Consider the following 72,089-nt stretch of genomic DNA (forward strand, 5'->3'; position numbering starts at 1 on the left):
AAAGGAAAGGAAATGTACCCAGAACGCTAAGTAAGGACAAAGCTGCAGTGTTTATATGTACCAAGCATGGACGGACATTCCAGTTTTATAACCAAGTTTTCCTAAATGTTTAACTTTCCTTTAGATCCAGATAACGAGTCTCTGTTTGCATAGGCCTCTCTGATAACAACACGGGTATCAAGGCAACTGTATGAGCGCTAGGAGCATCGATGCCCAGGAGGCCACAGGCCCTGGCACACGAGAGTTTGGAGGCACCAGCTATCACGGCAGGTGTTCAGCGTGGGCCTGGCCTGCCAGCAGCCCGTACAGTGCACATTGGAGTCAGCATCGCACAGGCACAGGTTCTGTAATTAGAAAGACCTGGGTTTGTATCCCAGTTTCACTTTTTACTGACTGTGTGACCTTAGGCAAACAACTTATACTGTCTCAGTTCTTCTCTTAGTAAAATGAGAATACCCACGCAATAGGCTGTTTTGAGAATTAAATGAGATAATACATGGGAAAAGCCCAGGCTGAAACTGAAGAACCCAACAGATAGGAGGCTGGTTGTCTTCCAATCTTGGGCCACGTTCAGATCTTACTCTGTGACAGGAGGCTTCAGAATCTGTTATATCATGGGCTCCTAACCCTTTTTGTACCAAAGATCCTGACTCAGATGTTTATAAAAGTATAAGATGAAACACACATGACTCCAAAGAAAGCCAGTTTGTTGAATACACTTAAAGTGTTTTTTAAAACTTGTGTTAAAATAATACACAGGCCTTTAACACGTTAAATAAGAGTCCACAGTAGGTCTAATAACGACAATCATTTTAAGGTAGTGATCAGTGGGGCGCCTGGGTGGCTCAGCCAGTTGAGCGTCCGACTTTGGCTCAGGTCACGATCTCGTGGCTTGTGAGTTTGAGCCCCGTGTCGGGTTCTGTGCTGACAGCCCAGAGCCTGGAGCCTGCTTTGGATTCTGTGTCTCCCTTTCCCTCTGCCCCTCCCCCACTCATGCTCTGTCTCTCTGTCTCTCTCTCTCAAAAATAAATAAACATTAAAAAAATAATAAAGTAGTGATCAGTGTATTTCAAGATCTGCAACAACAAATATGACATTCATACTTGCATCTTTTTAAAGTTTATTTATTTTGAGAGAGAAAGCGCAAGCAGGTGAGGGGCAGAGAGAAGGAAAGACAGAATCCCAAGCAGGCTCCACACCATGAACACAGAGCCCAATGTGGGGTTGTTGAACCCATGAACTGCGAAATCATGACCTGAGCAGAGATCAAGAGTCAGATGCTTAACCAACTGAGCCACCCAGGCGCCCCCATACTTGCATTTTAAAATTGGTGACAATCACAAGTTCTGCTTATACCACTACTATGGTTTGCTCTTACTTTCATAATGGAAGAAATCCTAAATTCCAGTGAGAGAATATGAAGTATAAAGATGCAACTTTTTTCCCCATCCAGATTCAGACTCTAGATTAAACAATATCACCACCTCTGGCCTCAAGACTACTGATAAAAAGCATTTAAAAACTGTCAAGTCAGGGGCTCCTTGCTGGTTCAGCCGGAAGAGCCTGAGATTCTTGATCCCTTTACTCTTTCACTCTGGCTTCTCTCAAGATACTCTGTTGGTCTTTCATTTTCTGCAGTTAGGAAATGATATGCCTACATGTTGTTTTGTTTTGAGTTTGTCCCACATGATATCTATCCTCTCAGCTTCCTGGACCTGTGGTTCAGTGTCTCTAATTTTTGGAAGATTCTCAGCCATGATTATTTCAGCATTTCTTTTGCTCCGTTCTCTTTCCCTTCTGGCATTCCAGTTACACCTTATGAAAGTATCCCACGGGTTTTGAAGTTCTGCTGGTGTTTTTTTAGTTTTTTCTTTGCATTTGTTTGAGAGGTTTCTTTTCAATTTTAGAGAGAGTGCACACAAGCAGGGGAGAGGGAGGGGGCGAGAGAGAGAGAATCTCAAGCAGGCTCCACACTCAGCATGGAGCCCAATGAGGGGCTCAATCCCCCAACTGTGAGATCATGACCTTAGTCAAAAGAGTTGGATGCCCAACTGACTGAGCTACCCAGATGCCCCAATTTGAGAACTTTCTATTGTCAGATTCGCGGATTCCTCCTAAACTGTTAAACCTACTAAGGAGCTCATGGAAGGTGTTCTTCATTTCTATTACAATGACTTTGATTTCTAGCACTTCCTTTTGATTCTTAATTTCCATTTCTCTGATTATATTACCCTTGTGTTCTTACATGTTGTCTTTTTCTATTAAAACCTTTAACATTAATCACGGTTATTTTAAATTCCTTGCTTGATAACTCCAAAATCTGTGTCCTTCCTGACTCTGGTTGTGATGACCGCTTTCTCTCTTCAGACTTCTTCTTGCTTTTTGGCATGCCTTGTAATTTTTTGTTGAAAGCCAGACCATTTTGTATTGGGTAACAGAAAGTGAGGTAAATAGGCGTCTATGAAGATTTATGGTAATCTGGCTAGGGAGTGAATGTGTTCAGTGTTTGCTGTAGTTACAGTGCCACAGGATTCAAATTCCTCTAGTGTCTGCTTTTGTCTCTTAACTTTGGGTTCCCCTCATTACTCCTCTGCAGTCTGTCTTGAATCTTTTTTTAAAAATTTTTTGAAGCTTACTTAGAGAGGGAGAAAGAGAAGGGGAGGGGCAGAGAGAGAGGAAGAGAGAGAGAATCCCAAGCAGGATCTGTGCTGTCTGTGCAGAGCCTGACATAGGCCTCAAACTCATGAGCCGTGAGATCATGACCAAGGCCGAAACCAAGAGTCAGACGCTTAACCGCCTGAGCCACCCAGGTGCCCCTGTCTTGCATCTTTCAGCTGGAATCCACTGTGACTCTACTGGGGCCCTGCGGGTGTGGGGGTAAAGAAGGGGGTTTGTGTGCATTCTATTATGTCCAGATCAAATCTCTGTGTTTTGGTGGGCCTGTGACCTCTACGAGTATTTCTGCAGTGGTATAGCCTTGCCCCTCTGCCCCTCCCTCCCTTCTCTGGCTACAGCATTCCCAGTCTGTTTCCTTGAGGTCTTGACCCTTGTTGACTGTATATATTTTCCCTCTTAGGTGAGATAGCAAGGCTGGAGGGGCTGGTGTGAGAAGAATGCCCTTCCCCCAACTGGGATAGGGCTCTGGCAAAGTCTTTTACCCTGGAGAGTGGGCCTTTGTAATAAAGAAGGTTCTGGGTGTATTTCACAATGATTACTCATCTCTCCCTGCCAGAGCCATATGGGGATCTCCCTTGATCTTCACTGTGGGTATCTGGGGGTAAAAAGCCCAAGAACATACGCAGTTCCTCTAACACTGCAGTCTCCAGGAATTTCTTACTCTCAGGCTAGACCACACTCAACCTCTGGCAATCCATTATTACTGTGTAAGCGTTCCTACCAGTTTATGGCTCCAGCACTTTCTGTTGCAGGAAAAGATTTTGACTATCAATTCTCGATGAGCCCCTCTCTCCAGACTTTGGGGTGATGGTTTGTTTGCCCTGCAATCTCAATTCTCTGATGGGTGGGTCCAGGAAAAGACACGGATTTTCAGTTTGTCCAGCTTTTATTTGTTGTAAGGACAAGAGTGCCAACTTTTAAGCTCTGTACATGTCAGAGCCAAAACTGGAAGTCCCCTTTATTCTGAACAGCCATTCCCTTCCCTCCATCTGAACTCCCGTGTCCCTTCTTGCCTTCACATTTGCTGTACCTTTCTCTGGCTATGCTAGCTGAGTCTTTTCATGATGTCGAAACAAGACTGAGTTTCTTGAGAAAAGAGGCCATGGTTAACCTCTTGCCTATGTTCATATTTTGTACATGTGAAACGTCTAGTGCTGCTGTTTGACTTTACTGGATCCCTTCCATTTATGGCCTTCGTTCTAACATTCTAACAGTACAAAGCATCTGGTGAGATGTTACCCAGTGTCCTCTAAACTTCCTTTTGTGCTTTTAATTTTTTATTTTTGAGAGAGAGACAGCGTGTGAGCAGGGGAGGAGCAGAGGGAGAGGGAGACACAGAATCTGAAGCAGGCTCCAGGCCCCCAGCTGTTAGCACAGAGCCCTCGAACTCATGAACTGTGGGATCATGACCTGAGCCGAAGTTGGATGCTCAACCGACTGAGCGACCCAGGCGCCCCCCTTTTGTGCTTTTAAATAAATCATTGTCATCTCTGAATCAAGGTCTTCTTTTCTTAGCAAGGCTGGAATAATGCAAATTTCACTTATTGTAAATCGAGATTTACAAAAGTAACTTCTCAAGATCTGAGAAGTCCTTACTCTTTTTTCCTTTTCATTTTTTTAAAAGTTTTTATTTAAATTCCAGTTAGTTAGGGGCTCCTGGTAGGCTTAGTCAGTAGAGCTTGTGACTCTTAATTTCAGGGTTGTGAATTCAAGCCCCAGGTTGGGTGTGGAGCCCCACATTAAAAAATAAAGAGGGGCCACCTGGGTGGCTCAGTCGGTTAAGTGTAGGACTTTGGCTCAGGTCATGGATCTCACTGCTTACAAGTTTGAGCCGCCTTCGGGTTCTGTCCTGACATCTCAGAGACTGGAGCCTGCTTCAGATTCTGTGTCTCCCTCTCTCTCTGCCCCTCCCCCCACCACTGTTTCTTTCTGAAATATAAACATTAAAATTTTTTTTTAAAAAAACAGATAAATTCCAGTTAGCTAACATACAGTGTAACACTAGTTTTAGGTATACAATACAGTCATCCCACAGTTCCAAAAAACACCCACTGCTCATCACAAATTCCCTCCTTAATCCCCATCACCTATTGAACCCACTCCCCCACCCACCTCCCCTCTGGTAACTATCAGTTTGTTCTCTACAGTTAAGAGTCTGTTTCTTGGTTTGCCTTTCTTTTTCCCCCTTTGCTTGTTTTGCTTTTTACACTCCACATGAGTGAAATTATATATTTGTCTTTCTCTCGATTTCCTGACTTCATTTTGTAATGACTTAAGTAGCTAGGTTAAGATCAAATCTGACCAAATCCTAGGAAAAGGGCCTTCTGGCTAAATGTCCAAACCTAGCTGTTGCAGAATTATCTAGGAAGCTTTAAAAAAAATTCTTGGACTCAGTCTTAGGGAGTAATTGTGGTATACAGCTAAGTGTAGAAAAATAAGATACCTCTGATCAGCGAGCTATTCATGTCCAAAAGTGTTTTACCCACACTTAATCTAACTAAAAAAACAAACAAAACTGATCCATTCATTCATTCATGTTCAGCCTAGAGGACACAGGAAATGTTATCAAAAATTCACTCTTCATTCGCTAAATTTATTACGCACCAGGTAAGGGCTGGTTACCAAGTCACAGGCCCTGTCCAAAAGAAGGAACTGTGCTCATGCATGGCTTTGAGAGTCAGACATCCGTACAACCTACATCCAGAGCCATCACATCCTGGGTAACTGTGAGCATGTCACTTAAGCTTGCAGGGCCTCAGTCTTCTCATCTATAAGGGAGAATATCACTTACTTCATAGGGTTCTGTGACAGAGATCACAAAGTGTTGAGGAAGACTTACACTCCATCCTCCTAAAGCAGTTTCTAGCTCATTTCCAGTCCAAACACTTGCACACTGAAATAATCACAGCTAGTACTCACTGAGCAGTTAACCTGTATGCCAGGCAGTGTTGTGCTATCAGTCCAGCCACATGTCAAATTTTAACTGTGAAGGCCTGGAGGCCAGCAGCCTCCTCCTTGATTGGCTGTACTTATCCTCACTCCACTAACCAAAATAGACAAAGCAAGCTGAAACAACAGGACGAGGACTTTTTTTTTTTTAGAGATTTTATTTTTAAGTAACCTCTACCCCCAACATGGGGCTCAAACTCCTAACCCTGATATCTAGAGTCACATGCTCTACCGACTGAGTCAGCCAGGTGCCCCAGGACAAGGACTTTTAATCTAGAGGTGACCATAACAAGAGGGCTGAGCTTGAAAGCCACAGGATGTAATAAAAAGATGTGCCCCTCACCCCCCCCCCCACCCCACATCCTCCCTTCAGAGGTCATCATCACAACCAAGGGTCATGATGGCAGAACCTCCAAGAAGGAAGCCAAATACTAGATAAACCTATCTACCAACTGCCATGGGTTTAATGGTGCCATTTGCTGCTACTACTAATGTATTGATCACTATCACTGCCATCAAATAACTAAGTCTTTGTATGTCCCAGATACTATTGTTCTGTGGAGTTTACATTTAGTCCTCAAAAACTCTAAGTTACTAAAGGTACCACTGATGCTCACCTTTTACAACTAACAGCCAAGATAAGGCAGTTACTGAGAGGACACAGCCTGAGACTCTTGTAACATAACTCACTGCCAAATTAACTTCTACTTTTAGGAGACCCTTACGGGCTTCCAGAACCTCCTCCTATATGGTTAGAGTTAATTGCAACTACATTTTACTTCACAGGATTAAAGGTGTCCTTTTAAAATGGACCATGGTTTTAATTCTCTAAGAGACAACAGTGAGAAGTGCCTGCCCACATTAGGCAAAAACATATCACCCGCAATAAGCAACATTTCACCTAACTTGAAACTTTCAACTTTTTTTTTTTTTTTTTTTTTTACTTATTTATTTTTGAGAGAGAGTGGGAGAGGGGCAGAGAGAAAGGGGATCAGAGGATCTGAAGCAGGCCATGTGCTGACAACAGCAAGTCCGAAGTGGGGCTCAAATTCACAAACTGTGAAAACATGTCCTGAGCCAAATTTGGATGCTTAGCTGATTGAGCCACCCAGGTGCCCCAAAACCTTCAACTTTCTTTAAAAAACAAAAACAAAACACTTTAATTAATGTTTGTTTATTTTTCAGAAAAAGAGAGTGAGTGTGAGTGGGGGAGGGGCAGATAGAGAGGGAGACAGAATTCTAAGCAGGCTCCAGGCTCCAAGCTGTCAGCACAGAGCCCGACGTGGAGCTTGAATTCATGAACCTTGAGATCATAACCTGAGCCAAAGTCAGGCGCTTAACTGACTGAGCTATAGAGCGCCCCCAAATCTTCAACTTTCTAAGGATTATACCTGCCCTAATGCAATTGTAGAGGTTAAAAGTAAGCAGGCCAGGGGCACCTGGGTGGCTCAGTCAGTTAAGCATCCAATTTCGGCTCAAGTCAGGATCTCACCATTTGCGAGTTCAAGTCCCGCATCAGGCTCTGTGCCGACAGCTTAGAGCCTGGAGCCTGCTCTGGATTCTGTGTCTCCCCCTCTCTATGCCCCTCCCCCACTTGCATTCTCTCTCTCAAAAACAAATAAACATTAAAAAAAAAAAAAGTAAGCAGGCCAGTACAACCCATCCTAAGCCACATTATTCCTTTGTCTATAAATGATCAAAATCAAAAGAATTCCAGTGAGCAGAAACGTCCACACTACTGAGGTTTTTCTGTTGTAGGAGGCAGTCCTGTGCGCTGTGGGAGGTTTAACAGCATGTCTAACTTCTGCCCACTAGATTCCAATAGCATTCCCCAGTTCTGACAACCAAAAATGTCTCGAGATATTGCCAAATTGCCCTGGGGGCAAACTCATCTCTGCTTGAAAAACACTGCTTGAGAGGAACTGATTCAGAGCTACCATGACTCTGTTCTGCATACCAAAAACCGACAGCCTTTTGAGTTTACTTCTCTAGCTCCCTGAAATAAAGTTCACATGTTGTTTAGCTTTGTACCTTCTTAATTTATAGTAACAGAAATGTCCAGTTTATGGAATTGTGAAATATTATTTAAGCAACAAAAGGTCTTACAGGGCTGCTCTAATTCCTAGGACTTCCAATCTGCTAGGTGGACATCCTAGTCTGGCTAAGACCAAAGCTGGTCCTCTCAAATGAACTGACCTGTCTCTAGAGGAGACGCCACTGGAGTGGGAAGGCGAACCTTCCTTACCTTGTGGTTTAACTCTAGGTCACAATGGGACCCTCCCAAACCACCAGATGTTGTTCAAATTCAAATCAGAGACCACATTCTGGCTGCAAAGGTCTGGCTACAACACAAGTTAGACAGCAAGGAGTCATGCATTTTCTGGTTTCTTACCACTTATACAAGTCGGGCTAGAACGCTGTGCCCTTCTCCCTTGGTTAAAGAGGATAAAGTGTGCCACCATCCCAAGCTAAATTAAAGAGAAAGCATGAATCTGCTGATCAAGAAAAGCGTTATTATACCCTTGCTAAGTTTGTTTAAACAAGTCACTTAGATGAACTAGGAAAAAAATTCCTCTGAAAAACAGGAGGCACAGTGTTGACTTATCTTAAAAGGCCTTTTAAGAATGACTTGAGATTACAAAGCATTTTTCAAATACACAAAGTGCTTCATAACAACTCAGTAAGCTTTAAGGAATGCTTCTTTTAGTACATCACTTTTTTTGTTGTATAAAAGAAAATACCCCAATTCAAAGGGTGGTAGCATATTTGATATCACCCCTGTTTAAGAGGAATGGAGTTACAGGAATGAGAAGTATATAATTAGTAAATAATCCCTCTCAACAAGTGAGTTAAGTAGGACAGCCGTAAAGGGGGACAAAAAGAAGCTGGAGGCAACACAATCAGTGCATATCAGAAATGCATTTTTATTTTTATTTGAAAACAACTTAAATTTTTAGACAAATGATTTTAGTATATAAATTGGATTTTGTTTTTATACAGAATATAAAGATTTCCCTCATTGATCTTCCATGTGAAGGGTATTACAAGCCTGAAGGGAGATACTTTCTGCACACAAGTGTGTATCTCACATGTAGGGGACTGGAAACCAATGGTGTAGTGCTTCTACACATAAATTAGGACAAGTGACATCACATATTAAAAAGGGGTAAGAGAAATATTCTAGTTAATCAGATTCAAGAAGCAAACAGGACACAAAAACTGTGCAGATAAGACCAAGTCAGTAACTTTAGTTAGGACACTGCAGATCATACTGGAGTAACAGGTTTGTGGGGTTATAGTGTGTACCACATGAAAACAGCAAGGAAGAGCGAGAAAGGCTGGAACAAGGGATTTTCACTAAAGCAAATTAACTTCTTGTCAACTGCCAAAACAAAACAAAACTGAGCATATGAATGTTAGTATACTGAAGGCATGTTATACCAGTTTCTGTGCAGCATGCTAAAAGTTAGATAGAACTTCTTCACTGGTGCATACGAATCATTAATAGTCACAGGAGGTTTTTTTTTTTTTTTTTGCCCCTTCTCATCAAATTTCAGGCATGTCTTATTTTAGATGGAGTATAGCTTTTATCTATAATTTCGTCCTGTAAAAACATGTGAAGACAACGTTCATTCTGTGCCAGAGGATGACCAGCGACCCTAGGAATAAAAATTACAAATTTAGTCCCAATACTTTATAAAAGTGGGGTCAGGAGTCACACACACATATTCTATAGTTAAAAAGCATGTATGATTTAGCAATAATAAGTGTTATTCTGGACTGCCCATTAGGCTATGCTCTATCAACTAATGGGAAATTTCCTTTGGTTCACAAGGGTCATTTAGAAAACATTTAATCACTGTATTTGCACTGCTTCTGGCACATGTACCCAAGAAACTTCTTTATATAGCAGTTTGTACATTCACAAAAAACCTAAATGAATTTTAATGTTAAAAGTGAAACGTCATTAATTCTAAGAACCCATTTTAAAGAAGGAAAAGATATAGGATCAAAATTAGAAATATACTGAATTTGGGGCGCCTGGGTGGCGCAGTCGGTTAAGCGTCCGACTTCAGCCAGGTCACGATCTCACGGTCCGTGAGTTCGAGCCCCGCGTCGGGCTCTGGGCTGATGGCTCGGAGCCTGGAGCCTGTTTCCGATTCTGTGTCTCCCTCTCTCTCTGTCCCTCCCCCGTTCATGCTCTGTCTCTCTCTGTCCCAAAAATAAAATAAACGTTGGAAAAAAAAAAATTTTTTTAAAAAAGAAATATACTGAATTTGAAAAAAAAAATACACTGAAGTTCAATAAAAGCCCAAAACACTAAGAAAGAGGCACAAGTGTGTCCAGGTTTTTCTTCTTTTTCCTTTTTTTGGCCTGCTTTAAAGGTTCCCATTGCAGACTAAACACAAGATCAAAATGGGTAACCAGACTTCTATTTCTCAATTCAAAAGTACCTCAGCTAACACTGCCTTCTCCAAAAGGAAAGCGTGTTCATAAAAGACAATGAAGGCTATGTGCTAAACTAAAAGTTAAAGGCTTTGTACAACTTTCCCTCCTGTTTACCACTCACAGATCTTCAAATTACTAAAAATTGAAGTTGTTGGTTAGTATGTAACCTCGTACAACTATATTCTTCAGCATTTGACTTCATTTGGTCAAATTTAAGTCCAATGCACAATTTATAGCAAGCCCCTTCCTGACATTAGCTCTGTTACTTTGGCTTTTAAAAATGGCTATATTTCAAATTAAGAATAAAATTAAAAGCTAGAAATTTTGGTTTAAGAGTTTCTAAAGTAAAAGATAAACAATTGAAAGTCTTCTTACATTTTGGAAAGAAACATTTTGCTGTGAAAATTTTGAATGTGCACCTTTACACAAGACATGCTGATAATACCTCCATTTGCAATCAAACAAAATGATTGCAAGTGTACCACAAGTTTTATTGTTCATGCTAGAACATACCTTAAATGAGAAAGAATCATAAGTAAAACTATTTTTTAAATGCTGCAATTTTAAATGTAATTTGCATAAATTAACCAAGAAAAACAAATACAAAACTTAGGTCAACACAAAGATACTCATTTTAATCACTCAAGTGTGTTAATATTTATCACATGATATTCAACTTGTTATATACTTTATTTAAATGATACAAAATGTTAGTTAGGAAATGGCCAAAAAAGAAAAGCAATACTACAGTTTAGCTTAATATCTACATTTTGAGTATTTGCTTAAAGTTGTCTCAGAACACTATTTGCTCTTATACCTCTTGAGGTACAGAAAGTACTTACTTGTTTATAAACTGCTCCAGCCCTTGCTTCCTTTCTTCAATAAAATTATCATCAAATATTCCATCATCTCCTCTGAAAGGAAGCTGACGCAAAAATGCTTTTCCAGGGAGCGGGGGAACTACAACCTAAAAAAACATAGGAAAGTTCTTGAAGATGCTGACTGGGTTGTGAAAATTTATAGACCACAACATGAAGACAAAGTGTATGTTCACTGTGACAGCTATTCCACTGTTCAACTAGTTTAAATAAAAAAATCAGTAAAGAACACATTGAAAAAAAAACCACACTAAAAAACAGTCAATGTTTTGGAGGCAAGATAACCAAAGGTAGACAGAATAAATAGCCCATTAGATCAATGCTCCTTAATGGCATGGCCCATAGCTGAAGGTTTTCCTGAACTTACTGAAGCATAAGTATACAAAAAGAGCATTCAAGCAATGCTGAAATGAAACCTACGATGCCTCCAGTTTTGATGCCACTCAGGGAAGACCATGCTTTATTACAATGAAAAACTACAGAGATCAAAATCAACTTTCAATTAATTAAGAAATAAAATATTAACAACATTCTCTCCAGCATGGGCAGATAAGAATTCTGTGGTCTATTTCCTCCACCTCATACCATCTGCATACAGTCTTTCCTACTTGTGTTTGAGGTGATGATAAAAAAGTCAACAATTCTGTCACCATGCTTCCATTTTGTTTTTTTTTTAATGTTTATTTGAGAGAGAGACACAGCACACATGCAAGTAGGGGGAGGGACAGAGAGAAAGACAGGAGAGAGAGAGAGAATCCCAAGCAGGCTCCACCTCCTGAAGCATGAGATCATTACCTGAGCTGAAATCAAGAGTTGGATGCTTAACCGACTAAGCTGCTCAGGTGCCCCACACTTCCTTTTTCTATGTTAAGAAACATGTCAACATTCTCCCAAATCTACTACTCCATCTTTCCCCAAAGACCTGTCATTTCTTTCTTCCTATATAGCAATATCCTATTTTTCCCCTTCAAAGTCTAACTATCCTCTAGGGTCAACTTATACTGATCTCTTCTAGGAATTATCTAGAGCTCAAATATTTGAGTTAAATAGCACCTAGCTACTTACTTCACAGGTTAGTCAGGGTTTCTCGCCCATGGCACTATTAACATTTTGAGTCACATTATTCTTTGTAGAGGGGGGAGAGTAGGGGAAGGAGTTTCTTGGTGCACTGCAGAATGTTTAACAGCATCCCAGGCCTCTACCCACTAGACTGGGTAGCACCCAGTAGTGACAATAAAAACAGTCTCCAGACCCTGTCAAATGTCTCCTGGGGGATAAAACAGGCACTGGTGGAAAACCAACTTATCCTACTAATGCCTTCAAATCAAGGATCCTGTCTCAGGCTTCCTATGGTTATTTAAAGAAAAGTTGGGCACACAACACAACAGACACTCAAATATCTGTTAAATGACTAACCACTTAGCGGGATCCATATCTTACACCAAAACAGAGAAAAGGTGTAAGTGACAAATCAAACAAGAAGAAATATAAATAGTAAACAGAAGTAATTGTACATACCCTAAAAGAGGAAAAATTTTAAACCCCTGATGCAGTTTCTATCCTAAAACAATAACCCAGCTGGGTAAAAAAAGGGAAAGAGCAACACAACTTCATAAAGAATAGCAAAGAACAAAATGACAGCAAAAAAAGAAACACAAAACCAAATACCCAACATAAAATTCATGATTCCTTCCTAAATGTAGTCTTCTCTCCAGGACCAATGATTAACACATCTAGAGATTTGTCTCTGTAACTCTGCCTCAGTATTCTTGAATCTCTCTCCCTACATTAATATTTGTGAAGTAGAGTGTTAAAACCTGCAGAGACCTTACAACTGAGAAACACATCATGACCATTAACTGAGCTCCAGCAGAATGGCTTTTCTGAAGGACAGGGGAAAACATCTGTATCTATGAAACTACTATTAAAAAAAGAATCTAGAACCAATGCACTAAACAAATGACTACCATTAATTCAGGACATAATTCAGCATGAAATTTAAGATCAGTATGTATTATCTGCAGAGATATATTCTTCCTAACATAATATTCAAAACAGTCACTGAAATGGATGGTGAGGTTGTAGGTAACAGGATTTAATGATCTACAAAAATCTTGAGTGGCTTGCCCAGCTAAGATTCCAAAGATCCTCTTCAACATCAAATTAGTTTTGCTGAACAAGTCTGGAAAGATCTAGTTAGAATTTTTTTATTTTTTTTATTTTTTAATTTTTCATTAATAATTTATTTACTTTTTAAAATTATATCCAAGTCAGCATATGGTGCAACAATGATTTCAGGAGTAGATTCCTTAATGCCCCTTACCCATTTAGCCCAGCCCCCATCCCCTCCAGCAATGCTGTTTGTTCTCCATATTTAAGAGTCTCTTATGTTTTGTCCCCCTCCCTGTTTTTTATTATTTTTGTTTCCCTTCCCTTATGTTCTTAAAGTCCTCATATGAGTAAAGTCATATGATATTTGTCTTTCTCTAATTTCGCTTAGCACAATACCCTCTAGTTCCATCCATGTAGTTGCAAATGGCAAGATTTCATTCTTTTTGATTGCCGAGTAATACTCCATTGTATATATACCACTTCTTCTTTATCCATTCATCCATTGATGGACATTTGGGCTCTTCCCATACCTTGTCTATTGTCGGTAGTGCTGCTATAAACATTGGGGTGCATGTGCCCCTTCAAAACAGCATACCTGTATCCCTTGTATAAATACCTAGTAGTGCAATTGCTGGGTCATAGGGTAGTTCTATTTTTAATTTTTTGAGGAACCTCCATCCTGTTTTCCAGAGTGGCTGCACCAGTTTGCATTCCCACCAGCAGTGCAAAAGAGATCCTTTTTCTCCACATCCTCGCCAACATCTGTTGTTGCCTGAGTTGTTAATGTTAGCCATTCTGACAGGTGTGAGGTGGTACCGCATTGTGGTTTTGATTTGTATTTCCCTGATGATGAGTGATGTTGAGCATTTTTTCATGTGTCGGCCATCTGGATGTCTTCTTGGGAGAGGTGTCTATTCATATCTTTTGCCCATTTCTTCACTGGATTATCTGTTTTTTGGGTGTTGAGTTTGATACGTTCTCTACAGATCTTGGATACTAACCCTTTATCTGATACTTCTCCCATTCCATCAGTTGCCTTTTAGTTTTGCTGATTATTTCCTTTGCTGTGCAGAAGCTTTTTATTTCGATGAGGTCCTAATAGTTCATTTTTGCTTTGGTCTCCCTTACCTTCAGAGACGTGTTGAGTAAGAAGCTGTTGCTGCCAAGGTCAAAAAAGTTTTTGCTTGCTTTCTCCTTGAGGATTTTGATGGCTTCCTGTCTTACATTTAGGTCTTTCAACCATTTTGAGTTTATTTTTATGTATGGTGTAAGAAAGTGGTCCGGGTTCATTTTTCTGCATGTCACAGTCCAGGTTTCCCAAAACCATTTGCTGAAGAGACTGTCTTTATTCCATTGGATATTCTTTCCTGCTCTCTCAAAGATTAGTTGGCCATATATTTGTAGGTTCATTTCTGGGTTCTTTATTCTGTCCCATTGATTTGAGTGTCTGTTTTTGTGCCAGTACCATATTGTCTTAATGATTACAGATTTGTAATACAGCTTGAAGTGTGATAGAATTCTTATACCAATCTAATCATCATTAATCCTAAGATACGTGTGTACACGTGGGGTTAGAAGTAGACAGGAAAATACTTGGCCAGCATAATATAGTGAAAGCATACTAAAATAAAAGCTAAAAAGATATCACTATAATGACCAGTAAACACAATAAATATCATCTACTTCCTAGCCTCATATAACAGATCTTATTTAATTAAAAATACTTATAAACAGGGGCTCCTGGGTGCCTCACTCAGTTAAGCATCCGACTTCGGCTTGGGCCATGGTCTCACAGTTCGTAAGTTTAAGCCCCGTGTTGAGCTCTGTGCTGACAGCTCAGAGCCTGGAGCCTGCTTTGGATTCTGTGTCTCCATCTCTCTTTGCTCCTCCCCCACTCACTCTGTCTCCCTCTCTCAAAAATAAAAACTAAAAAAAAATTTAAAAATTAAAAAAAAAAGGTACTTAAAATAACTTGATTAATTGTTCTTAGCAATACTATAATAAAAATACAACTTTAGGGATTTAGGTTAAATCCCTCAGAGATTTAACTGGTCTATTGTTAAAACTGAAGTATTGTGCTTCAAAGGACAGTAATAAGTGGAAACAATTCATAGATAAAGAGATTTTGGCAAATCAACTATCTTGTAAGAGACTTTTAAGAGTTTTTTGTATATTCTAGGTACAACTCAATAATAAAGACAAAACACTCGATTAAATGGGCAAAGGATCTGAAAAAAAATATATATATATAACTGATAATATATAAATACAAATATAAATAAATATATATATATATCTGATAAATACATGGAAAGATGATCAACATCATCAGCCATTGGGAAAATGAAAATTCAAACCATAATGATATTCCAACTTCACACATACTAGGACAGCTATAATAAAGAAGACATAATAGTTATGTGTTGGTGAGGATGGGGAGTACACGGGAACTCTCGTACATTGTTGGTGGGAATGTAAAATGGTGCAGCTGCTTTGGTAAACAGTCTGGGAGTTCCTCAAAATTAAAGAGAGTTGTCACAGGACCCAGTAAATCCACTTCTAGGTATATACTCGAGATAAATGAAAATATATGTCCAAACAAAAACCTGTAAACAAATGTTCACAGCAGCATTATCTATAATAGTCAAAAAGCAGAAACAACTGAATGTCTGCAAACTGATTAATAAATGTGTTATATCCACACAACAGAATATTATTATTGGGCAATGAAAAGAAGTGAGTTAAGAAAAAAAGAACTAGTGGGGCCCCTGGGTGGCTCAGTCGGTTGAGCGTCCGACTTCAGCTCAGGTCATGATCTCACAGTCTGAGTTCGAGCCCCGCATCGGGCTGTGTGCTGATGGCTCAGAGCCTGGAGCCTGCTTCGGATTCTGTGTCTCCCTCTCTCTCTGCCCCTCCCCTGCTCATGCTCTGTCTCTGTCTCAAAAATAAATAAAAACATTAAGAAAAAAATTTAAAAAGAAAGAAAAAAAGAAGTAGTGTTTAATGTTGAAAACACACTCAGTGAAAGAAGCCAGACACAGAAGGCTAAATATTCTATGCTATTTATATGAAATGTCCAGAACAAGCAAATCCATAGAGAAAGTAGATTAATGGCTATATAGGGTTGGGTGAGGAGGGGCTGGGGGAGAAATTGGTAGCGACTACTAATAGCTATGGGATTTCTTTTATGGAGTAATTAAGATGTTCTAAAACTGACTAGTGATTGTTGCACAACTTTATGAATATATGAAGAACCACTGAATTTTACTCTTCAAAGTTTATTTTTATTTATTTATTTTGAGAGAGAGAATGTGTGTGTGAGCAGGGGGAGGCACAGAGAGAGAGGAGAGAGGAAATCCCAAGCAGGCTCCGTGCTGTCAGCACAGAGCCTGACTTAGGGCTCAATTTCACAAACAATGAGATCAAGACCTAAGCTGAAATCAAGAGTCAGATTCTTAACCAACTGAGCCACCCACGGGCCCCTGAATTTTACACTTTAAATGGGTGAATTGTATGGCATGTGAATTATATGTCAATAAAGCTGTTATTTTTTCAAAAAGTGCTATATACATTCACCAAATGTTTATTAAACACTCCAACATGCCATGTGCTATGTTAAGCAAAGCCCAAAGCCCATCAAGACACTTCTTCCCGTAAGTCAGAGAAAGACAAATACTGTATGATCTCACTTATAGGTGGAATCTAAAATAAATCAAACTCATAGCAACAGAGAGTAGCAGAGACTAGTGGTTGCCAGGGATTGGCAGGTGGGAGAAATGGTAACATGCTGGTCAAAAGGTACAAACTTCCAGTTATAGGATGAGTAAGTTCTGGGGATCTAAAGTAGAGCATGGGGAGTATAGTTAACAATAATGTATCATATATTTAAAAATTGCCAAGAGAAGCATATCTGAAATGTTCTTACCACCACCACCATGAAAAAAAAAGTAACTGTGAGGTGATGGTATAGTAACTAAGCTTATTGAGTTCATCGTTTCACAATATATACATATAACAAATCATTATACTGTATGCCTTAAACTTACATAATGTTATCTGTCAATTATATCCTAATTTTATTATTAAAAAAAAATTTTTTTTTTTAGTGTTTACTTTTGAGAGAGAGAGAGATAGAGAGAGGGTGCGAGCAGGGGAGGGGCAGAGAGAGAGACACAGAATCCAAACCAGGCTCCAAGCTCCGAGCTGTCAGCACAGAGCCCAGCGTGGGGCTTGAATTCATGAACTGTGATGTGAGACGATGACCTGAGCTCAAGTCAGATGCTTAACCGACTGAGCCACCAGGCACCTCAATTATATCTCAATTTTAAAGCTGGGGAAAAAGGACACTTCTTCCCTATGGTCATAAAACATTTCTTCTTTGTTACCCACAACTTTTCTAACTTGGTTTGTACATTTAGACCTTAAAACCATGTAATTTATACACAGTTATAAATTTTTATTCCTAGACAGCCAAATGTTTCCACTCCATTTACTGAATATAAATTCTTTTCCCTACTGAATGACAATGTTATTTTTGTTCTGAACTAAATTTCTAATAAACACGCAAGTCAGCTGCTAAGATCTATACATTCATTCTAAGTTCTACAACATTCAGCTAATCTATTTGCCTATTCCTAAAGCAATAGCAAACTATTTTAATTACTATAGCTTAAGATAAACTCTGATGTCTGCATATGCTTATTAGTACATGCTGAAAATAATTTCTGACTCTCCTTGAGCTTTCTTGGATTGTAAAGCTCAGATATAAATCTGCAAGTTCATTAAAAAAAACATTAAGATTTCTGTTAGAATTTTATGAATTCATAAGTAAGTTAGGAGGTAATGCTTTACTTTGATCAGGTTTACTGCTAAAATGTCACCTCTAAGTGAGGGCTTCCTTTGACTACTCTATAAAAGAGTACTCTCCTCGAATTCCTTGCTTCCTATAGTTTTTGGTTTTTTTAGAACATATTCCTATCAGACATACTATATATCTTACTATTTTTTCTGCTTTCCCTTCACCACAACCCCAACTTTCCCAATTGAATGTAAACATCATAGAAGTGGGAACTTAATTTATTCACAGCTCTATCTATAACTCATAGAACATAAAGAATTAGCTCTCAAATGTTTACAGAGTAAATGTTTACAGAGTAAAAATAAAACAAGTTTAAAAAAAGTGAATATTCCATGGAAATGCAAGCTGGTGCAGCCACTCTGGAAAACAGGATGGAGGTTCCTCAAGAAACTAAAAATAGAACTACCCTACAACCCAGCAATTGCACTACTAGGCATTTATCCAAGGGATACAGGTGTGCTGTTTCGAAGGGACACACGCACCCCCATGTTTATAGCAGCACTATCAACAATAGCCAAAGTATGGAAAGAGCCCAAATGTCCATCAATGGATGAATGGATAAAGAAGATGTGGTATGTGTGTGTGTACACACAATGGAGTATTACTTGGCAATCAAAAAGAATGAAATCTTGCCATTTGCAACTTACGTGGATGGAACGGGAGGGTATTATGCTAAGTGAAATTAGTCAGAGAAAGACAAAAATCATATGACTTCACTCATATGAGGACTTTAAGATACAAAACAGATGAACATAAGGAAAGGGAAACAAAAATAATATAAAAACAGGGAGGGGGACAAAACAGAAGAGACTCATAAATATGGAGAACAAACTGAGGGTTATGGGAGGAGGGATGGGCTAAATGGGTAAGGGGCACTAAGGAATCTACTCCTGAAATCATTGTTGCACTATATGCTAATTTGGATGTAAAGTTAAAAAAATAAAAAATAAAACAAGTTAAAAAAAAAGTGAATATTCCAAAACAAGAATGTAGTATTTCTAAGTTTTGAAATTTTCTTTACATGGTCTTACATTTCTTTTTTACTCATAAACATTTTATACTTTGATAGGTCTTTTTTTAAAAAAATTTTATTTATTTATTTTGAAAGAGAGAGAACAAGAATGAGCAGGGGAGGTGGAGAGAGAGAATTCCAAGCAGGCTCCGCACTGTCAGCGCAGAGCCCCCCCACCCCATGCAGGGCTCAAAGCCATGAATTGTGAGATCATGACCTGAGCCAAAATTAAGAGTCAGACAACCGACCGAGCCACCCAGGAGCCCCTATACTTTGATAGTCTGTTGAGTAAAGTTGTTTTTCCTTTAAATTATGATGGATGCTATGATATTGCTCTCTATCCAGCCACAGGTCTGATTAAGGAAGTTTTCCTTCCGCTTCAACTTATCACACTTGAGAAATGAGTAGAAGCGACCCTACTTCAGGGCTCCTACCATATCAACTTGTTTCCTATTACACTCTAGTCACAAAGTAACTTTTCATCATTCTGAGCACACCATGCCCTTCCAGAACTCTATGTTGTTGATGTTCTTCTGACATAGGGCTGAAATAAGGAACTAGTAGGAGACCTTGCCTTGCTGATTTTTTTTGCAGCCAAAGTCACCAAATTTTCTTTTAAGAGGAGATGATTCTTACCAAGGTATATATAACAGTTTTAAAATTGCATGTAGTTGGGCGCCTGAGTGGCTCAGTCAGTTAAGCATCTGACTCTTGATTTCAGTTCAGGTCATGATTTGACATTTCATAAGTCTGAGCCCTGCGTCGGTGACAGTGCAGAGCCTGTTTAGGATTCTCTCTCTTTCTCTCTCTCTCTCTCTCTCCCTCCCTCCCTCTCTTTCTGTCCCTCCCCTGCTCTCTCTCAAAATAAATAAACAAACTTGAAAAAAAACCGCATGTAGCAACCTATGAGACCATGACCGTCATTTAAAAAGCTAATCAGGACATATCACAGAGTAAGGTAAGTACTGGTTTTTGAAAATTTTTGTTATATGTACATGTGTATGATGAAATAAAATATTTATTATGAGTCAGTAAAAAAACCCTGGAAATCCACTGATACATGAGATGTATTAAGGAAGACAAACTTGGCAAGGAGTGTGTGGGAGGGCAAGACTGAATAGGAAGAGGAGGGAAAGGAAGGAAGTAATAGCAAAAAAGTTCTAAGAAGTGTTACTCAAGTATGACTTAGTAAAGACCTCAACTGGGCCTTTAAGTAAACAAGAAAGAGTTCTGAGCAAAAATTAGACTTCCTCCATCTCCTGTAAGATAAAATCAAACTCCTTGAAATGAAGAAATCATATATGCTTTTACCTCCTTCATTCTAGGTAAGTTTTCTGAAAGGTCCTTAAACATTAAAAGTCAGAGTGTTTTGCTTTAAAGTCCTATTACAAATAATTCTTACCTTGCTCTCTCTTTCTAATTCACTTCGCAGCCACTCAAAGTCACTGTATCTTCTTCTAACAGTAGATTCCTTCAGCTTGAAAATAGGCAGATTTGTCTGAAATTTAAAAAAAAAAAAATCATTCCTAAGTTGAAGCATGGGACAGGGACTTCAAAATAAGGAGGCTGGGGGATCTGTTTGTCAAATTGATAATGTGGCAAGCCTGGTTATCTTAAGATAAGAAAATCATGCAGTTATCAAGATGACATTTTTACCTCTAACAAAATAAAACTTCACCAAATGTTAAAAAAGTGTATCATTTACACTACAGTACAATTTATTTATTTTTAATTTTTAGAGAGAGGGAAAGAGAATCTCAAGCAGGTTCCAAGCACTCAACACGGAGCCCGATATGGGGCTTGATCCCACGACCCTGGAATCATGACTTGAGCTGAAATCAAGAGTGGGACACTCAAACCAACTAAGCCACCCAGGCACCCCTAGAGTACAACCTTTAAAATGCATGTCTGTACATATGCTTTAGGATATCATTCTGCCTGAGGTCAGCTACATAAATATAGTCCATTTTTTTTTCTATTTCAGTGAGCTGTACAAATGTCAACTGAACAGGAGTGAGAATAAAGCTAGCTCCGACTGCTGTGAGCTGGTTTAGATAGTACCTTACTATACAATGCTCACAGGGGAAAGAGACCTTAACTACTTTGAAATGGAATAAAAAATATTTTGTTGTTATGACTAGATTAGATGCTTCACAATAAAAGAAATAAAGGATTATTCTTTATTATATATATAATTATATATATAAATTTACATATATATAAATACATACATATAGATATACACACACACACACACACACACACACACATATATATATATATATGAAAATTTACATCCCAGTTAGCATATAGTGCAATAATGATTTCAGGAGTAGAATCCAGTGATTCATCCCCTACATGTAACACCCAGTTATCATCCCAACAAGTATCCTCCTTAATACTCCTTGCCCATTTAGCCCATCCCTCCACCCATAATCCCTCCAGCAACCTTGTTTGTTCTCTATATTTAAGAGTCTCTTATGTTTTATCCCCCTCCCTGTTTTTACATTATTTTTGCTTCCCTTCCCTTATGTTCATCTGTTTTGTATCTTAAATTCTACATGAATGAAGTCATATATTTGTCCTTCTCTAATTTCACTTAACATAATACACTCTAGTTCCATCCATGTTATTGCAAATGGCAAGACTAATTTTTTTTTTTTTAATGTTTATTTCTGATAAAGAGACAGAATCTGAAGCAGGCTCCAGGTTCCAAGTTGTCAGTGCAGAGCCCAATGTGGGGCCCAAACCCATGAACCGTGAGATCCTGACGTGAACTGAAGTTGGATGCTTAACCAACTGAGCTACCAGGTGCCTCAAGACGTCATTCTTTTTGATGGCTGAGTAATACTCCATTGTGTTTATATATACCACATCTTCTTTATCTATTCATCTGTTGATGGGTATTTGGGCTCTTTCCATACATTGGCCATTATCGATAGCACTGATATAAACATTGGGGTGCAGGTGCCCCTTCAAAACAACATACCTGTATCCTTTGGATAAATACCTAGTAGTGCAATTGCTGGGTCATAGGGTAGTTCTGATTTTTTGAGGAACCTCCATACTGTTTTCCAGAGTGAATGCACCAGTTTGCATTCCCACCAACAGTGCAAAAATGTTCCTCTTTTTCCACATCTTCGCCAATATCTGTTGTTGCCTGAGTTGTTAATGTTAGCCATTCTGTCAGGTGTAAGGTGGTATCTCATTGTGGTTTTCATTTGTATTTCCCTGATGACGAATGATGTTGACCATTTTTTTCATGTGTCTGTTAGCCATCTGGATGTCTTCTTTGGGAAAGTGTCTATTCATGTCTTCTGCCCATTTTTCACTGGATTGGATTTTGGGTTTGAGTTTGATAAGTTTTTTTTTTTTTTTTACAGATTTTGGATACTAACCCTTAATGTGATATGTCATTTGCAAATATTTTCTCCCATTCTGTAGGTTGCCTTTTAGTTTTGCTGATTGTTTCTTTTGCCATGCAGAAGTTTGTATCTTGACGAGGTCCCAACAGTTCATTTTTGCTTTGTTTCCCTTGCCTCTGGAGACATGTTGAGTAAGAAGTTGCTGTGGCTGAGGTCAGAGGTATTTGCCTGCTTTCTCCTCCAGGATTTTGATGACTTCCTGTCTTACGTTTAAGTCTTTCATCCATTTTGAATTTATTTTTGTGTATGCTGTAAGAAAGTGGTCCAGATTCAGTCTTCTGCATGCCGCTGTTCACTTTCCCCAACACCATTTGCTAAAGAGACTCTTTATTCCATTGGATATTCTTTCCTGCTTTGTCAAAAATTCATTGGCCATATGTTTGTGGGTCCATTTCTGGGTTCTCTATTCTGTCCCACTGATTTAAGGGTCTGTTTTTGTGCAAGTACCATAATGTCTTGAGGATCACAGTTTTGTAATACAGCTTCAAGTCCAGAATTATGAAGCCTCCAGCTTTGGTTTTCTTTCTCAGGATTGCTTTGATTATTTGAGGTCTTTTCTGGTTCCATACAAATTTTAGGATTGTTTGTTCTAGCTCTGTGAAGAATGCTGGTGTTATTTTGATAGGGATTGTACTGAATATGTAGATTGCTTTGGGTAGCACTGACACTTGAACAGTATTTGTTCCTCCAGTCCATGAACATGAAATATTTTTCCATTTTTTTATGTCTTCAATTTTTTCATAAGCTTTCTGTAGCTTCCAGTGTATAGATTTTTCACCTCTTTGATTAGGCTTATTCCTAGGTATTTTATGATTTTTGGTGCAACTGTAAATGGGATCGATTCCTTGATTTCTCTTTCTGCTGCTTCATTATTGGCATATAGAAATGCAACTGATTTCTGTGCACTGATTTTATATCCTGTGACTTTGCTAAATTCATGGATCAGTTCTAGCAGTTTTTGGTGAAATCTTTTGGGTTTTCCATAGAGTATCATGTCATCAACAAAGAGTGAAAGTTTGACACCCTCCTTGCCGACATGGATGACTTTTATTTCTGTTATCTGATTGCTGAGGCTGGACTTCCAGTACTATGTTGAGTAACAGTGGTGAAGAATGGACATCTCTGCCCCGTTCCTGATCTTGGGGGGAAAGCTCTCAGTTTTTCCCCGTTGAGGATGACATTAACAGTGGGTCTTTTGTATATGGCTTTTATGGTCTTGAGGTATGATCCTTCTATCCCTACTTTCTTTAGGGCTTTTATCAAGAAAGGATTCTGTATTTTGTCAAATGCTTTCTCTACATTTATTGAGAGGATCATGTGGTTCTTTGTCCTTTGTTAATTTTTTTAATGTTTTTTTATTTTTGAGAGACAGAGACAGAGCGCAAGCAGGGGAGGGGCAGAGAGAGAGAGAGACAGACAGACAGACAGACAGACACAGAATCCAAACCAGGCTCCAGGTTCTGAGATGTCAGCACAGAGCCCAATGCAGGGCTCAAAATCGTGAGCAGTGAGATCATGCATGACCTGAGCTGAAGTCGGACGCTTAACTGAGAAACCAGACACCCCACTGTCTTTTCTTTTATTAATGTGATGTATCACATTGATTGATTTGTCGATATTGAACCAGCCCTGCATCCCAGGCATAAATCCCACTTGATCATGGTAAATAATTCTTTTAATGTATTGTTGGATCTGGTTGGCTAGTATCTTGTGAATTTTTGCATCCATGTTCATCAGGGAAGTTGGTCTATAGTTCTCCTTTTCAGTGGGGTCTTTGGTTTTGGAATCAAGGTAATGCTGGCCCCACAGAACGAGACTGGAAGTTTTCCTTCTATTTCTATTTTTTGGAACAGCTTCAATAGAATAGGTGTCAACTCTTCTTTAAATGTTTGGTAGAATTCCCCTGGAAAGCTATCTGGCCCTGGACTCTTGTGTTTTGGGAGATTTTTGATTACTAAGTCGATTTCTTTACTGGTTATAGGTCTGTTCAAGTTTTCTATTTCTTCCTGTTTCAGTGTGGGTAGTTTATATGTTTCTAGGAATTTGTCCATTTCTTCCAGATTGCCCAATTTATTGTCTTATAACTGCTCATAATATTCCCTTATTATTGTTTGTATTTCTGCAGTGTTAGTTGTGATCTCTAATAAAAGATTATTCTTAATGGTCTTCAAAAAGAATGCCAGAAACTAGTAGGGAAAGAGTGCAATGTCTGCACTCTTACTACTAGTGTGAAATTATGAGTTACATACATTAGATCAGGTTCATAGATGCACAGCTTTACAGGCTGACAGCAAGTTTAAGAATTGAAAATATAATACCCAGTACTTTGCGGTTATATTGGAATGGACACTGTTCTTTACAAGATAGCAAGGACCACTTATGACAACCTCTAAACTTAAAGTAACAAGAAAGATTTCTATTATCTTATACTGATCCTATAAAAAGAGAAAATATACTACCAAACCCAATTTAGAATGGCTTATGATTAAGGACTATTAGCAGAAGCAGTATGTCACTATGACTTTATTATCAAGAATAGAACTTAAAATGCATATAATATCACAAAGTTTATAAGGGACAAAATGATCTAAAACAATTAATGCCATACCATACTGAATATGCTATTTAAGACTATACACTCTTAGGGGGCACCTGGTTGACTCAGTTGGTTAAGCATCTGACTTTGGTTCAGGTCATGAACTCACAGTTTGTGGGTTCAAGCCCCGCTCCAGGATCCCTGCTGGCAGTGTGGAGCCTGTATGGGATTCTCTCTCTCTGCCCCTCCCCCACTTGTGCTTTCTGTGCTTTCTCTGTCTCAAAATAAATTAAAAAAAAAAAAAAACCTATACACTCTTAGATTACATTTTGTCTTTAATTCAGTCTCTGCACTTATAGAACAGCAAAATGTTTTACAGTTGAAAAGAATAAAGTGTCACCAGAAGAAATACATTGTATATAGGGACATCATCCATTATGTAAAACTCACTCTTAAAAGAAAATTTCAATCATCTGTTAAGCTTAATGCCACTGATAAGTTCTTGTCATTCAGCAAAAGAAAAGCTTTTTATTCAGGACCTTAAACCCATTTTGTAGTATTCTCAATTTTTTCCAAAGTGTATTAGCTTCTCTATGTTGTATACCTTATAGCTTGGAATCCTCTACAGATGCTATTGGGCAGAACACTGGATAGGTTTCAAGCATGAAACCAAATCTCACAGGAGGTTTAAAAGCACTTGAATTTTCTTTCCCAGGTAACCACAACATTTGTTCATTGTATTAATGACTAAGAGCAAAATTGCACCTAACAAGACTCTTATTATACTAAAAGTCAAGCTTATATTTAGAGATGCTGGCTTGCTATACAGAAGGGTATTCTCATTCCCCACAGGGAATAAAATTAGGTCCCCTGGGGAGCAGAATGATAATTCCCAGAAAGAAAGCACTGGATTATTTCTCTCTAATTTCACCCATTGGCTTTTTAACCAAGCTCGCCCTTCCGCATTAAAATATTAAGTCTTTGTAAGTGTCTAAAGATAGAAAGGCTTTTATAGAATTGAGTGTTTTCTGCAGGTGAGATTTTACATTTTGAATTCCCTCCTCTCAAATTACTTTACAAAAGGGATTAGCTGCTCTCTTTATTCAATATGTTAAGATCAAGCTTGTGAAAGAGTTCCCTAAGAATTTTCATACTTCTGGGTACGGAAGTCCATAAAGTTAATCTCTGAAACAACATATCAAGCTTACAGGTACAATGTTGAGGGAAGAGTGCCAATTCAGCTCATTTTACCTTCCATTTTCCCTTTTGAACTTTTGACACGATCATGACTATATCTGATTCACTTTAATAGAAGAGGAGTGGGAGAATGGAGAAAAAGTCCATTCCTTTCTATGATTAGCTAATAGTTTGATAGATTATATATTTTAAAATTCTTTTATTTAGTTTCCTCAGCTAGGTAGGATTTCTCTTTATGAGAACTGCTTTAGAGTTTTGATCAAGTCACATTATGCAATTTGTTTTTTTTGTAAGGGAATTTTAATTTTAAATTTAATTTTTTATTTTGAGAGAGTGAGAGCGCACACAGTGGGCAGGGAAGAGGGGCTGAGGGAGAAAGAGAATTTTAAGCAGGCTCCACGCTAGGTGTGGAGCCCAACGTGGGGCTCGATCCCATGACTCTGGGATCATGAGCCAAACTGAAATCAAGAGTCGGACACCCAACTGAGCCACCCAGGCTCCCTGCATCATGTAATTCTTAATATTTACACATTACATTTGGAGAGGCAAGTTTGCTTGTTAACTTCCTCTTGATCAACACTGTTTTTCAACTCAATTTGATCAAAATAAAAATGAAAAAGTGAGGTGTTTTCTTTAAGCCACTGTTAATTACAAACACTTCATGGGTCACTTTCAACTTATTTAACACTCATAAAATGTTCCAGTTTGGTGTTTTAAACAGGGAAGGGTTAGGATGATTACTTTTTTTCCTACAGGTTTAGGAAGATTCAAGCTATAATTACAGTTTGGGAACATCTGTAATAGGGCTAGTGCTAGGTAAGGTGGGGAATATAAAGATGACTGAGATGGAGCCCCAGCCCTTATGAAGCTTATACTATAATAGGGAGGTTAAAAAGTTTAAATCTACGTGGTTAAAAATAACATACACCATAAACAAAAACAAAGCGGAAAGACCAAGAACAAACTGTAAGAAATATTTGCAACATAAAACAAAAGGATAGCTTTATTAAAATGTAAAGAACTTAGAGACAGTGAAGGATAAAGATGAATAAAACCGGCAGAACACAGAAAGACTCATGGCAATAATGTTCAACTTCACTTACGCAAGAAATGCTAGTTAAAACAGTAAGATCCCATTTTCACTCATCAGACAGCCAGGTATTACATTTTAATACCTAGTGGAGGTATGGGGAGAGACAGAGACACTTGAAAAATCTGCTGATGGAAGTAAAAACTGTACAATCTTTAAGAAAGGCACTTTGGTGACATCTATCACTTTTTTTTTTTAATTTTTTTTTTTAACGTTTATTTATTTTTGAGACAGAGCATGAACAGGGGAGGGGCAGAGAGAGAGGGAGACGCAGAATCCGAAGCAGGCTCCAGGCTCTGAGCTGTCAGCACAGAGCCCGAAGTGGGGCTCGAACTCACAGAAGGCGAGATCATGACCTGAACCGAAGTCGGACACTTAACCGAAGTCGGATGCTTAACCGACTGAGCCACCCAGGTGCCCCATCTATCACTCTTTTAAATGCATATATGTTTTAAGCCAACAATCCCACTAGGAATTAATCCTACAAATATTTCCACATATACAAAAAGATATTGGCATATAGAAATTTACTTAAGCATGTTCATGTAACGGTAAAACAAAACCTAGTAAAACTGTTACAAACATAAAATGAAATATTATACAGCTTTTACAAACTACAATTTAGCCAGACTGATTGGAAAGCCTGCCTGAGACATATGAAGTATAAGTTTCAGAACAGGGGAGACTGGCTGGCTCGGTCAGTAGAGTATACGACTGTTTTTTTTTTTTTTTTTTGAGCATGCGACTCTGGATCTCAGTGTTGGGAGTTCAACCCCCATGTTGGGGGCAGAGATTACATAAAAAAATAAAATCTTATAAAAGAACTTTCAGAACAGTATATACAGTATGATACCATTTTTATTATAATGGCATTGTTATATATAATATATATATTAAATATGTAAAGTGTATATATATACTATATAATAATATTATAATAATATTGCTATAATAATAAAGGAATTGACAATTGATTTGGCCAGTTTTCTTTTAACACACGGAGTAAGCCATACTATAGGAAGACCGTGGAGAATGGTGAAAACAGTGTGAACTACATGCAGAGTAGTCTAAAGTGCACAGATCATGGGAAAACTGAAAAGGTAAAACTGTACCCTGAGTATCTGGCGGAAGTATATATCTGTTAGAACCAGGAGTTAATAAACATCTCCCAACAGGAAAATAACTCTGACACAGAAAAATAGGACAGAGAAGTTACCACAAAAGTTGAAGCCACAGAACTGGACATATTAGCTACATGTTGTGCATGAGGCAGCATGAAGAAAAGCTGGTTCTCTCATCACAAGAAAATTTTTAACTATGTATGGTGAGAGATGACAACTAGGCTTCCTATGATCACTTCACAGTATACATAAATATGGAATCATTATGCTGTACACCTGAAACTAATATAATACATCAACTGTACCTTAAAAATAAAAAAATAGTTGGTTCTAGCTATTTCTAGGGTTTATCTGCTTGTAGAATATGGACAAAAGCCAAACTACTGAGGCAAATTATAGCAAAAGTTCCTTATAAGTTTTACTTTGGATTTCATTTAAAATGCTTTAGACTTACCCCGAGAGAAATAAAGTGAATTCTGAAATTAAATGTAAATTAGACTTAAATATGGTTAACTTACTTAAGATGACTAAAACTTCTGAATCTTTTAAAAGGCAACATTTAGTATTCTGTAACCCTGACATGCATATTTTCTCCCTAATTTTAGAAGGTGATCTAAACTCACACTGAGCATAAACTAGAAGCCACTATTTACTGCCTAGCTGTTACTTTACCTAATAAGTAAAAGTGTCAAACTCAGCCATTTGTATAAAATAACAGTATTTTATTAGTAGGAACAGTGACCAGAGACAGGCAAGATTGAGAGAAGTAAAACTTAAGTCCACTATCAGGCAAGAACAATAAACTAAGCCATAGTCTTCATCTATTTGGGAAGTATGTATCATTAGTAAGAACTGAAGGCAAGTTTGAATAGGCCTGGTCTTCTCAATTACATTCATGGAATTATGAAAGCTGAACAAATCAGGTGTCACTATACATCTGAAGGAAAGACACAGACTCCTACAAACATTTCCATCAACTATTCCCATAGGATCTATATAAGAAACACAATGTTAACAATCACTTAAAGCTGTGTCAGGGCTATGGCCCAAACTAACATTTAAAAGGCAAAGAATTACATTTATTTGCCTCTCAAAAAGGTAAGTAGGTTGGTGCCTGGAATTCACTAAGTCTATAAAAACTATTTTATTCACCATTCCAAAATATGCCTTTTTAATCATTATAACCCAAATACTAGTAAATTTGTCACCACTACTTAATAACATTTCTTTGGAAAACTATAAAATAAATTACCTATATTATCAAGGGAGGCAAAAGCTGAGACTACAAGAAATGTTCACATCTGGCACTGAAAGGAACTTTAAAATACACATCTAAAAATGGGACACAATGTTAAAAAGAGAAAAAAAAACCAAAATTTCTACTCTATATCCTACTACTACTACTACCAAAATCAAAGACATCAGTGATTCTTCAACCCAGTTATGCTTCAGAACTACGTAGGCAGCTTAAAACAATTTCTTTAAAAAAAATTTTTTTTTTTAATGTTTATTCATTTTTGAGAGAAAGAGAGACACAGACCATGAGCAGGAGAGGAGCAGAGAGAGGGGGAGACGCAGAATCTGAAGCAGGCTCCAGGCACTAAGCTGTCAGCACAGAGCCTGACATGGGGCTCAAACTCATGAACTGTGAGATCATGACCTGAGCTGAAGTCAGATTCTTAACCGACTGAGCCACCCAGGTGCCCAGCTTAAAACAATTTCTTAAATGGAAATATAACACGAGTAGAGAAAAGTGAACAAATAACACTGAGGTATACATATAGCTCAATACGTTCTCAAATGGTAGTAATCTGGGTAGTCTCTAAAAACCAAACCAAACAACCAGTCTTGAGGACTACCTCAGAGCCATTATATCAGTTTCTAGGGGAAAGAGGCCTTTAGAAAAGTTCCCCAGATGATTAATACACAAGCTTAGAAACTATAACACGTCTGACTGGTTCAAAAGATCATACAACAAGCAGCTACACAGTGCTGAGATGGAATTTACAGCTGTAAATGTCCACATTAAAAAAGACAAGGGGGGCCTGGGTGGCTCAGTTGGTTGGGTGACCAACTTTGGCTCAGGGCATGATCTCGCAGTTTGGGTTCGAGCCCCGCGTCAGCTCTGTGCTGACAGCTCAGAGCCTGGAGCCTGTTTCAGATTCTGTGTCTCCCTCTCTCTGACCCTCCCCCGTTCATGCTCTCTCTCTCTCTCTCAAAAATAAACCTTAAAAAATAAAATAAAATAAAAAATATGAAATATCTCAAATGAATAAACTTCCACCTTAGGTAACTAGAAGAACAAACTAAACAAAAAACAAGGAAGGAAATAATAAAGATCAGAGTGGAAACAAATGAAATACAGAACAGAAAAAGGGAAAATATAAAAGAAAAGCATTCAATGCTTCAAATAAATGACATTTTAGTGAAATTTAAGATTATTTTTAATACCTTGTTTTATAAAACTTTTGACAGGCAGTCATACTATTCCTTCTATAGTCAAAGAAAATTAAAGTCAGTAACCCTACTCTTTGTCATTCTTACCTTCAAATCTCAGAGATTCATTCATTCAATATGAAAGCATACACTTTATAATATTCTACATTACAACAGTGGTTAAGAGCTCAGGCTCTGTCTAGGTTCAAATTCCAGCACTATCATTTAGCTGTATGACTTGGGCAAGTTAACCTGTTTTTCAATTTGCTCACCTATATAAACTGGGGGTAATAATGTGAAAGTATATCAAAATAGATGGTTTAGAAGTTAAACTAGCCCAGATAATTTCTTTTTTACTACTTGGGAAACCATACAAAGGATAAATATTTTAGGGGGAAAAAAAAGAATCAAGTTCTGTCTTGTTATCTCTTTAGTCTTTCAACTTAGAACAGCCTTCCTGACTTTTTTGTCACTCAAGACATTGACAATTTTACACAGTGCAGGCCAGATATTTGAGATACTTTATACATTTGAGTTTGTTTCCTCATGACCAGCTTCATGTCCTGCATTTCTGGCAGCAATGTTCCTAATGGCAGGAATGTTGAAGCTTTCTCAGTGCATCATCACATCAGAAGGGACATGATGTCAGTTTGTCCTATTATTGGCTCACTTGATTAAGTCAGCCAGATTTCTCCAATGTAAAGTTACCTTTTTTCCTTTTTATACTAAGTTTTTTCTTATTTTTGCACTTGGTCCTCATAATAAAATTTAGTGCCATTTGGAATTTATCCACCTAAACTTAAACTTACAGAACCGTCAGAGCACAAAATGCATTCTGCTTCTTGGAGAAATTTACACTTTCAGGTGAAGTTATCTGCCTGACTTTAACGATGAGGAGGCTGGCTTACTGCATGAAAGTCCTACTTTCTGCCAAATATAGTGTCAACATACAGATCTGTAAGTATATTATGTTCACAATTTGATTTAGTAAATAGATTAAGAAGAGGATTTACAGTCTAAACGAAGCCATGGATATCTGTACTTGTTTTAGGAGAAATTCAGGGCAATTCTCAAGCTTCTGTATATCTTGCCTTTTCATTTGCAAGAGAATATATTTTGCAGAGCACATGAAAAGGTGATGGGCTAATTAGATACCTGGGATATTTAGAAAACTTGAAAAGAATGAGAGTAAAGGCTTAAAGAAAACTATTCAGTATTATTTAGTTGGTTTTTATTTGTTCTAATAATATACTAGAAACAAAACTCCAAAAGGATGAAACGTCATGAGATGTCTGTATGCCTGGACTCTAAAACTGCTATTTAGTGGTGAGCATAGGACAACCTGTAGACATTTTAAATCACTGGGCTGTACACCCAAAACTAATATAACACTGTGTCAACTATACACAAATATAAACAGTTAAAAACCCTGCCATTTGTATAAAAGAGAAACCAGCCATTTCCCAGAAGATAGTACTAATCACACAGAGTAAAATCATCAGGAATCCAAACAGACATTATATACTGAAGAACAGATTTTTGAAACCACAGTATAGAGCTCTGAAATAAGTGCTCCCTTCACATGTAAGCAGAGGAAACAGTCACACTGGTCTCCAAAAAGCTGGGTCTTACACATTTACATAGGCTGACCTATTAAAGTCAGCAGCTCATAGATATCCTATATGTAACCTGATTATCACTGGTAGCCAAACAGAAAACCAAGCCTCAAAATGTGATCACCTGAATATAGCTTAACAATAGATATTAGAAAAATGTTTACTAGGTGTTTCTAGTATTTCTTCAGATAGTGTCATGTGTACATTTGAAAAAAAGAGACTGGCAACAACATCAAAAGTATACTCAATAGACCATACTCTATTAAACAATCCTAAGAGATGTAAATGGATGCCTCACTCGAGTTCTCATTAAACGGCTGCATTTCTCCAAATATCTACATCTAGAGATAAAGGATAAGCTGAGAAGTGCTTAAGCTATTACCTCGCCCTTCAGTACTTTTGATACTTGTTTTACCCAATCTGGAACAGCATGAATAACTGGAGATATGGTTTATAACCTAGATGAACTCTAAATATGGCTGGGGAGAAGTCATTTAAGTGAAGAATAAGCTTTTAGTCCAGAGAACCTTTGAAATGTAGATTGTCACTAAGCCAAGGTATTTAGTTTAGTTTCTTTCTTAAAAAAAAAAAAAAATAAGGACATGGCCTTCTAGTGATACAATTTCCCATTATTTTAAAAGCAGTATCCTTTTTTAAAAAAACTGAAGTATAGTTGACATACAATATGATATTAGTTTCAGGTGCACAACACGAAAGAAGTATCCTTTACGGCATAATTTCCAAAACAGTAGAGAAGAAATTATCTAGACTGTTTTAATGCATAAATCAAGTAATTCCATATACTTTTCCTACTTCGTCCATAGTCTTCATTTGTGAATCGGCAACAAGACTCATTTTATGAGCTCATGCAAGGTTTCCAATGAGCAACCTTTAAGGAAACCGAGCAGTAATAATTCTACTGTAAAGAAAAATGTTTGTAATAGTTTATGAACATTTACATAAGCTTATATAGGCTTCTCCTGAAAGAAAACTGCCTATTAATAGCTTACGAGCTTTTTTGAACAATTTTAAAAGTGCAAAATTATTTTCTGTATTTTCCCAACATGCCTCATGGTTAGAACTGTCCCACCCACTCCACACAACCCACACACACACATCCCCAGTGCTACCACCTACAGAATTTCATTCAAATTAGTTTGAGGTGGAACCTAAACATCAGTATTTTTAGGTAATTCTAAGGTGCAGCCAGGGTCGAGAATCACTGCTCTAGAACCAATGTCCTATACCTACTAACTGTGAAACAGGGTAGGGGAGCTAAGGAATCTGTAAGACCACCAAGTGAGTTTAGTTTAGCCAGGACAGTTATGGGCAACAATATTTTACCTCCTCAAGGACAGTGATTTGGAACTAATCCTTAGGAGGGTAAGTGGAAATGGGATGCAAAGTCACTGTTAAGAAAACCTTAATGTGGAAACCAATGAAAGAATATTAGTTAAGAAACTCTATTCATTAAGTGTATTCTAAACTTCTATGTATGTACTATCAGGCACATATGGACTACAGGGATCTAAAAAAGATCTCACGAGGGGCGCCTGGGTGGCTCAGTCGGTTAAGTGTCCGACTTCGGCTCAGGTCATGATCTCACAGTCTGTGAGTTTCAGCCCCACGTCGGGCTCTGTGCTGATAGCTCAGAGCCTGGAGCCTGCTTCGGATTCTGTGTCTCCCTCTCTCTGACCCTCCCCCATTCATGCTCTGTCTCTCTCTGTCTCAAAAATAAATAAATATTAATAAAAAAAAAATTAAAAAAAAAAAACCTTAAAAAAAAAAGATCTTAAGAGATACAGCATGAAATCAGAGGGTGGGGAGGGTTTAAAGAGGTAGAGTAGAAATAAAATAAAGAGGTGCCTGCCTGGCTCAGTCAGTGCAGCATACAACTCTTGATCTTGGGGTTGTGAGTTTGAGTCCCAAATCGGGTGTAGAGATTAAAAATAAAAAATTTTGGGGCGCCTGGGTGGCTCAATTGGTTAAGCATCTGACTTCAGCTCAGGTCACAATCTCATAGTTGGTGGGTTTGAGCCCCACATTGGGCCATGCACTGACAGTGCAGAGCCTGCTTGGGATTCTCTCTCCCTCTCTTTCTCTGCCCCTCCCCCACTTGCACTTTCTTTCTCAAAATAAATAAACTTAAAAAATAAAATAAGGGGTGCCTGGGTGGCTCAGTCAGTTAAATGTCCCACTCTTGGTTTGGGCTCAGGACATGATCTCATGGTTCATGGGTTTGAGCTCCGTATCAGGCTCATGATGACAGTGCAGAGCCTGCTTGGAATTCACTCTCCCCTCTCTCTCAGAATAAACAAACAAACACTAAAAAAATAATGAAATAAAATAAAAATTTTTAAATCTCAAAAAAACCCAAAAACCACCACATACATATGAAGAACACATTAAGTTTGCACAGCAGGCTCATAAAAAGTATCCTTAAAATTAGGGGCACCTTAGTGGTTCAGTCAATTAAGCTCAGGTTGATTCTGACTCAGGTCACAATCTCATAGTTCCTGAGATTGAGCCCTGTATGCAGGCTGTCTCTCCTTCTCGCTCTGCCCCTCCCCTGCATGCACATGCTCTTTCTTTCTCTCTCTCAAAATAAACAAACAAAAAGTGTCCAATACAATTAAAAAATTAGAACAGTAATACACATTCCTTTGTAGAGATTTCATTTTGACATATATCCTTTCAGACTTTTATGCGTACAACTTCTATTTTTATTAACTATGTTATGAGCTTCTCAATTGGTATCACTAACATGATTATATACACATTACTTATACGAGAGGTGATATAATACAATAATTAAGTATGCAGCTCTGGAACCAGACAATCTGGTTTTAATCCCAACTCCTGCATTAACCAGCTATCTCACCCTTGGCAAAATGCTATGGATGAGAGCTAGATGAAGCCTTGATACAGATCCAGGGAATTTATATACTTTCCTTAGGACAAAGCCCTAAAGGTGAAATTACTGAGCCAAAGGCTGTAAATGTTAAGGCTTCAAAATATCCTCCAGAGAGGTTATACTATACTGTAGATTAAGGAGGTACATAACTGTAGTAGGCTATTACTTTCGTTGCCTGCAAAAAATCATGCCTCCCAGTAGCTTTCTGTATCGTCTCCTATATTGACTTGGCCATGTGAACGCCTTTGATGAATGGTATATTAGCAAGTATTTGTGAATGGGGCTTGTCCTCTTGGAACATCTGTTCATAAAGACATTCTCTCTTGGAACCCAGACACCACTATTCTGTTAGAAGTCTAGTTATCCAGGGGTGCCTGGGTAGCTCAGTCGGTTAAGTGTACAACTTTGGATCAGGTCATGATCTCGTGGTTCATGGGTTCGAGTCCTGCATCAGGCTCTGTGCTGACAGCCCAGAGCTGGAGCCTGCTTTGGATTCTGTGTCTCCCTCTCTCTCTGCCCCTCCCCCACTCATACTCTGTTTCTCTCTCAAAAATAAAGAAACATAAAAAAAAAAAAAAAAGTCTAGTCATCCACATGGAGGAAACTCAGGACCTGATCAAAAGCCCCAGCTGAACTCCCAGTCGGTAGCCAGCACCAACTTGCCAGCTAGCCATATGACTGAATCATCTTGGAAATAAATCCTCCAGCCCCAGTCAAGCTGCTGCAGCAGATATCAAGGAAAACAGAGATAAGATGTTCCTTCTAAGACCTAACCAAACTGCAGAAATGTGATAAAGTGAATGTTAGTTGTTTTAAGCCACCAACTTTTGGGGTTGTCTGTTACACAGTAACAGATAACTGAATCAGTAATCTGACTTTGGCAGAATTATGCTAAATAAGAAGCACATTGAGAGGGCAGTATTTCACTTATAAAAATACAGTACCTAATTAACTCCTTGCTGCTAACTTTTTTGCTTCCTTATTAGCTCTTAACTATGTTCTGAGCAGCTGAGGTTCCCAGAAAAGCTAAAATAGTTAATTGATTATGGAATATTCGGTTAAGGAAGTGTTCCTCTGTAACTTAAGAAGTTGATGGAACTGAAGATTTCCTACTCTAAACAAAAGCAAGGTCCCAAAACAAAAGTTGTAATTTAAGACTAAACTGCTTTCTCTGCACTAACCTGATAAACTTCTAAGAATAGATAGTATGAAATAATTTGCCACCTACATTATAAAAGAAAGAAGCTGAGGTGTTTCTTCAAAGAATGAAATATTACCTGTAATATGAAAACATGAAAAAGCATATTTAATGAGTCTTAATTCTCTAAGACATGAGTGATACCTATATTAATAGACTCCTTTCTCTTCTTGGGAGAGTGATTAGCTATAATAAAAGCAACTAGACAATGATATAAAATACTATATACATGGCATGCTTTAAATGTAGAAACTGACAGCAGTGTCATTACAATACTTTATTCCTTTCATAAAGCCCCACAAAGAGTGATTATTGTTCTAATAACCCGAAGGTACTCAAATCACTAACACAAAACCCTTTTATTAGAAACAATACATAACTCTCTCAAGAACCCTCATAATAAACTACTGGAAAGAGCGCAGGTCACAAGAGGAGTTGTAACTTGTCATCAAAGATTTCAATATATTATTAAGTCCGTATAATTCAAAAAATTTTCTTGCCAGCATACTCTCTTTAACTGTTAGGTATGCTCAGTGTTGGCAGTGGGGTGGGGGGCTGGAGAGCAGGGTATTCTGGTTCTGTCCCTCATAATTTAAGTTCATTTCTGAGTACCTGGTCTAGCCTCTTTAAAAAAAAATTTTTTTTTAATGCTTATTTATTTTTGAGAGAGAGAGAGACAGAGCGTGGCAGGGGAAGGGCAGAGTGAGAGGGAGACAGAATCTGAAGCAGGCTCCAGGCTCTGAGCTGTCAGCACAGAGCCTGACGTGGAGCTCGAATTCACAGACTGCGAGATCATGACCTGACCCAAAGCTGGATGTATAACCGACTGAGCCACCCAGGCGCCCCAGTCTAGCTTCTTTTCTCCTCATACTTTCCTTTCCCTGCCATCTCCTCTGAATTGTGAAGTTTGTAAGAAAAGGAAATCATTCCAGATCCTTCACTTCTAGCTCCCAAACCCTACTTGGAAGTATGGCAAATCATATATTTTAAGTCATAACATCTATAAATATTAATTATGAAGTCTCATAAGCCACTACTGTTACCTGGAGTGCTAAAAACAATACAGAATAAAAGGCATTAATTGAGAATCTACCATGAACACTAAGTACATGGACATGGTCCCTGATTTAGCAGACTTTATCCAGACAAGGATAGGTAAGGGTAAGGACAGAGAAATTAAGAATAGTAGGATACCATGGGGCAAGCTTCTGTAAGACAGTACACAGTTTGGGGAGTACATTATTATGAAAAAGACATGTATACACAACCTTTAAAAGCTAATAAAAATATTTTCTAGGTATACTTTTATGTATACATCATTATGTATGAAAAAACTTCAAGTTTAGATGTTCAATTCTGTAGATGAAGAGTTTAAAGTCCCTGCTTTTTCCACTCACCAGGATATTCAAGGTTCTAGTGAGTACGGTTGTATCTTAGGTTTAAACTATTGTTATTCCACTTTCAGTGGAAGTTTCTGACATGCTACATTACGGGGGGGGGGGGATTCAAGCAAATATATGTGAGTATATATTCATTCAATGTTTCCTTTGTACATTTCTAAATTTAGCATAGTAGGAGCTAATCATAAATTTGTGATACCATTTCTGATTTCTGGAAGCAGTAAGAAACAAATTACTCAAACAGACCTGGGCTCAAGTTCTCCTCTGGAACTCATAAACAGTATGACCATGTCAAGTTACTTTCCTTCTCTAAATCTGAGTTGCATCATCTTTAAAATGAAGATACTGCCATTTACCTCAATAATTAAAGAGGAACTACTATTACTTCACACATTATCGCTTATTGGCTACCTAGTGTAGGGCAAATGTCATGCCATAGGTCACATTTAATCCTCTGAAGTCTCATTTTATGGCTGAAGAAACTCAAAATGTGGAGTGAGGTAATTTGCTTAGGGTCACATGCATACAAATAGGCAGAGAGAGAGGGAATTCATGTTCAAGTTCAAAGTTCATGCTCTTAAGGCACACTTATAGTACCTAACCCAAACCAGATGTTAAATAAATAAAACTTTAAAAACTCCACTAAGCATCTAATAAGTACCTAAACAACTGCTATGTGCAAGAAACTAAGTAATACTTGATCAAGAAGCCTTTAAAAACACTTGAACTGGGGCACCTGGGTGGCTCAGTCGGTTGAGCGTCCGACTTCGGCTCAGGTCATGATCTCACAGCTCGTGAGTTCGAGCCCCGCGTCGGGCTCTGTGCTGACAGCTCAGAGCCTGGAGCCTGCTTCTGCTTCTGTGTCTCCCTCTCTCTCTCTGCCCCTAACCCACTCACATTCTTTCTCTGTCTCTCTCAAAAATAAATAAACATTAAAAAAATTAAAAAAATAAAATAAAAACACTTGAACATTGCACAAAAAGTGCTTCTGAGCACACATAAGTTAACATTAAAAGCATAATAATATTAGTAAGATCTCTTAAAAATATGAAATCTCAAAGAAAAGTATAATGTAAAAAGGTAAGGGTGGGGGTGCCTGGATGGCTCAGTTGGTTAAGCATCCGACTTCAGCTCAGGTCATGATTTCATGGTTTGTGCTGACAACATGGAGCCTGCTTTGAATTCTGTGTCTCCTTCTCTCTCTGCCCCTCCCCAACTCATGCTCCATGTCTCTCTCTCTCTCTCTCAAAAATAAAAAGTAAACATTAAAAAAATTTTTTTAATAAAAAATTTCAAAAAGGTAAGGGTAGGGGCACCTGGGTGGCTCAGTCAGTTAAGCACCGACTTCGGCTCAGGTCATGACCTCATGGTTCATGAGTTTGAGCCCCACATTGGGCTCTGTGCTGACATCTCAGAGCCTGGAGCTTGCTTTGGATTCTGTCTGTCTGTCTGTCTGTCTCTCTCTCTCTCTTCCCCTGCCCCACTCATACTCTGTCCCCCTCTGCCCCTCAAAAATAAATAAATGTTAAAAAAAAAATTAAAAAAAAAAAAGGTAAGGGTAGAGCTGCTGGAATGGTGGAGTAAAAAGCTAATAAGCAAAGCCTCCCCCTCCACAAAAAATCAGTGATAAAAACTAGATGAACGTGTTGGGGTGCCTGGCTGGCTCAGTCAGTTGAGCATCTATCCGACTCTTGATTTAGGCTCAGGTCATGATCTCATGGTCTGTGAGGTCAAGCCCCACGTTGGGCTCTGCAATGACAGCGTGCAGCCTGCTTGGGATTCTCCTTCCGTCCCTCCCTCCCCCTCTCTCTAAATAAACAAATAAACATTAGATACAAAACAAAAAAACAAAAAAACCTAGGGACACTTGGGTGACTCAGTCGGTTAAGCACCTGACTCTTGGGTTTCAGCTCAGGTCATGATCTCACGGTTTGTGAGTTTGAGCCCTGTGTAAGGCTCTGTGCTACAGCACAGATCCTGCTTGGGATTCTCTTTCTCTGCCCTCTCCCCCCTGCTCTCTCTCAAAAAAAACAAAAAACAAAAAACAAAAAACCTAGACAAACATGTCAAAGACAACCCTACCAGGATTCTGAAAACTGACTAAAGACCTATAACAAATCGAAAAACATTTATTCAAGAAAAAATAGTGAACCTCAGGTAAGAACAGTGGAAGTCTGTGCTGTTTTAACAGCTCCATCTGTGGTAGTTTTACCAGTGGGGTTAAACCAGCACCATCACTGCCAGAGGGGAGTGACTTGATTAAAATAAGAATGCAGAAAAGTTCCAGATGCAGGGCGTATTGTTGAGAACAATAGGGATCTTGGTGGCAAACAAGGGGAAGGCCAATACTGCAGCAGCCAAAGATTGACTTTGGACAATTCCAAGGTTGACTGGGACAAGAAACAAATCAGCAGACTTGATGGAAGCTTAGCAGAGATGTCCTAAGAATGGCACAACCATGATGGGCCTTAATTAAGTTCCCCCTTATCCCTGGTGGTCTGAAAGGCTGTGTCCTTGCACAAAGCTGCATGCAGACTCAGAAAAGATGGCAACGACCCTACTTATCTACAGATCTCTCTGGCTGTGAGGTCTTTCACAGATACAGAAGAGCCATGGACATGAGAAGACTTGGCACAAACTAAAAGTTAGAACTTGTAAACGGCCTATGCTTTGAATTCATTCCTCAACCTACATACGAATTCATTCCTCAACCTACCTACAAATTCACTATCAAAGGGCAGAAGCTTTCATGGCTCTAGGTGTTTATGCACAACCTCTGACCAAGTCACTGGCTAACCATTAAGTTATACTGATCCAAGGGTGACCTCTAGGAAACCAGGCTTAAAAAACAAACAAGAATTGTGGGGGAAAAAAATCAGAGATATTAGCAACAGCATACTCCAGACTTCATGCAGGCAGGTCCTTAAAAAAATAAAGATATAGTAACAGACCCTCTCCCAACTGGAGAGGGGCGAGAGGTGACATAACTCATGAGTCTCTATTATCTAAAATGATCAGCTTAACAAAAAAATATTATGAAACATGCAAAGAAACAGGAAAGTGTATTCCATATACAGGGAAAAAATAGAATTGTTTTCAACAGAAACTATCTTGGGACACCTGTGTGGCTCAGTCGGTTGAGCATCTGACACTTGATTTGGGCTCAGGTCATGATCTCACAGTTCATGGGACTGAGCCTTGCATTGGGCTCTGTGCTGACAGTGTGAAGCCTGTTTGGGATTCCCTCTCTCCCTCTCTGCCCCTACCCTGCTCATGGGTGCACTCTCTCAAAAAAAATAAACATTAAAAAAAAAACAAAACAACTCTCTGAAGAGGTTCAGATGTTGGACTTAGCTGACAAGGACTTCAAAACAGCTAACACAATAAATATGTCCAAACAACTAAAAGAAACTATGCTTATAGAATTCGAGGAAACAATGATGACAGTGATTCAATGAATAGAGCATCTCAACAAAGAGATTATAAAGAAGACTCACACTGGAATTGATGGAGTTGAAAAGTGTAGTAACTAAAATTAAAAATTCACTGGATGAGCTCAACAGATTTGAGCTGGCAGACAAAAGAAATCAGTAAATGACAGATCAATAAAAATTGTTCATTCTAAAAAACAGGAAGAAAACAGAACAAACAGCCTCAAAGACCTGTGAGACGCCATCATAGGAACCAACACACATGTAATGGGAGTCTCACAGTAAGAGAAAAAACAATAAAAGAATGGCCAAAGGCTTCCCAAATGTGACTAAAATCTTTAATCTACACATCCGTGCAGTTCCATGAATTCCAAGTAGGAGAAACATAAAGAGATCCACACGTACCCATCATGGTCAAACTGTTAAAAGCCAAAAACCAGAAAATCTTGAAAATGGCAAAGAAAAACAACTCATCATATATAGGGAGACACACAGTAAGATTAACAGATGACTTCTCCCCTTAAACAATGGAAACCAAAAAGTAGTGGAATATTCAATTCAGAAAGCTAAAAGAAAAACAACAAAGAAATCTATATTCAGTGTTAGACAGAAATGTGATATGGGAACCCCTGCTGTATACACCTCCCATATGTGTGTAGGTGAGGCCTATGAATATGATGGAGGTCACTTCCATTATTAGGTTACATTTTGTGGCAAAGGTGAACGGCTTTTGTAGATGAAATTAAAGTCCCTAATCAATTTGACTTTGAGTTCATCAAAAAATGTTTGGGTGCACCTGACTTAATCAGGTGAGCCCCTAAAAAGAGGGTTTCAGTTCCCCTGAAATCAAGAAAATTTTTCCCATTGGCCTTGAAGAGGAAGGCCACTATAAGTTCTACAGCTACAAGAAAATGAATTCTCCCAACAACCATGTGAGCCTAGAAAGAATCCCAGGCCTTACAGGAGACCACAATCCTGAACAACACTCTGACTGTAGGCCTTGTTAAGATCTGAGCAAAGGGCCCAGCTAAGTCATGCCCAGATTTCTGACTCACAGAAACAGGCAAGGTAATATTTTGAGGTGCTACATTTATGATAATTTTTAATGCAGTAATAGGAAACTGATACATCCAACAAAACTATCCTCCAAAAATAAAGATGAAATAAGACATTCCCAGATGAACAAGGATTGAAAGTTAAGTAGATCTGCCTTACAAGAAATACTAAAGAAAGCCCTTTAGGCTCAAAAGAAATGATAACAGATGTTACTGGGGTCCACATGAAGAGATAAAGAGCAGCAGTAAAGGTAATTACACAGGTAAATGTATAAATGTGCTTTTCTCTTTTCTTCTCTTAGATGATTAAAAAGAAAACTGCATGAAACAATTATAAACCTGTATTGTTGCCCCCATAACATATAAAGATATAATACACATGACATAATAGAACAAAGGAAGGGGGAGGAACCAGAGGTATATTGGAACAAAGTTACTATATTTTACTGTAATTAAGTTAGCATTAATCTGAATTACACTGTGAAAAGCTAAGTCACTGTAATTCCTAGATCAAACACTAATAATTTTAAAAAGAATTTTAAAGGGTCTTAGGAATTAAAACCTAGAAAATATCTATTTAACAAAAAAAGCAATAAAGGAGGAATAGAAAAACAAAAATGCGACATAGAAAATAAGTATTAAGGAGTGCACTTGTGATGAGCACCAGGTGATATATGGGATTGCTGAATCACAGTACTGCATACCTGAAACTAATATAAACGCTATATGTTAACTAACTGGAATTAAACTAAAAACCTGAAAAAAAGAAGAAAGAAAGTATCAAATGTCAGAAATAAACCCATCACACCAGTAATTTCACTAAACATAAAATGATTAAACACTTCAATCAAAAAACAGATATTTTCAGCCTGGATTAAAAACTAAGATCCCGGGGCGCCTGGGTGGCTCAGTCGGTTAAGCGTCCAACTTCGGCTCAGGTCATGATCTCATGGTCCGTGAGTTCGAGCCCCGTGTCAGGCTCTGTGCTGACAGCTCAGAGCCTGGAGCCTGCTTCAGATTCTGTGTCTCCCTCTCTCTCTGCCCCTCCCCCTCTCATGCTCTGTTTCTCTCTGTCTCAGAAATAAACATTAAAAAAAAAAGTTTTAAAAACTAATATCCCATTATAAACTGTCTACAAGAGACACATTTAACATTCAAAAACAGAAATGGGTTAAAAGTGAAAGGTTGGAAAATAATATTCCTACAAAAATCGTAAGAAAGCTGGAGTGACTATATTAATAACAGGTAAAATTGACTTTAAGACAAGATAAATGAATAAGGACCAAGATTCTTGTTAAAGGGTCATGAAGAACTGCTTTCCTCCCCTGCTTTGGTAATCTGAAAGAAAAGACTACCATATAAACTTAAACAACTATGCCTCTTCCATTATTTCTGTTTCCATGTTTTTTTTTTATAATGATAAAACACACATTTTATGTTACAGAATATACATTTTTAAGTATACAGAATTCTTTTTTTTTTTTTTAACGTTTATTTATTTTTGAGACAGAGAGAGACAGAGCATGAACGGGGGAGGGTCAGAGAGAGGGAGACACAGAATCTGAAACAGGCTCCAGGCTCTGAGCTGCCAGCACAGAGCCCGACACGGGGCTTGAACTCATGGACCGCGAGATCATGACCTGAGCCGAAGTCGGCCACTTAACCGACTGAGCCACCCAGGCGCCCCTCAGAATTCTGAAGCATTAAATACATTAACATTGTTGTGCAACCATCACTACCATCCACTGCCATGTTTCAAATTTTTTTTTTAATGTTTATTTTTGAGTGAGAGAGAGAGACAGAGTATGAACAGGGGAGGAGCAGAGAAAGAGGGAGACACAGAATCCGAAGCAGGCTTCAGGCTCTGAGCTGTCAGTACAGAGCCCAACACGAGGCTCGAACCCATGAACCGCAAGATCATGACCTGAGCCAAAGTCAGATGCTTAACCGACTGAGGCACCCAGGTGCCCCTATCCACTGCCATGTTTAAAATAATATACTCTATAATAATATAAGAGATTCTGAAGAGTTTTGGGAGAAAATGCAGATTTGGTACTGTATGTCAGAAAACCATTTACTGAAATCGGTACTTTTTTTTTTTAAAGTAAACTCTGCCCTAACCTGGGGCTCAAACTAACAACCCCCGATATCATGAGTCACATGCTCTATTGACTGAGCCAGCCAGACACCCCCTTCTCTTTTCTGATAGTGCAATAGAAAGCTAGAGCCAACTCAATAATAATAGTAATAATAATAATAATAATAGTTAATATTAAATAAGACAGTATTTATTTTTATTTATTTTTTATCTGAGAGAGAGAGAGAGAAAGAGAAAGTGCACGAGTTGGGGAAAGAGGTGGGGGGTGGGGAGATGGAGGGGATAGAGAATCTTAAGCAGGCTTCACACCCAGCTCAAAGCCTGACCTAGGATTTTACCTGAGCCAAAATCAAAAGTTGGATGCTCAACCCACCCAGCCACCTAGGCACCCTAATGAGACAGTGTTTAAAGTCCATAACACACATCATTTAATTCTCATGTAACTCTAAGGAACATACTAACACTGTCATCTTTAGGATGGAAAACAGGTTCAGAGGGGTTAATTGCCCAAGGGCACTCAACAGGCTGAGCAAACTGGGATATGAATTCATGTTCATAATTTAAGTGTTCTTAGATAAACACTATCCCCCAAAGAACAAAAACAGTGGAAATTCTAAAAAAATGGAAGTCTATGCTATAGGGGTGCCTGACTGGCTCAGCTGGAGATGCACACAACTCTTGATCTCAGGGTCATGAGTTCAAGACCCACACTGGGCACAAGGATTACTTAAAAAAAAAAAAATCTTAAAAAAAAAATGCTGGGGCATCTGGGTAGCTCAGTCAGTTAAGCATCCAGCTCCTGGTTTCAGCTCAAGTCATGATCTCACTGTTCATGGGTTTGAGCCCCGCATCAGGCTCTGCGTTGACAGGGTGGATTCTGCTTGGATTCTGTCTCCCTCTCTCTCTCTGCCCCTCCTTCTCCCTCTCAAAATAACTAAAAATAAACTTTACAAAAAAAATTTTTTAAAAAAGGAAGTAGTCCATGCTATGTAGGTACGCAATAGTTTTGCTCCTCTGCTACAACCTCCCCCGCCCGACCTCCTCCCCACACATATAATACTCAAGTCTGTTTCCAGTTCTTTTCTACCATCACTGGGTAGGGAAAGATAGCCTCAGATGCTTAGACCAACTGGGAGAGAAGTCTAGCTTCCCTGAGAATGAAATCAGTCAAAACCCAACAAGAAAATGAGGACTGTTAGTCAGGTAGGGGTATGGAGCCCTACACAGGGACTGATGGAGAATGAGAACAACAAAATGTAGTATCAGGGCAAGTGTAGGAATTAATAGTAATAACAGCATACATAAATTAAAAGAATAAAATTTCTTGGCACGTTCTGACACAGAATATAGAATTTCTGACAGTACCGATAGCAAAAAACTGCCAAGATGTCTCTGAAACCACATGATACTGATAAACTGTGCTCTTTCAATAAAGTCAGGTGAATACAGAACAAATGCTAATGAGAACCACAAGCCATCAAAAATTGCCAAAGAGTGGCACAAAAACAGACATCCAGATCAATGGAACAGAATAGAGAACCCAGAAATGGACCCACAAACATATGGCCAACGAATCTTTGACAAAGCAGGAAAGAATATCCAATGGAATAAAGACAGTCTTTCGGCAAGTGGTGCTGGGAAAACTGGACAGCGACATGCACAAAAATGAACCTGGACCACCTTCTTATACCATAAACAAAAATAAACTCAAAATGGGTGAAAGACCTAAATGTAAGACAGGAAGCCATCCAAATACTCGAGGAGAAAGCAGGCAAAAATCTCTTTGATCTTCACTGCAGCAACTTCTTACTCAACACGTCTCTGGATGCAAGGGAAACCAAAGCAAAAATGAACTATTCGAACCTCATCAAAATAAAAATCTTCTGCACAGTGAAGGGAACAATCAGCAAAACTAAAAGGCAACAGACAGAATGGGAGAAGATATTTTCAAATGACGTATCAGATAAAGGGTTAGCATCCAAAATCTATAGAGAACTTATCAAACTCAACACCCAAAAAACAGATAATCCAGTGAAGAAATGGGCAAAGAAGATATCCAGATGGCCAAACGACACATGAAAAAATGCTCAACATCATTCATCATCCAGGAAATACAAATCAAAACCACAACAAGATACCACCTCACACCTGTCAGAATGGCTAACATTAACAACTCAGGCAACAACAGATGCTGGCAAGGATGCGGAGAAAAAGGAACTCTTTTGCACTGCTGGTGAGAATGCAAGCTGGTGCAGCCACTCTGGAAAACAGTGTGAATGTTCCTCAAAAAATTAAAAATAGAACTACCCTACGACCCAGCAATGCACTACTAGGTATTTATTCAAGGGATATAGGTATGCTGTTTGAAAGGCGCACATGCACCCCAATGTTTATAGCAGCACTATCAACAACAGCCAAAGTATGGAAAGAGCCCAAATGTCCATCGATGGATGAATGGATAAAGAAGATGTGGTATATATATATATACAATGGAGTATTACTCGGCAATCAAAAAGAACGAAATCTTGCCATTTGCAACTATGCAGATAGAACTAGAGGGTATTATGTTAAGCGAAATTAGTCGGAGAAAGACAAATATCATATGACTTCATTCATATGAGGACTTTAAGATACAAAACAGATGAACATAAGGGAAGGGAAGCAAAAATAATATAATAACAGGGAGGGGGACAAAACATAAGAGACTCTTAAATATGGAGAACAAACAGAGGATTACTGGAGGGGTTGTGGGGGTGGGTGGGCTAAATGGGTAAGGGGCATTAAGGAATCTACTCCTGAAATCACTGTTGCACTATATGCTAACTAACTTGGATGTAAATTTTTTAAAAAATTGCGAATGGGGTCCCTGGGTATCTCAGTCAGTTGAGCATCCAACTTCGGCTCAGGTCATGATCTCACAGTCTGTGAGTTCAGGCCCCACATTGGGCTCTCTGCTGACAGCTCAGAGCCTGCAACCTGCTTCGGATCTGTATCTCCCTCTCTCTCTCTCTGCCTCTCCCCTGTTCATGCTCTGTCTCTCAAAAATAAACGTTACAAAAAAATTTTTTTTTAATTTAAAAGAAAGTGTTGCAACAATTCAAACAATCTTTATAACAACAACCAAGAATTTAAGTTAGGAAGTTATAAAAATGGAAGTTCTCTAGGACATTTCAATGAATCTACACCTGAAGCTGTTTTTGCTTCACAGCTTGTTCAATCCTTTGCAGCCAACGCGGACTCCTCACCAACTTCAGGTATTTAAGAAAAGAAGGTATTAAAGTGTATAGTGCGGAACAACACTGATTTACGAAAGTGCTTTAAAATCCGTACGTAATATCCACTGGTGAGTTGCTTTTAGTTTGCCTACATGAGAATTTAGTCATAAAGACTTCAAAATGTTTTAATCTAACAGACTTTTTCTGAGGCCCTCATAAAAAACCCTTGAGGAAGTGGGGCAGGAAGGGATTTTGGGAAGCATTTCCCTTCACTGGCCACAGCAAGGCCTGTAAGAGACCCAACTTCAGTGCAGAATAGGAAATTACTTCAGGGGCCCTAATGTAAATATCCTGGGAAGGCCTTGGGGCTCTCTACAGACCTGAAAGCAAATACAACTGAAATCTGTCTGAACCACACAGATTTTACATCTACCTGTACAGGACTGAAGAAAAGGGAAATTCTATGCATTCTGAATGGCACCATTTACTCTCATCCCAGTTCTTTCGGTTAAGCTATATTAAGCTATAGTCTAACTACAATTTATAGATGTGTGCTCAATTTCCTAATATAAAACCATTATCCTACAAAGAAAAGTTTGTAACCTTTGGCTGGATTAAGAAATTTTCTCTTTTGGGGCACCTGTGTGGCTCAGTCAGTTAGCATCTCATGAACCATGAGATCATGACCTGAGCTGAAGTCAGACACTTAACTAAGCCACCCAGGTGCCCTCCTCCTTTTTTTCTTAAAGCATTAGAGATTTTTTTCATACATTTTTAAAAAATGTGTTTGTTTTGAGAGAGAGAAAACGTCATGCACACGTGAGCGAGAAGGGGAGGGGCAGAGAGATAGGGAAAAAGACAGAATCCCAGGCAGGCTCTGCACTGTTAGCATGGAGCCCAATGTAAGGCTTGATCCCATGACCCTGGGACATGACCTGAGCCAAAACCAACAGAGAGATGAGCCCCCAATTTTGTCTATCTTAATCAGCAGAGAACAGGGTGTGTTTGAAATCAGTGCATGCTTAGAGTTTGGCACAGAGGAACAGTGAACAGACTATGGAGGGACCAATGACTACAAGCACAGTGAAAAGGGGCAAAAAGGTTAAAGAAATTCAGGAGAAAAAGCCCTATATATATATACTGGTTCCTTCATATATGAACCATCCTGTATATTCAAGGCCAATTATCACTTATAATGAACTAACACAAGTCAACTTTCATTCCAGGGAAACTGGACAAATAGATGTCTGGAAGTTTGAATCTAACACTTTGATTTAAACAGCCCTACATGGCTAATGGCTACTATATTAGAACACTTTTAGACAAAGGCATATCCAAAATTCTAGTGAAAAGCAAATCGAAGAACATATTCCTTCTAAATAATCCACTGAACTGTATTCATAACTGATGGCCTACTCCAACCTATAAAGCCTTTCTCATATGTTTTACCATATTTTATATAATTAGAATTCTTCTACAATGCTTCCTTAGCTTTGACATTCTTAAACTTACTTCATATAGCAGCTCTGGGTGCCTTACATATTTGATACATGTATTTTTTTACTTCATAGCCTTTTATTTATTTAAAAAAAATTTTTTTAAGTAATATCTGTACCCAACGTGGTGCTCGAACTCACAACACTGAGATCAAGAGTTGCATGCTTTACTGACTGAGCCAGCCAGCTGCCCTTACTTCATAGTCTTCTAAGTTGGGATTTTTAAAATCTATCCTGTCACAAATGGATCTGGATTTTTTAAAAGAACAAATTATTCCTGCTCATTATAAATAAATGCCTGAAGTTAACATGCAGGTTTCTTTTCAAAATAGAAACCAAGAAACAACAACAACAAAAAAATGTAACATCAGAAGAAATTGTGTAGTTATACATTTATCGCCCGAAATACTTAAATATATTTTAGACTTTGAGACCTGGAATCACAAGTTGCTAAACTCAAAGTACTTTTCTCCTAATGTGTGCAGTAAATGGAAGATATTATTGCTTCCAAGACCTTGCTTGGAATTATGGAGGGTCAGAGGCCTAACAATAAGCATGACACCTTTTCTGAGTTAAATTGTAACCAAAAGCCAATAACCTACAGTATTCACCATATAGTACTCATAATTTTACATTTGTCTAGTTTTAGAAGTTGGTGCCTTCATATGAGAAGGCATAAGATCACAAAGATAAACCACTGTATCAAAGACTATGTGGTTCCTTTCTCTTATACTCAGTTTAAAAGAAAAAAAACAAAACTGCACTGGTCATTTAGTGGTATTAATCTTGACCTATATCTGAACAGCTAAAGTGACTTAGTCTTTTGGTAATTTTCTATTCAGTTTGGAAAAATAATCCTCTACAGCCTATTTAAGTAAAGTACCCAACTTTTTTTTTTTTTTTTTTTTTTTTAAGTAGACTCTAAGCCCAACATAAGGCTCAGACTCACGACCCTGAGATCAAGAGTTGCATGCTCTACCAACTGAGCTAGCCAGGTGCCCCTCTTTAGTTAAACTATGAAATATTTTTGACTTTATAATGAGTTTACATATCTTAAGTCATTGCATTTGTAAATCTAAGTAGACTGCACTTGTCAAAATATTGGGTTTTTAAAAATGTTTATTTATTTTTGAGAGAAAGAGAGACAGAGCATAAGCAGGGGAAGGGCAGAGAGAGAGAGGGAGACACAGAATCCGAAGCAGGCTCCAGGCTATGAACTGTCAGCATAGAGCCCAATGCGGGGCTTGAACTTGTGAACCATGAGACCATGACCTGAGCCAAAGTAGGACACTTAACTGACTAAGCCACCTTGGTGCCCCAAAATGTTGTTGTTTCTTACTATGGAATAGACCAACATCCCACAAGGCGGGAATGGGGAAAAACAGCAAGCAATCTATAGGTGGCAGGTGTGGGAATAATTTAAGGAAAGCCAAGCAAACGTAGATGCTTTTATCAGTGATAAAATCAAAGTATAAAGAGCAAAGAATTAGAAAGTGCCCATTCCGGTATTATGAGACACAAAGTAATTTTATAAAAATTATTTTAAGTCTTCATATGATTCTCTGATAAGAGATACTGATCTCACTCATTTATATTCGTGGCTCAAATTATATACTCATTCAATGCCATCAGTTAAAATGCTAGTCCTAACTGCCTACATAGTTTTATACAGCCATTAAAGAAAAGAAAAAAAAGGTTAATCATCTGTTTTCAGTATCTCTAATCCAACCCCAATCCCATGGTACACCCCTGTACCAGATATGCCATATCTTCATGTTTGTCTCCTTTCTCAACTCATCAAAATTAATTCTCAGGAAGAGATCAGAACTCATTCACATTGAAGACTGTCAAAACTAATGAGAAATCAAGTTTATTTCTTACAAATCAAATGAACTCTCTCTAAACTCTGAAGTATCAGGGAAAAACACAAAAAAAAAAAAAAAAAAAAGGAAAGAATGAAGAAAGATGATCAGAATGTTGCTAAAGCCACACCCTACAGGAACTAATCCCAATCACTTATTTGCTACTGTGGCAAAGCACAGTGTTCTCCCTAACTTCACAAGGCTGCCCAGATAGACTAAATTTCCCAGCTTCCTTTGTGGGAAAGGGCATTGGGCAGGAATATGCCTTCCCTTGGCTAGAAGATGGATGTGATGCTGGAAGCAGACAGTCAAGTCATGTACCAGCCCAGGACTGCCCTTGAGACCTCTCATGTAAAAAAATAAACTACTGTTGAAGTCTCCATGAGAACGGCCCAAACTGTATCCTAACTGATACAACCTTTCTTGCAAAAGCTACATCAAATGTCCCACTTTACCATCATGTCAAAATTCCTAGGCTCTAAATTAAGTATTTCCTTAAGGAAGTAAAACTTTGGTTGAAAGCCTCAAGTCATCTAATAAATCAGTAAACAGCTGTACCAAGATTATAGTATTGCTTTTCTTGGACACCATCTTTCTTATCTGATATTCAAAAAATTGCTGTGTCTGCTTATATAAAAGCAACACAATATGGTACAACATCAAAGTATCTAAAAACAACAGTTCAGTTTTGTTTGTTTTTTTTTTTTTGGTAAGCATGATTATGATGGTGGAGAGAAAATCTCTATGAACAAAGAATCACCAAGATAGCTAAAGGTTAAGTGCTTTTAGATTGTTCCACTTTAAAGACAGAACGGCAATACTAATAAAATATAGTAATTTCTTATATGGATATATATTTTGCATTTTCTGAACTCCCAGCTTACCTCCATGATTACACAGTGATATAGACAAGGATGGTGCAAGGGGGAAGAGATCTGTCTTGGCCGAATACAGTAAAATCCTCCCCTTCTTCCCAAAAACCTAAGCTGTACAAGTTGCTATGCTTTCAGCTACTATCTAAATTGCCTCCCCTCCAAAAACAGTTTTCTATCTTTGGCAAATGTCATTGGTTTTCCTCTCTGCTCTCGGATCTCTGTCAGGATGCACTGTTTTGTTTTGGTTAGTTGTTGATTTGTTTATTTCTATTTATTTAGAATTTGCCTTTTTAAATCCCATCATGGCTACCAATCACTGTGGTTCCATATATTTTTCTCATACTTCTCAGAGACAGAGAGCATGGTGCAACCAGGAACAAGCCTTGCTGTGTACCAGTTAAGTGCTCTTGGTGGGGTGCTTTTTAAACTCCCACTTTCCATATCCCACCCCTACCTAATGAAATGAGAATCTCAACAGTGTCCAAAGCTCCAGGTGAATGTTCACTACAGGCTCTGAAGGTCAGAAGAATCTAGATTCAAATCCAAGTTCTGCCATTTAATACCCATGACTTTGGGCAAGTTACTTAACCTTCCTAAATTTCACTTATTCATAATGTCACTATGCACCAAGCGCAGTGCCAGGTGTTGAGTAAGGGTGATAATGACAGTCCCTGTCCTCTAGGAGCTTATACTGGAAGATACAGGAACTAAAGAAAATCACACACCAGCAAACAACGTAATCCCAATAGGGCTACAAGCGCACACAAGAAGGAAATCCAGTCTAAATTCTAAGGATGAACAAAATCTCTAAAAAGGTGACAGTAAGGCTAAGCCCTACAGGACAAGTAATAGTAGCCAAATGAGGCCACTAAAGAAAAGACTGTTTTGTTTTGTTTTTTTAAGATTTTATTTTCTTAAGTAATCTCCACACCTAACGTGGTGCTCAAACCTATAACCCCAAGGTCAAGAGTCACATGCTTCATCAACCAAGCCAGTTGGACACCCCAGAAAGACTGTTTTTAACAGCAGAAGAAGTGTATAGATACAAGAGGCCTAGATAAAAGAGAATTCAGCTTCTTCAGGAGATACAAGTAGTTCAGTAGGACTGGAACAAAAAGTAAGAATGAGGGAAGGACAAGAAAGGATCAACAGGGACCCCAGCTTTTACATCTGCAAAACAGGATTATTATCTGTTCTCTTTAGTTACCTCAAAGATCACATTATACAGATTTAACAGTGCTCGCTTCAGCAGCACACATACTAAAATTGGAACGATACAGAGAAGATTAGCACAGCCCCTGCACAAGGATGACATGCAAATTCGTGAAGCATTCCATATTTATATATATATGAATATATATATATACACATACATATATATATATGGCACAATGCCTTGAACAGAATAAGTACTCAAGTTATAAATCTCTTCTTCAGCTTCAACACACACAGGAAAAAAAATCTCTTTTATAACATCATTAGCCAGTCAACAACACTTTCTCTTCAGGTCATCTCATCAGAGCACAAAATTTAATAGCAAGCTCTTTGCAGTTGTTCTCTCCTGAGTGCATCCGACCTACTGTGGATTACCGCATAGTGCCAACTATGGGATTTCCTTCAAAAGGTTCAGACACCTGAGGATGCTCCAACAGTAGGCTGTTGATAACAAAGGTTTTAATGTACTGTTTTGAATTAAATGAACTGTGGCTGTGAAGCAGTTCTGAACCAGGACCAGAATACTTCAAATCTAACCCTGGCTCTAATACTAGTTAGATAATTTACTTTGGGTAAGAGAGAACCTTCTGTGCCTTGGGTCCCTGATGTACTAAAATGAACAATACAGATAGAACAGTCCCTAATAACCCAATATAGCAAGGCCACTCCCTCTTCCCAACTTAAGGGATGGACTAAGTAAGAACAGAATCTTCAAAGCTAGTTATATACCCTTCCTTTTTATTTTTTTTATTTTTTAATGTTTATTTATTTTTGAAAGGGGGGATGGGGCAGAGAAGGAGACACAGAATCCGAAGCAGGCTCCAGGCTCTGAGCTGGCAACACAGAGCCCAATGCAGGGCTTGAACTCACAGTCTGTGAGATTATGACCTGAGCTGAAGTCGGACGCTCAACCGACTGAGCCACCCAGGTGCCCCCACATGCCCTTCCTTAACGGAGATACTGGATGTCAACCTTAGCCAGCAGCAAAGATGTGTATCAGACATCTCATGACCAACTGAGAAAGCTGCATAGATACTGCAGATGTCCTTTGGCACTAAAATACCTTGATTCTTTAAAATATTACTTTGGCCCTTTAATGATACATTCTTATAAATCCTAAAAACAAGTCCAAGAATTAATTTATTTCTCAGCTTCCAACCTGGATATTAATAACTCCCAATTTAAAATGAGAGGACTCGGGGTGCCTGGGTGGCTCAGTCAGTTAAGCCTCTGACTTCGGCTCAGGTCATGATCTCACAGTTTGTGAGTCTGAGCCCCATGTCGGGCTCTGTGCTGACAGCTCAGAGCCTGGAGCCTGCTTCAGATTCTATGTCTCCCTCTCTCTCTCTGCCCCTCCCCGGTTTGTTCTCTGTCTCTCTCTCTCAAAAAACAAATAAAAATCAATAAAGAATCTTTAAAAAAAAAAAAAAAAAAAGAGTGGACTCGCCTAGAGAAAAATCACCAATACAGGTTTAGAATGGCAAACACTATCAAGATGATACTTTTACTGACCATCTTTCTTGTCAAAATGTTTATCAAACTTTACTATTCAGCTTTATATTTTAATAAGCCTCAATTTTAAAAGGCTACTTCTGTAACTATATGAACTACATGAGGAGTTAAATGTTAGCTAAACTTGCTGCGGTAATCATAATATATACATATAGCAAATCATTCTGTTGAACACCTTAAACATGAACATTACATAGCAATTATACCTCAATAAAACTGGAAAAAATACTAGTACCATCATAGGAAATGTGGTACCTTAAAATATGAAATACTCTACTCAATATTTTTGGGCTTAATATGCAATTTACCACCTTCCAAATGGCATCACAACTTTCTACATGGAATCACACAAAAAATAAAAATTTAAAACAAACAAGCTACTTGGTTAAGTACTAAACAAGACGGCTTCTTCTATGCCACGCTTGCCTCAATGAAAGTAAACTTCCATGCCAAGAAAATCTAACAATTTTAGTTAATTCAACTGCACAGTAATACAGAAAATGTAGTTAATTGATAACTGCCTTTTAAATTAGAAGATACCCACATTTAGAAAAAGGTAACTTTTGAACACTTAGTATTATCAGTCAATGTTCAAGAGACTTATGTGCATTATCTCATTTAGTCTTACAATGTAGGTGCTATTGTTAGCATACCTATTTTACAGAGGGGAAGTGGAACTTAGATTGTGTACCTTATTCTGCTAATAAATGATAAATCTATTCTTTGAACTCAGGGCTCAAGAAAGATCCTTAACTTCATTCCTGTTTGAGACAACTGTCTCTAGTTACAACAGAAGATCTTAACTAATTCAAAATCCCCAGAAAATTAAGGTTACATTATAGTACAAACTTCATAAACAGTGACTGAATTTCCCCTTTAGACTTCTCTTTAATATGACAAAATAATTCTAGACCCTGAGCTTTCCTAAACCTTTCATCATTTATGGTGCTCTCTGCTGTACCTACCCATTAGAACAATTTTTAAAAACATTAACAATGTACCAATTATTTTCAAAAGCCCAGAGATACTAATCAAGTGATCCTAATAGTCTTAAACACTACCCTTAAACCAAAAGATAAATGGAGATTGGGAAACGTGCATTCTAAAGTGCCACCATCTAGATAAAATTACTCTGTAAATTAGAGTAATTTCAATCAGAGCCTATAAAATTGAACATTTTTCTCAAGACCAGAATTAGAGAGTAACTAGAAGATAGTTTAAGGGCCCAAACTCCACATGGCAATTCAACAGCAAAATGCAGGCAGTAGGGGCTAGGGACAGCAGCAACAGTTTAGAAAGGCAGTAATAAATAAAATTACAAAATGATTTACCTATTCATCTCGCTGGCCATTCTCCCTTAACACAAGATTGTAATTACTCTCAAAAATCACATGCTCCTTAAAACCTATTGTCTTTACTATATGGTATCCTAAGTTTCAAGCTAACACATTATATATTAAGAAAAACTCCAGTGGCATTTCATAAGCATTAGAAACCCACAGTTTTTTAGAGGATACTTGCATTTATGACTATAAACATCATTCCCCCCCAAAAAACTGATGTGGGTGTATACTTTATTAATTCCATAACTCATTAACCAATATTAAAAAAAATTAGTCTCAAAAATACAAATGAACACTATATTTTAAGTGCCACATCAGCTATTCAGTAAAGTATCAGATGTATTTTTTTTAAATAATTAAGCTATACTAGAGTGTACTTAATACCCTGCACTCAGCAACATAAACACAAAGTTATTAAATGGAGGAAGTGTAGGCAGGAGATTTTGCTTCATTTGCAGGACAGGAAGCACAAGCTATGGAAGTTTAGAAACAGGAATACCAAGTTCTGTTTTAGCACAAGAAAGGAAAACATGGTGGTAAATAAGGGTATAAGAGGAAGTTCTTCTTAGTGAACAATCTGTCATGTATCCAAAATCATACCAAAAGTTTAAAAAAAAAAAAAAAAAAAGAAAGGAAGGAAGGAAGGCCTTTTTCACTAGGCTTATGTGGTAAAGTACTTCGCTAAGTATCCTGGAGCCTGGAGTTTGCAATTTCACTATAATAAGACTGCTTATGGTCCACATTTTACACATCCAAAGGGACACAAGGGTGGCTTATAACACTAAACTGTTAGTTTCATATCTTAAAGCTTGATCATTAACATTTTCATAGCAATACATGATAAATCATTTTTATGTACATAAGTGTCACAATATGAATATACTTAACGCTACTGAACTGTACACTTAAAAAGCGTTAAGATGGTAGATTACAGGTTTTGGTTTTTTTTTTTTTTAACCACACACGCCGAAAGTGCACAAGTTAATGAGAAATTACTCAATTTATTTATAGTAACTTGTTATGTAAATTTCGATTACTCTGAAGTGAAATTCTTATTATACTTAATTTTTAATAAAACGGTTTGTTGTCGTTTTTAACAGCTAGATTCGTTTTATGTAATTAATTTTTAAAGATACTTCCATACACGAGCAAGTTCTTTAATTGTGAACTACAGTGAAAGTGAAGCATTATTCTCAATTAGCATCTTTCAAATCATCTGAATTACTTATTGCCATCAAATACTAGCTATGAAATTATAAGTGTGTTTCTACTTCAGCTGATTCCTTCATTCAGTGAGGTGCAAATCTCGAAATTAAGAGAGCAAGATCCCTAAATGAATAGGCTTTCTTAAGGCAGTTGTAATTTTGGATTGGGAAGTAGACAACACTTGCCACACCTCAGCCTTTAGCACGACTGTGGCCCAGAATGCTAAGGTCAATTCTCCGTTCTCGCCAGGCTCAGCCCTACCAAATTCGTCAGGCTTTTGTGAGCTGCCACTAGATTCTGTTCAGAAAAGTGTACAACCTAGATTACTTTGGTAGCTCAGGAAGGGCCTGGAACAACCAGCTTGGCCACCTCTGGAAAAAGTCTCCGGGAAAAGAAAACTGGGAAAACTTCAACTTTGCGCAAACCCCCTTTCAATCACATGTAGCTCCCCTCCCGATGAAGTACAGCGTTCTCGAAAGATCTACACCTTTCCAACTCAAATGTCATTCCCAGATCAGCTGCTTGAGGGGCAAGCGGCGCTCAACCTACGCCCTCTTCTTCGAGCACCTTCTCCCAGGGCCAGTGCTGGGCTCAGCTCACTCCGCAGCCCCCTTCCAAACCCTACAAGAAAAAGGGCCCTGGCCCAAGACCCCGCCCGTGGACAAGGCTGCCCGACCGAGTCAGCCCGGGGCTCCTGGCCGGGGCGGCTGTAGCCACCAGAGGGAATTCGATAGTGGGTTGGCTGGGGACGACCACGGAGGGCGGGAGGGGGGTCTCCCTGGAAGGGGAAAAGACGGCCTCACCTTGACCCTGATTTCGTAGGTGGTGAAGCGGCCCCGGCCGACCCCCACCGTCTGCGGGTTGCTCACATCGATCTCGAGGAAGTTGCTGGGCGGCCCGTAGGCATCATTAAGGTTCTGGGGCTTGGTGATCAGCCGGCGGGTGTCCGCCACAGTCTCCGCCATTTCGCTGCTGCAGCCGCCGCCGCCGCGGACTCCCTCCGCCCCCTCCGAGTTCCACCGACGCCGCCGCTGCTGCCCGCCGCGGGGACACCGGGCTCGCGCACAGCGGTCGCGAAGCGAACGAGCACGTAGGACGGGCGTTCACCCAGCGCGCGAAGCCCCTCCCTGCGTCCTTTCGGCTTCCGCCTCTTATGCCCAGGGGAAAAACAGCTGACTCTCTGGGACGCCGCGACCTGGGCTCGGAAAGCCCAGCTGAGGCCGCGGAGGGGGACTGCAGGCTAGACGGCGGAGGAGCGGCGGCAGTCACGGGACTTCTGGTCGCGAGCAGGTTCCGGCCAGACTACAGCGCCCATAATGCACCGGGAGGGCGCGTCGCCGCCTGGCTGCGTCCGTGATGCTGCGGGACCTAGGGGCTCGGGCGGGGGTGGGCGCTTCCTGTCTTTCTTGCAAGCAGCTTGGGCTTGGAGCGTTGGGAGGAACAACGGAAATGGTCTTCGAGGCCTTGCTGCGGGGACGAAAGTTAAACGGCGAGTTTTGGGGGGTGTGCCCGCATTCGAAACAAAACTGTCGCAGCCTACCAAACGTCTCACCGTGAACCACTGAAAATGCCTTTCTAGGCAACCATTAACAAGTGCCTCACGTCATGATTTTGATATCAACTTGACAGTTTGACCATACACGTGTATGGATTGATAAACGGAGGGAGATAAAGTAGTAGAGTGGAATACAGACAAAAGACCTTGGCAGATCACAGCACTAAGGTCACACCATTTGGGGACTGGTCAGCTCTCTAAAACAAAATAACGTAGTAAGTAGGCTGAAATCTGCCTTTCATGACCTATTTTGGGTGACCTGCAACTTTCTTCCCTCATTTCCCTAAAGTTCCAGTAAGTTCAAGACAAAACAAAAACGTATTTTTACAATATTTGAAATGAAACTCAGATAAGCCTTTATAAGAAATGAAAAAAAAAAAAAAGCTAAAACAAGTAGATGGTAGTTCATCTCTAGCACATGCAGATTTGGAACATTGAGGTAGAAGGATAAAAATCTACCTAGAGAGTTGTCTCTGTTTATGTCATAGCTCTGCAACTGTATCTACATTTTTAAAAGTATGTTGAGTTTCAGAAACCTCATTCACTTTAAATAATTGGATCTGTCCCTTAAGTTGAAAAATTGCCCAGATCATTGGCAACCTAATGACACTAGGAGCAGTTGGAATAAAGAAATTACCTTAACATGATATAGACTATTATCCAGAAAACTCAACATTTGTTGATTCAACACTTGTTTGTTGAAGGTCTAGTAGGTGTTTTTCAGTTGTACATGCTAGAGAGCTAAGGGCAAATAAGACTGGAAATTCTCTAAATTCATCAAGTTTATAGTGTGGTATATGGTCTATTTTGGGGGGACATAATAAGTCAATAAGTCAAATAAATAATAAATTTGCCAATATGGTGCTGTAAGGAAAGTAAAACTGCAAAAACAAAGAACAAAAAAAAAAGGAAAATAAAACTGGGATAACTTAATAGAGAATGAGACAAGCTCATTAGACAGGGTGGTCAGAGAAATCCTCTCCAAGAATATACCTCTTTCAGAGAGTAAAGAGAATATCAGAATAAGTATGCTCAGACAGGACTCTGCTGGGCCTGTGTCCTGTTGCCAGAGACCAAATGAGAACTTGGCTCGTATTATTACAACAGTGAGTTCAAGAAATGAGTACAGATTGTGGGGGAGGAAAAGAATTTCCTTCTACCCTTTAAGATCTTCCAGCTGGTTTGAGAGTCAAACTGACATAAGGCAGATTAACAGGAGAAAAACACCAAAATTTAATTACATGCTCATGGAGGCCCAATGAGAATGAAAATTGAGATCCAAAGAAATGACTAAGGCAGGCAATTTTTATACTTTTTAGACAAAAAGCCAATAAATCTGTGAAGAATTGACACAGTTTAATTAAAGCTTGGGAGCTTTAATTAGTAAGGAATTCTGAGCAGAATTTGGGCTAGGATGATAGATTAGTAAAAAGTACCAAGGTTTTTTCTATAGCATTCTAGGCTTTAAAGTCCCTATCTCTGGTGATAAGGCTTTTTTTTTTTTTTTTTTTTAACTTAGTGTGAAAAGGATACCTTTCATGTAGGAGATTTATTTCCTGCTTTCAGGGGGCAGAGAGAAGGGTCTGACTGTGCTTGCACCCACTGTTTCCCAAGTAACTTTTATTTAAAATAACATGCCAGGGGCACCTGGGTGGCTCGTCGGTTAAGAGTCTGACTCTTGATTTCAGCTCAGGTAACCATCTCACTGTTCTTGAGTTCAACCCCCCATCGGCTTTCTGCTGTCAACAGAGAGCCTGCTTCAGATCCTCTGCTCCCCTCTCTCTACCCCTCCCCTGCTCATTCTCTCTCTTTCTCTCTCTTTCAAAACAAACTCTAAAAAAATTGAAAATAATATGCCAAAGTAGCATATTTTAGGATGGTGTGCTCTTGGCCCCTACAAGATGACACTTTGAATTAGAGTATATGAGAACTAAGAGATCAGGAACTGCTGCATTGTGCTGTCATCTGTGACACTTGAACAAAATATCCTGAGGTGTTCTCATAGAAAGCTCCTGTCTCATTCATTGAAGGCCACTCAGAGCAGCTTTAGACAGCAGCAACAGTTGCCTGCAGTGGGAAGCAGTGAGAGAGGATAGTAACCCGGCATTATAGCAGTCATACAGCTAAGAAGAGCTTCCTGGTATAAACATTGGCAGGAAAATTGTTTCTCAGGAGATATGATTGTATTCCTAGAAAGACCCAAAAAGAATAAGCTGCTAGAATTAACAGGAGAATTTAGTGACTGAATGAAATTAAAGACCCTATTTATAGTTTTTCTCTGTCCAGGCAATGTCTAGTCAGAATGAAGACTATATCTATTTTTAGTTATCAGAATCAGAAGAGGAATATCCATGGTGTATTGGTGAAGATCACAGAAAAATATGTCCAATATATTATCTCATTTGGGTAAACAGAACAAAAAAATAATAAAGATATGTACATCTATATGTACATATTTTTGTATGTTCATGGGAAAAAAGTGTGGAAAGATATATAACCAGGGTATTAATACTGGTAACTCAAGAGAGATTGGCAATTGTAGTGGGGATAGGAATGGGAAAACATCAGCATATTCCAGGGATAGGCTAAGATGTTAGAAATATATTACTAATTTTATGTTTTCCTAAGCGCCTAATATTAAATAAAATAAATTATAGTGTGCCTGTATTACTATGGGGCCATGAGAGATAAAAATTGTGTCCCTTCAGTAGTCTATTAGGGTATATATAACACCACAGGATACACACTTTTGTATCTTATTTCACTTAACAATGTATCTTGAAGATAGTTCCATACTTGTACTGCAGCAAAGTATTCCATTACGCGGTGTGCCATAATTTAACTTGTCCCCTATTAAATATATATGGGGTCTCAACCTTTCATTATTACAGTATTGTGATGAATTGCCTTGAATATGCCATCATTACACACACATGGTATTATATTTATAGGATAAATTGCTGTGAATGGAATTACTGGGTCCAAACGATATACAGGTATAGATACTTATCAGAGATATTGCAAAATTTCCTCTGTACAGGTTTAACCAGCTTACACCCTGTTCAGCAATGTACAAAGGTACCTCTTTGTCCATAGCTTCACCAACATGAAGTGTTATAAAACTTTTTAATCTTCACTAATCTAAATGGTATTTTTATTTGCATATTCCTTATTCAACTGAGCACAGTTGAGCATCTCTTCATATGCTTATAAGCTATTCATATTTCCTTTTTTGGTGATGTACATGTTCAAATTCTTTGCCCATTTTTCCATTGACTTCCTTTTTTTAATGTTGGAGTTTATTAAATATTAAAAGGTAACCCTTTCATGTGATATAAATTGCAAACATCTTCCTCAGTTTAACTTTTGACTCTGCCGATAACGGTTTTTACCGTGTACTTTGTATTTAACTTATGTAGTGGAATTTATCAATCTTTTATGGGCTTCTGAGTTTTGAAGCATGCTTAGAAAGTCCCCCTCATCTTATAAAAAAAATTCCTTTTTTTCTAGAATATTTATGGTTTTTTTTTAAATATATTTGATCTATCTAGTATTTCTTTTAGTATAAGTATGGATCTAAATTTCCCCCCATTTGACTACCTAGTTGTTCCTACACCATTTATTAAGCAATCTATTTTTTAAAAATCTATTATTTACTCAATGATTTGAGATGGTTTGATTATTAATTTTGGTAATGTTTATTTATTCTTGAGAGAGAGAGAATGCAAGGGGGAGAAGCAGAGAGAGAGGGAGACAGAAGATCCGAAGCAGGATCAATAGTCAGCACAGAGCCCAATGCGGGGCTTAAACTCATGAACTGAGCTGAAGTCAGATGCTTAACCAACTGAGCCACCCAGGTGCCTGGAGATGGTTGTATTATTACACTTAAAGTCACATGAGAATTGTATTTCTCATTCATTCCTGTACCTGAGACTGTATCTGGTGTAATAAAAAATATATTAGTTTTTATCCCTGGATCCTAGCACTGAGTTCCTAAAACCTTTGGAATTTTCTGAGTGGTAGGAGTGTCTTTTGTTATTTCTAAGGAACCCCTTTTGATCACACCTGAGTTTATGTTAATGAGGTGAGTCAGGGCAGGTCCCCTAGATGGCTTCAGGATGGGAGCTGGTCACCAGAAAGACCAAATACTTGAGGAGAGGATGGGAAATGTTAACCCCGTCCCCCACCCTCATCTCCTGGAAGGTGGCAGGCAGGAGAGGAAATAAAAATTCCACACATCTATCCCTTCCCCAGACCTTGCCCTATGCATCTCTTCCATTTGGCTGTTCCTGAGCCAAATGGAAGAGACAAACCAGCAAGCATAAGGAAAGTGTTTTTCTGATATCTTTGAGTTGAATTATCAAACCTGAGAGGGAGGAGATTATGAGAACGCCCCAAATGTATAATTAACTGGGCAGAAGTGGATAACTTTGGCACCCCGTTGGAACAGGCTGGTGCCTGAAGTGTTCAGGCAGTTTGTGTCAGAATGGATTTGAATTGTTGGACACTGAATTGGTGTTGGAGAATCAAAGGCTTTGGAGATGATGTGACTCTGTTCTAGTTGCACATCAGACAGATCCTTCTCCTCTTAGAGGTTAACCTCTCTACTTCCACAGTCAAGGAGATCAGCATGTGGTTGCTCCTTAAACAGTCTAAGAGTTTGGAGTCTCTGGGAGGCTTATACTTTAGCTAAATACATCTTAACACTGATTTTCTTTGTATATTTGTTTACAGTTTTATTTAAAGAGGCTAAGTGTTCCTGGAACTGGAGCTAGCCAGGCAGGCCCTGGTTTCATACCCCACTCAACAAAGAAAACCTACGGGTAAAGTGACTCTAAGTGTCAGCAGGCAGGTTAGTAACCACCTGCTGTGTTTTAGGCATGCCCTTTGAGGAGTCTTAATTCCCACCCCGAGATCCTGTACAAAATATCTCTTCCGAAACAAATAATTCTGCCCCCCCCCCCTTTTTTTTATTTAGTGCCTCTTCTGTTTTGGTAAAGCAGGCAGTGTCCAGCTGGTTGTATTAATATCAGAACCACTCTCTTTTGTTTTTTTCACATTTTTCTCCACTAATTATTCCTTTTTTCCTATATCTTCTCCATACTCTTTGTGGTAGCCATGAGAATGTGCCTCTCAGATCTCCAGCCTCAGGAAACATAATTAACCTATGGCCTCAGCTGCTGTGCTCTGAAATTCATTACTGCATTTGCTCCAAGGCCACATTTCCCATGAGCTGCTCCCAACCAATGGCTGAAGACTGCTCAGACATCAGGGATATAAGTCCTATTCCTGGGAAAGGAGGGATTCTTCTGATAGACAGTGCTGGATTCATTGTCTAGAAGTCAGAAGCAGCCATGACAAGGAGCTATTCCTGTTTTTAGTTGAGTGATTGATTTCAGGGCTGGGGAGGGGCAGGTACAAGATGCCTTTTGTAATAGGGCCCCTGACATGCAAAGTAACTTATTTCAAACATGTAAGGACAGGCAAGCTTGGTATACACCTGGATCAGGGCAAAAATAAGTCCTCACCTGTGGCAGCACTGGAAACCAGGGTTACCAACTTTCTGACTAAAGAACTACCAATGTTATCTAAAGCAGTGTTTCTCAAATATTAATGTGCATACAGATCACCTGGGGACCCTGTAAAATGCAGATTCTGATCCAGGAGTTCCAGGATGAAGTCTGAGATTTTATATTTCTAACAAGGTCCAGGTAATGCCAATGCTGCTGGTCTCCAGACCACAATGAGTAGCAAAGATCTAGAGAATTTCAAGAATGCAAGATTAGTTGATGAACTGGTGGGGTGGGGAGCGAGTCCCATTCCAGAAACAGTGGCATCATATGGTCTCTTTAGGTGAACAGATATATTCCTCTTTGGACTTTTAGGTCATTCTGGCCATTCATGTGACAGATATGCACTGAGCATCCACAATAAACCAATGTTTTTGGTGCTAGGGGAAGGAGGAGCATGGAGAAGAGGGAAGGTGGTACACAAGACACAGTTCTTGCTTCCAGGATCTTTCAGAATGGTCATAGAGACATAAAAATGAACAAGCCATGTGAGTGGGGTGTGGTAAGAGCTGTATTGCCCAGTCTTGAGGGTAGTAAGGGAAGAATGCCAGAAGGAAGTGGCAAGAAGACTAAGACAGAAAGTTGGCGTCTGACGGCCAAGGTGCCTGTGATGGGGTGTGCATGTGTGTAGGAGGTGCCTTCTGGAGATAGAGATAAACATGCAGAGGCCCAGAGGAAAGAAAGAGCATAGCTCAGGAGCTACACATAGTTCAGTGCTACTGGAATGAAAAGGGAATAGAAAGGACTAAGGCCAGAGGGACAAGGCCATGAGGACCATACCGTCCATGTATATGGTTCTGGATGTTATCTAAAGGCATTCTAAAGGAAACCACTGAATAGGAGTGATTTGATTTGATTTTTAGTTTAGAAAGGTCACTTCGGCAGAACTAAGATGGTTAATGGTGGGAATGTAGAAAAGTGAATGGACTTGAAAAATATTTGCCCCTGCTTGACCCTACGAAAGTACTGCACTAACAATTGAAAACTGTTCAGACCAAAAGTTTGTGAGATGCCAAGTCAAAGGAGGATGTCAGGATACAAACAGTGCCACAACTCTTATTGGAACATGGAGGGCCTGGCAAATAAATATCTGTGGATTGGTGCTAGTGTTCTAGTGAAAGATCTTAGGCACCAGGACATACACTCCCAGGCATACCAGGTTGATTCCTAATTGTATTTGCAAAAGAAGTAAACTCTTCTAACTACTCATTTGGAAACATATCTGCATAAGAGATATATTTGTCCAGGACCTGTGGGTTGGGTTTGGTAGAGAGCTTGACCAAACCTGCTGGACCAGGGCTTGATCCACTAAGCTGTCTAATGCTCCCAAATCTATAAAGATCTCAACTTGTAGTGGATGTATCACTACAATGCTTACCATGCATCACACCACACAGATATCCACACAGATATCACACAGATATCCATATGCTCTTTCCATTTGTTGTCTTATTGTCTAATTCAAGCTCAACATGTCTAAAATTGGTCTTATCCTATTTGCCCTTACACAGTATCTCTAATATTTAAATCCTTTTTGCTGTAAATATTACTTTTTGTCCACCCCTGACTCCCCTGCCGTAGCTTAGTTTTGGTTGATGTTAGACTGCAAAGATCTCATACTTCCTTATTTTCTCTAGCCTATCCTATCCATTATGCATAATACTAGCATGATTTAAATATTACTATTCTGATATGTTTTTATATTATAAATATCTCGTGGCTGTATAAATGTGTCTGACTGGAAGACAATACTATGAGCAAATCAATTCTATTTAATCAGGGTTCATGAGAGGAGATGGGCAAAATACTTATAGCTGTGTAACCCTACAAAAGGTACTTTGCTTGTCACTGCCTCCATTTCTTCATGTATAAAATCAGGAAAATAATAGTACCTACCTTACAAGGTGGTTATGAGCATTGAAAGAGTTAATATTTGTAAAGCAATTAAAGCAGTGCTAGACACATGCTAAGCCCTGATATCTATGTAGGAGTCTGTAAGGAAATCGATTTATCTGGAAAGAAAGAACATGGATGGGAATTCATAGGATGAGGCCCTGAACGCCATTATCGGGAATGACTGATCTTATGTGGCTAGGTTTGTGAGCAGAGGATAGTGAATGTTGTATCTAGATGAAATCTAGTAGTGGAAAGCTTGATGATCCTCTTGACCAGAAACCTGAGCTTAAATCTATTGACAGAATTTTTCAAAGCCTTGATTTATTTACTGTTGTTTTAGATTCAAAACATTGGTCACAGGCATTTCAGTGTAAGGTAATGTCAATTAATTAGGTCCCAAGTAAGACAGCTGTCATAGGAGGTTTACATTACTATAGCTTACATTTGAGAAAGTCACAATTTTCAAAATATGGTTAGTTCCAAAGTATATTTTTGATCAACCAGCTTGGATACTGCATTGTGGATAACAAGGTTAAATAAAGGTTCTAATAAAACAAACAGCGACAATTTAAATAAATCAGATGTTTTTGCCGAAGATTACTCTGTGATTTTCTCCAATTATTCATGACATTTCACCCATTCATATTGTGATCTGCTTTAATAGTGGAAAGAAAAAAAAACCTTGTATCCTTCTTTATTCTTTGTTCTCAAGGAGATAAGCTGTTTATAAAGATACGTTATTTGTTATTTAAATCACTTTTACTGAAGTTGTTTATTTCCTTGTTTCAGTTTCTAAAAATATTGCAACAATTGCAATGCTTCATAGAGATGTCTATTCAATTCAAAAATGATTTGTACTGAAATTCTTTGCTAAATGGGCACAGGTGCTGATGTGTATAACATGCTAGAGTGAGTCAAAACTAATAAATGCTAAAAAAAAAAAAAGATAAGGGGGATATACTTGTGTCAACTTTTGAAATCTGCAATTAAAAACATTTTAGACCTAAAGTCTCAGGTATTTGTAAAGGTTATCTCTATACTTGTCATTTCATAACTATTTAATAATAGTAATAGTAATAATGATAATAATGAATTAGATAACACCAAAACTCTAAGCAGAAAAATTGCATAATTTAAATCCAGAAATCTATTTCTTAGAAAATGCCCTTTAATCACTTCATAGACTTTCAAGATCATAATTATTATATAAAAGTAATTACATTAGAAGATAATTTATCTGGTAGTAAAGTATCAAATTAAAGCTGAAAAACAGTACTTGTAAACAGAATTATATTTTTAAAAAATTGTTGAACAGCAAACATGGCAAATTATATCTCCTGCTTCTCTCTTTGCTATGCATAAAATTACCTCCAGAATAAATTCTGGTAATCTGATACTATAATGCTTCAGAGTAATATAGTATATAGCTGTGTATTACAAGTCTTGCATATCAATGTATAAACTCAAACTATGGCATATCCTAGGTAATCAACAGGACTGATGTGTAAAATAAAGCCAAAGGAATTTAATATTTTAAGGGACAGTTGATTATTTGTAAGAACTCAAGCTTCAAAATCCAGCTGAGTTGATTTGGACTAAAGAAATGAAGCCTGGTACCATAAATTATAGTATGTATTCCTGCTGAGTAAGCCCTGGATACTGCAAACTTTGGTCTGTGGATGCACATCTCTCCCTTTGAAGTTGATGAGAATTGCTTGGCCTAAGTGAGATACATGCTGGGAAAATTGGGCCCTTACAATTGGTGTGTATAGACATTAGAGGTCTCATGACACTTTCCTCATCTGTTCCCTTAGTTTTCTGCACAGTCTTGGTTTTGGCAGAAGATACTCAACTTTGGAATGAACCCTTCTTGAATTAGATATGTCCTATGATTAACAGATATTCAAGTTTTATCATCTAGAGAGTCTAGATTAGGAACCTCTCTGTTGTCAGTAAAGTTGGGTAAATAAAACTCACCTTGATTTAAAACTTATCCAAGTAATCTCCCCAAGATGTCCAATCGAAAGCAAAACAAAACAAAAGAAATACCCAGCTGATTCCTTTGAAGTCTAGGTCAAATCATTGCTAATTCTGAGACTAATCATCTGCTGCAAGTACTAATATTTATTCAAACAAATGAATTCATACAATTTTATGATTGCATCTTTGAGTTTTAAATATTGGCTGCATTTCAGGCCAACTTATATTCCTTAGAATATGCAGTCTATAGAACTGAAAAACATTTGGTCTATGTGATTGCCTGTATTGCATCCACCAACTAAACCAACTGACAAAACTAGATTTGTTATGACCATCACTGAGTGTCAATCGAAATTCTATGTAGCATGGTCTACTTTCTTTTTGTCTATATATAGATCTGATTTAAGGGCTATTTGAAGAACTATCTCATTGAATAGACAAGCTTTCAGCCTCTATTACTAGTCAGTTAACTTCAAGAAGGAGTAATACCTGTGTTATCTTGGGTAAGTTATTTTTTCTAAGTCTGGATATCCATGTGAATAGTCTATAGTCCATCTATGTGAATGTTGTGTGTGTGTGTGTGTGTGTGTGTGTGAGATGAATGCTGAACACGTATGCAGTATTAAACCTGGAACATCCTTGGAATTGCCCTGGAAGTACTTAATTTCAATTTTTTTTGTAAGTTGTTTTTGTAATTATTTTATTAATATGATCTTTTTTCTAATTACACAAAGTACCAGAACATACTTAGAAAATAAAGAAGGGGGTAGGGAGTTGGGGCTGGGATCAGTTTTCCAGTTTTTCTAAAATAATATAGAGAAAGTTTCATGAAAACAAATGAGATATTTGGTAAATCGCCCAGTACATGTTTTCTGAGTCTAAGTCATTTGACTGACAGGAGAAAATGGTAAGTTAGGTAGGGGCCAGAGTTTGATTTTCCAAAGGCTTATAATAAAGAAATTTTATTTCATTCTGTAGATAGTAGGAAGGCATTGCAGGTTTAGATTGTGTGATGGGATGTGGTCAGATCATATTTTTGGAAACAAATCTGACAGTAGGCTGGAATGGAGGAGAAAGAGATGTAGCCAGTTAGGAAATGGCTGCATTTAGCCTTGGAAAGACAGGAGGAAGATCCAATGATGATGGATGGATTTAAGTCATATTAACATTATAGGATTCAGGCATATCTGGTGAAAGACTGGATTTGAAGGATGAGGAACAGAAACTAATTGAAGGTGGCTACCAGGTTACAAATTTGCATGTGGAGTTGAAGGAGGTTAGAATTGGTTGGGGGTCGCTGCTCTTTTAAAAAGAAAGATGGCAGAGAGGGCATGTGGAGAAATTATATAAGGAAAGCTTCCACTCTACCCTCAAAGTTTAGGTAAGGAACACTTAAGGAGGAAAGATATAGGTAAATACAGACTTGTTATGTGGTTCAAATTAAAAAAAAAAAAAAAAAGAATATCCCAGTAAAGGATATTGGAAACTGAAAAACAAACAGAACAAGTTATTTTTAATCTGTTGTTGAAAATAAGTGGAAAGGAACTAAATAAAGACTTGAGCCCTGGACTTGACTTCAAGTATTTTGTCTTGGTAGTCTTTAGTTACAGGTTAAACAATGTTTCAATAAAGGGAAAAATGGTAACTTTTGTTGGAAAGTTAGCAAATATATAATTCTTACTTATTAGAAGGAATGGACTGCTTGAGACAAAATTTATACTTTATGTAAATTTATGTTACTGAAGTAGGTACTGTATATTGTGTTTAGAAGTTTCCATAGTTAGTAGGGTACTTAACCATGTTTGATTAGTTTGTTGAAATTAAGTAACTGAAATTATATTTAAAATTTTTTTAATGTCTATTTATTTTTGAGAGAGAGAGGGAGGGAGAGAGAGAGAGAGCGAGAGAGAGCACGAGCATGAGCGGGGGAGGGGCAGAGACAGAGAGGAAGACAGAATCCGAAGCAGGCTCCAGGCTCTGAGCTGTCAGCAAGCACAGAGCCGGATGTGGGGCAAGAACCCACAAGCCGTAAGATCAAGACCTGAGCCGAAGTCAGAAGCTTAATCAACTGAGCCACCCAGGCACCCCTGAAATTATATTTTTGGTTCAGAGTCTTTGTGTTTTTTTTTTTAAGTTTATTTGTTTTGAGAGAGAGAGAGAGAGAGAGAGAGAGAGAAAGCGAATGGGGGGGGTGCAAAAAGGGAGAGAGAGAGAATCTCAACATGGGGCTCAAACCCGTGAACTGCAAGATCATCACCCAAGCTGGAAATCAAGAGCCCAATGGTCAACTGACTGAGCCACCCAGGCACCCCTTGGTTCAGAATCTTTTAAATACAAATGTTGGAATTTAGAAGCTAGATATTTGATTCTACTTTATAAAATGAGTTATTATGGTTTTAAATCATCCCTTATGTGTCTTTGAATGAATCATAGTGTTTCTTATAGCTCTGAAGTATTTCTTTGTTACAAATTAGAAGAACCTGTAATTATGAGAAGCTGTAATCATGAGGATCTATGTGTAATGACAAATCAGCGAAAAAATAAATAAGTGGAAAATAAGTGCTCTTTGTTTGTATTCCACTTCTGTGATACTGAGTTTGATGGTGTTTTTAATAAATCTTTAAAATGGGCTCAAAATATGAGGAGTGTAATTGATTTCATGAAGCAGGTTATTTGCTTTTTTGCAGAGACTAAAACAATAAATTTTGTATTTTTTATTAAGACTGCTTATTCATTCAACAAACATTGAGTGTCTGCTAATCTAGGTACTCTCCTAAACTTTGGGGATATAACAGTGAACAAAACAGACATAAATTCCTGTTCACATGGAGCTTAAATTCTAAGAAGAGCAGATAATAAACTAATAAATTTGTACAGTGTGTATTATGCCATGAGAGTAACTGTTGTGGAGAAAATAAAGCTGGGAAAGAGGAAAAGGAGTGCAGGGTGAGACTGTAATTTTCTTTAGGTAACTAGGGAAGGCCTTAACTGAGAAGATATAAGGGAGTAAGGACATGAAGAAGTGAACCAAATAGATATCTGGGAGGAAAGCATTTTAGGAGAAGGCATAGGAAATGCAAAAGCTTTGGGGTGATAAGCAGGCTTGTGAGTTCCAGGAATAGTAAGAAAGCCAATGTGGATGGACTGAGGGAGGGTAAGGGAGAGGGCCTTGAGATGAGATCACAAAGCCAGTTGGGGTCCAAGTCATGAGGTCTTGCAGGATGCTTGAACAATTGAGCGACAGGGGAAGGCATTCTAGTGGATGTTAAACACAAGAATGGCATGATTCAACTTAAAATTTTAAAAACAAATCTGGGGGAGTCTGGTTGGTTCAGTTGGTAGAGCATGTGACTCTTGATCATGTGGTGGTGAGTTCAAATCCCATGTTGGGTAAGGAGTTTACTTAAAAAAATAAAATCTTTTTTTTTTAAACGTTTATTTATTTTTGAGAGACAGAGAGAGAAATAGCATGAGCAGGGGAGGGGCAGAGAAAGAGGGAGACACAGAATCCGAAGCAGGCTGCAGGCTCTGGGCTGTCAGCACAGAGCCTGACGCAGGGCTCGAACCCACAAACGGTGAGATCATGACCTGAGCTGAAGTCAGACGCTTAACTGACTGAGCCACCCAGGCGCCCCTAAACAAAATCTTTAAAATAAAGTAAAACATAAATCTGGCTGCTGTGTGGAGGATGGACTGTAGGGGACAAGAATGGAAGTGAAGAGACCAATTGGAAGGTAACTGCAGCAATCCAGGAGGGAGGTGATGGTGACTTAGACCAATATGGCGGTAGCAATGTTGATGGTGTAAAGTAATGGGATTCTGAACACTTCCTAAGGTGAAGCTACAAATTCATTGTTGGACTGGATGTGGGATGAGAGAGGAAGAGGATAACTCTCTTATGAGTAGCCTTCCA

The 72,089-nt window shown here is 38.5% G+C and overlaps 1 protein-coding gene and 1 non-coding gene across 2 annotated transcripts; one reads left to right on the forward strand and one right to left on the reverse strand.

Moving 5' to 3' along the window:
• Positions 1 to 8,524: 8,524 nt before the first annotated feature.
• Positions 8,525 to 58,413, reverse strand: SNX3 (sorting nexin 3). The gene is made up of 4 exons (XM_049654103.1): positions 57,979 to 58,413; positions 20,337 to 20,432; positions 10,917 to 11,041; positions 8,525 to 9,284 (listed from the first exon to the last, which is right to left on the reverse strand). The coding sequence occupies exons 1-4, from the start codon at positions 58,138 to 58,140 to the stop codon at positions 9,179 to 9,181; spliced, it is 489 nt and encodes a 162-aa protein (XP_049510060.1). The 5' UTR covers positions 58,141 to 58,413; the 3' UTR covers positions 8,525 to 9,178.
• On the forward strand, positions 53,136 to 53,242 carry LOC125939256 (U6 spliceosomal RNA). The gene has a single exon (XR_007462997.1). It is a non-coding gene; the product is annotated as a U6 spliceosomal RNA (small nuclear RNA).
• Positions 58,414 to 72,089: the final 13,676 nt, after the last annotated feature.

Source organism: Panthera uncia (assembly GCF_023721935.1).
Source record: "Panthera uncia isolate 11264 chromosome B2 unlocalized genomic scaffold, Puncia_PCG_1.0 HiC_scaffold_24, whole genome shotgun sequence".
Lineage (NCBI taxonomy): Eukaryota > Metazoa > Chordata > Mammalia > Carnivora > Felidae > Panthera > Panthera uncia.

Bases quoted from the DNA above. Each gene is read 5' to 3' on its own strand.
- SNX3 (XM_049654103.1), bottom strand. From the start codon at position 58,140: ATGGCGGAGACTGTGGCGGACACCCGCCGGCTGATCACCAAGCCCCAG. The intron at 20,433-57,978 runs GTGAGGCCGTCT...TTTAAATTTCAG, and splicing joins CCTACGAAATCAGGGTCAAG to ACAAATCTGCCTATTTTCAA. The intron at 9,285-10,916 runs GTAAGTACTTTC...TTTTATTCCTAG, and splicing joins CTGGAGCAGTTTATAAACAA to GGTCGCTGGTCATCCTCTGG.